Source organism: Spinacia oleracea, chromosome 1, assembly GCF_020520425.1.
Source record: "Spinacia oleracea cultivar Varoflay chromosome 1, BTI_SOV_V1, whole genome shotgun sequence".
NCBI classification, from domain to species: domain Eukaryota; kingdom Viridiplantae; phylum Streptophyta; class Magnoliopsida; order Caryophyllales; family Amaranthaceae; genus Spinacia; species Spinacia oleracea.
Window position 1 is genome coordinate 47615182 of NC_079487.1, and position 72089 is coordinate 47687270.

At 36.4% G+C, this 72089-nt stretch overlaps 1 protein-coding gene and 1 long non-coding RNA gene across 5 annotated transcripts; both read right to left on the minus strand.

Annotated features, from left to right (window-relative positions):
• Nucleotides 1-12097: 12097 nt before the first annotated feature.
• On the minus strand, nucleotides 12098-15976 carry LOC110795504 (glucan endo-1,3-beta-glucosidase 8). The gene is made up of 2 exons (XM_022000521.2): nucleotides 14478-15976; nucleotides 12098-13355 (listed from the first exon to the last, which is right to left on the minus strand). The coding sequence occupies exons 1-2, from the start codon at nucleotides 14828-14830 to the stop codon at nucleotides 12251-12253; spliced, it is 1458 nt and encodes a 485-aa protein (XP_021856213.1). The 5' UTR covers nucleotides 14831-15976; the 3' UTR covers nucleotides 12098-12250.
• Nucleotides 15977-27235: 11259 nt separating this feature from the next.
• On the minus strand, nucleotides 27236-32418 carry LOC130467300 (uncharacterized). 4 transcript variants are annotated; one of them, XR_008927349.1, is made up of 5 exons: nucleotides 32291-32418; nucleotides 31729-31851; nucleotides 30796-30946; nucleotides 30368-30560; nucleotides 27236-27579 (listed from the first exon to the last, which is right to left on the minus strand). It is a non-coding gene; the product is annotated as an uncharacterized lncRNA (long non-coding RNA). The 4 variants fall into 4 exon arrangements; XR_008927348.1 differs by lacking the exon at nucleotides 32291-32418 and having other exon boundaries at nucleotides 31729-31866; XR_008927351.1 differs by lacking the exons at nucleotides 31729-31851; nucleotides 32291-32418 and adding an exon at nucleotides 31313-31457.
• Between the last annotated feature and the right edge of the window lie 39671 nt (nucleotides 32419-72089).

Below are 72089 nucleotides of genomic sequence, written 5' to 3' on the forward strand. Positions count from 1 at the left end.
CCTACCCATGTCTCATGGAATGACTCTAAGCAAGACTCAGTGCCCAAAAACACTTGATGAGCGTAGACGAATGAATGGGATTCCATATGCATTATTGATTGGTTTAATAATGTATGATATGATATGTACACACTCGGATGTTGCGTACGTACTCAGTGCTACGAGCAGATACCAGTCAGACCCTGAAGAGGCACATTGGACTGCTGCCAAGAACATTCTGATAATAATGGAGCTATTGCACAGGCAAAGGAGCCTAGACACCACCAAAGAGTCAAGCATGTACTTCGTAGATTTCACCTTCTACGAGAGTTCGTTGAAAGAAAAGAAGTCGAGATAAGCAAGATTGGAACTGATGACAACATCTCAGACCCATTGACTAAACCTCTGCCGCAGGCGAAGCACAACTCGCACACTGCAGCTATGGGAATCAAGCATATTGGAGAATGGCTTTGATGTCCTTGTTTAATGTTTTAAAGTTTTAGAGTTTAATTCTTTGTAAAACATTATTGGTTAATCATTCACAATAAATGAATAGAATTCATTTTTCCATTTAATTTGTGGTTTATTAAATGATGAGTCCCTTCAATTTGACGATATATTCAAGATAGACTGTCAGGACCAGTCCTGTGACTAAGAAATGTCTATCAAGTGAACTTGAATGTCAAAAGTTGAAAAAGGTCCCTGGTCGGAGTTTTCTATAAAGATGGACGCATAGAAAACGTCAGACGACTAGAATGCAAGATGACTAGTAGTTCTGTTTCTTGAACTATGTGGACATGGCAATGTCATAATCATTTGCATAGATACTTACTTTGGGAAGACTAGTATCGGACAGACCTATGAAACTTTACTGTAAGAGATGAAAATCTGTCATAAGTAAATTTCATTAAAACTATTAGACACTAATCCTCAATACCTGAGTGATTTGAGATTACTTGTTTGAGAACTGCTTACTTTGACGTTGACCAACCGTCGCACCGTAAAAGGAGGCTATAAAGGCAACGCTCAGGTAATCACCTATCAAACGAAGTCTAATCTCAAGATTGCAAGATTGGGATTGTCCTCCCATAAATCGGGATGAGATGCTTAAAAGTTGTACAAGGCCACTCGGAGAGCTAGAAACTGTAAAATGCATGGCCGTGCTCAGATGAATCATAGGTTATGATTATCTGTTTATTTTATCAGTTGAACTCTGAAACCTAGAAACACCTCTGGACATAATAAGGATGACAACTCTTACCTTATGTTCAAGAGAAAGCATCGAGCGACAAAAGAATTAGGAAATGCACACTTGTCCCTAAGGACAAGTGGGAGACTGAAGGAAATAACGCCCTTGGTCCAAGTATGCATTTAATGTTAAGTCTAATAAATGTTGTTCAGTATTAATTAACAAGTTAATAATTCAGTGAGATCAAGTGAGCTGAATGAAGGAAATAATGCCCCTGGTCCAAGTATGCATTCAATGTTAAGTCTAATAAATGCGGTTCAGTATTAATTAACAAGTTAATAATTCAGTGAGACCAAGTGAGCTGAATGCCTAGCTAGAGGCCGCTTCAGTTCAAGTGGAATTAATGATATTAATCCACAGCTTACTCTTGACTGAACCCGTAGGGTCACACAAATAGTACGTAAATGGATCAAGTATTTAATGGCATTAAATACTCTATCTATGGATATTCGGAATCGACGGATCTTGGTTTCAGTGGGAGCTGAGATCGTCACAAGCAAGTGAATACTCCGGAAACGATGATATTGCCGGAAACGGAAATATGGATCGTATCGGCAATATAAATATTATCCAAGTCGTAGATGTTGCCGGAAACGGAAACATGGTACGTATCGGAAAATATTATCGGAAATGGAAATATTATCGGAAACGGAAATATTGTCAGAATCGGAAATATTATCGGAATCGGAAAATAATTCCAGAAACGGAAATATTAAATATTTGTTCGAAACGGAAATTAATTCCGGAATCGGAAATATTAAATATTGTTCGTATCGGAAATGAATTCCGGAATCGGGAATTTAATCGGAAGCGTATCATACGAATTAGCATCGGACGAGGCCCGCTAGACGAAGGCCCAGCACGAAGCCAGGCCATCGCCCAGCGAGCCACACGCACCATCGCACGCCAAGACTCGACCAGGCCCAGCGCAAGGCCAGGCCCAGCCAAGGCCAAGGGCGCGCGCGCGAGAGCACAGCAGCAGCGGGTCGAGCGTTGTGCGCCTAGCGTGGGCCGCAAGGCTTGCGCGGGTGTACGGTGCTCGTGCAATGCTCGTGCGGGAATCCTAAAGCAATCGGGATTCGAAATATGATTAAATCCTAAAACTATTAGATAATGATTATTTAATAGAGTCCTAGCAGGATTCTAATTAAACTAATTAATATCCTAATAGGATTATAATTCCTTTTCCATACCTCTATAAATAAGTGCCTAGGGTCATAATTTATAGACACAATTGAAGTATTCAAAGGGTAAGTTTTTGAAAGAAAAATCAGCCATACACTTGCAAACACAATAGCCGAAATTCCTAGTAACCTTAAGGGCGATTCTAGTTGGTCTAACTTGAGGCGGATCCGGACGTACTGTGGACTATCTACGGAGGGACGACATTTGGAGTCCTAAAGACTTGTTCTTGTTCGGTTCGGGCGCAGCTAGGGAGGGCACGCTACAAAGTGTATGCTCCTAAATTATGCTTTTGCGCCGAAACCCAGAATTCCCAAATTCGAAGCCTAACTACGACTTTTCGGAGGTTTTAGTTTTTCGAACGCAAAAGTTTGTAAATTTAAGATGTTAAATTGAATATTTGCGATTCTTGTTGATAAATCTTGAATCTTTGATTGACTTACTGTATATGTTTAACAAGTTTGAATGCCTAGCCTTGTTAATTATACAACCTAATTTGTAATTATGATTAATTTGTTGAAATTCGAATAATTTATAATTGATTTGATTTTCATAATTAATTAATAATTTAATTAGGTACCAATGATTAAAAAACCACCATAAAAATTCTTAATTTGTGTTAAATTTTAAATTTTTATGGCCTAGACTTGAATCCATGTTAATCGGAAATCAATTAATTAATAAATTTTCAATTTTTCGCCCTAAAATTATGAAATTAATATGATTTATTAATTTGTCATTAATTTTGAAAATAAATTTTTTTAATTTTTTATGCGATTCGCTCATATAACTTGCACACACAAAGCAATGGACGCTACGTGTTACCCTTAAGGGGTGTTGTATAGTGCGGGCATGCGATGACGAGCAAGGGAGCTCGTCGCCCATGCGGTACGAATGCAATGAGCAAGGCTATGGTGCACGAGCACAAGGCAGCAGCCCTGCCTTGTGTCGTGTGCTGTGAGAGATGGGCGAGTGGGCAAGGCAGAGAGCAAGGCAGCGAGCAGTCGCGTGCAACGCGCACTGCCTCGCGCAGCGAACGAAGCCTCGCGCGCAGCGAGCGCTGGCTCGCGTGCGAAGAGCGCTACGAAGCCTCGCGCGCAGCGAGCGCAGGCTCGCGTGCGACGAGTGCTGGCGCGCGCCCAACGATGGTGAGCAGCGAGCGTGCTTCGATGATGCCCTGCGATTGTGAGCAGCAGCAGATGCAACGCACCACATAGGCTGCGCGCACATGGCCAGCGATGGCTGCGTGCGTGTGGCCTATGGTTGTGCGTTGCATGGTGATGTTGCGTACTTTGTGTTACGATTAGATCGTTTTAAAATTTTAATTTGAAATTTTCAGTTTATGTAATTTTAATTAATTTTAAAATTAATAATTTAAATTATTTTCTAGGATTTTAATTTTGAATATTATAATTATAATAAATTTCATTTATTCTAATTATTTTACTAAAATTAAAATCATGAATTAATTTAAATAAGACTGAAAATAAATTAAATATGTGGATTCAATTATAAATTTATATGAGCTTTAAATTTTAATTAAATTTGTATGTTTCCGGTTAGACTAGAAATTCATTTTTATGTTTAAAATTAGTAAAGCATATGAATTTATTGGTTTAAGTGGGAGCCCTTTTAGTCATAAACTCGATCTTGATTAGGTCTACAAATCCCTTAAGGTTAAACAACTTGATTAGAATTAATAAGGCCGGAATCGGAAATATTGCCGGAAACGGAAATATTGTCAGAATCGGAAATATTATCGGAATTGGAAAATAATTCCGGAAACGGAAATATTAAATATTTATTCGAAACGGAAATTAATTCCGGAATCGGAAATATTAAATATTGTTCGTATCGGAAATGAATTCCGGAATCGGGAATTTAATCGGAAGCGTATCGTACGAATTAGAATCGGACGAGGCCCGCTAGACGAAGGCCTAGCACGAAGCCAGGCCATCGCCCAGCGAGCCACACGCACCATCGCACGCCAAGCCTCGACCAGGCCCAGCGCAAGGCCAAGCCCAGCCAAGGCCAAGGGCGCGCGCGCGAGAGCACAGCAGCAGCGGGCCGAGCGCTGTGTGCCTAGCGTGGGCCGCAAGGCTTGCGCGGGTGTACGGCGCTTTTGCAATGCTCGTGCGGGAATCCTAAGTTAATCGGGATTCGAAATATGATTAAATCCTAAAACTATTAGATAATGATTATTTAATAGAGTCCTAGCAGGATTCTAATTAAACTAATTAATATCCTAATAGGATTATAATTCCTTTTCCATACCTCTATACATAAGTGCCTAGGGTCATAATTTATAGACACAATTGAAGTATTCAAAGGGTAAGTTTTTGAAAGAAAAATCAGCCATACACTTGCAAACACAATAGCCGAAATTCCTGGTAACCTTAAGGGCGATTCTAGTTGGTCTAACTTGAGGCGGATCCGGACGTACTGTGGACTATCTACGGAGGGACGACATTTGGAGTCCTAAAGACTTGTTCTTGTTCGGTTCGGTCGCAGCTAGGGAGGGCACGCTACAAAGTGTATGCTCCTAAATTATGCTAAATGATTATGTGTAAATAATATGTTTCCTGGCATTAAGGTTTTCCGCATGATTTATGTTTTGTCATATGTATCATAACCTAACACTGAATGCCTAACTAGAGGCCGCTTCAGTTCAAGTGGAATTAATGATATTAATCCACAGCTTACTCTTGACTGAACCCGTAGGGTCACACAAATAGTACGTAAACGGATCAAGTATTTAATGGCATTAAATACTCCATCTATGGATATTCGAAATCGACGGATCTTGGTTTCAGTGGGAGCTGAGATCGTCAAAAGCAAGAAATGAATACTCCGGAAACGATGATATTGCCGGAAACGGAAATATGGATCGTATCGGAAATATAAATATTATCCAAGTCGTAGATGTTGCCGGAAACAGAAACATGGTACGTATCGGAAAATATTATCGGAAATGGAAATATTGCCAGAATCGGAAATATTCCCGAAAACGGAAATATTGTCAGAATCGGAAATATTTTCGAAATCGAAAAATAATTCCGGAAATGGAAATATTAAATATTTGTTCGAAACGGAAATTAATTCCGGAATCGGAAATATTAAATATTGTTCGTATCGGAAATTAATTCCGGAATCGGGATTTTAATCAGAAGTGTATCGTACGAATTTGCATCGGACGAGGCTTGCTAGACGAAGGCCCAACACGAAGCCAGGCCGTCGCCCAGCAAGCCAAGCCTCGACCAGGCCCAACCAAGGCTTGGGCGCGCGCACGGATCAGGCAGGCTGCGAGCAGTGGGCCTCAGCGCTGTGCGCTCGGCGTGGGCTGCAAGGCTTGCGCGCGGGCGTGCGGTGCTTGTGCGCTGCTCGTGTGCGTGTTACACGAATCCTAAAGCTATCGAGATTCGTCATATGATTGAATCCTAATCCTAATAGATAAAGTTTATTTAATAGAGTCCTAGCAGGATTCTAATTCAACTAAATTAGTATTCTAATAGGATTATAAGTCCTTTTCCCTAACTCTATAAATAGGTGCCTAGGGTCACAAATTTATACACAACATTGAAGTATTTAAATGTAAGATTTTGAAGCAAAAATCAGCCAAACACTTGCAACCATTTTAGCCGAAAATTCCTAGGAACCTTAAGGGCGATTCTAGTTGGTCAAGCTTAAGGCGGATCCGGACGTGCTGTGGACTATCTACGGAGGGACGAAACTTGGAGTCCTAAAGACTTGTTCTTGTTCGGTTCGGGCGCAGCTAGGGAAGGCACGCTACAAAGTGTATGCATCTAAATTATGCTATATGACTATGTGTAAATAATATGTTTCCTGGCATTGAGGTTTTCCGCATGATTTATGTTTTGTCATATGTATCATAACCTCACAATTTCCTTCAGATCTAGTGTCCACAAAATAATTCTTTTCATGTTACAAAGATTACGGAGTACATACGAAGATCTTGGTATAGCACTGCTTCCGCACGTCAACTTTGCGCCACTTCACCGCAACAAGCAGCATTGGTCTCTTCGGTTTTTTTTTTTTTGACATCAGCTTAAAGAAAGAAACTATAATAACCTATTATAAAAATAAATAAGAGATTCTGAAGCCCCTGTTGCGAGAACATGCGCTTGATGAATCATGGATCTATCCACCTTGTTAATGGAGTGGTAGGTGAGGTTCCTGGCTTGAACCTTGATAGCCAAGATCGTCCAACTAATATGAACGTCAATCGGCTTTCCATCTTGTAACATCTCTACCAATGTGTGTGAATCCGAGAAAATAATAATGGAAGAAATATTCTGGATAATCACCCATCTCAGACCCATCAGACAAGCTTGGGCTTCAGCTTAATTGCAATGCCGACTCTGCATATCCAAAAGAAGCTCCCCATTCACCTGCTCCCTTGCATCCATCTGGTGCTCGAGGTACCAATCCATTCCAGCGATCTTTGTTCCCTTTTTCCATGAACCATCCACTAGAAGAGTTTCACCTCCCCTTTCATTCCCTGATCCGACAGGATAGCCCTAACGAACCCTGGTGGATGAATAGGGTCTGGATCCGGATGTTGAATGTGACGTATGCTGATTCCGTGGTATCCATGATCAATCCGTGCTGTGCAATCCCTTTATCAACGAGTGACATGATGTAATCATGCAAAATGACCACGCCACGGAACACATAATCATTTATTGTTGTCCATAAAGCCTAGAGTGTACTAAAAAAAAAAGAACTCTCGGGCTTATCCCATCTTGGCTGTAAAATTGCCGGATATAGTAAAGCAACCATTCCGAGAACGAAATGTTACCTTGATTTTCTGATTGGATTCCAAGGGCACCACTCCACCAAATTCTTTTTGCAGTAACACGGTTCCTTAACAAATGTTGTAGGTCATCACTCCCGTTCTCACATATTTGACATATTGGAGAAGGCAAGAGTTGTCTCCAATCTAGGTTCACTTTTTTGCAATGCTATTGTTGAGTAATTTCCAAATGAAAATCTTCCCCTTGGGAGAGATAGGGAGCTCCCATAGATTCAGGTAGAAGTCTAATTCCTCATGCCTAGTTTGAGGAGACCCATCACTAGCAAGCAGCATAGCGTATGCTGTTTTGACCGTAACCTTACCCGATTTATGGTATTTTCAGTAAAGGTAATCATCCCTTCCTTCCTCCGGTAGTTCCATGCCAACAATTCTCTTGGAATCCCTGAAGATAAAACACTGTTTTACTCTCTCATGGTCCCATCCCTTCCCCGCAGGTTTGATGAATTGACTCACTTTCCATCGCCTGCATCTCTCAATATGATGTCAGAGCCGAACTCAGGAATCTCACTATCCATCCAACGATCCTTGCTTACCACAATGAATTTTCCATTCCCTACTTTCCAATTGCAATCAGGACGTAACCAGTCCCCACTCTAGCTAATCCTCTCATCCCCCATGAAAGTCCCTTTCCATTAATCATCGCTTCCTTTCCTGTTGAGAGCGCTGACGGGCATTTAGCTTTACATATGCTAGCAACCATGATTGCGGGCTATTAATAATTCTCCATGTATTTTTCATGAGAAGGGCTTTACTCAATCTTGACATAGAGAGAATCCCGAACCCTTCTAACCCTTTAGGTTTTTGAATTTTTTCTCTACTGGCCCAATACATTCAATGATGCTCTTTATTAATCCAAAATTCCATAGTCTCTCTTTTTTATTTAGTAAATCTTTGTGAGTTTATATTAATTCCATTAAATTCTTGTCTTTTATTCATAAAGTATGGCAATTGATGATGATATCCCAACTAGGACACCTACTGACAGTGTTACCGTAAGTAATATCAAGAAAGAAATCCCTATAATTCTTAATCGTGAAAAAGGACAATATTCTAACTGGGTTGAACTTTTTGAGATACATTGTCATCCCTGCAATGTCCTCGACCACATAGATCCCATAAATCCCCGACCCGACATCCATGAGGCTACGTGGAAACGCTCGATTCGATTGTGAAAAAAGTAGATCTATGGTACTATCTCAAACGATCTCTTGCAGACTATTCTTTACAGAGGTACTACCGCTCAGGAGACATGGGATAGACTTAAGGAAAATTTTCAAGATAACGAACACACGCGCGGCTGTGTATCTTGAGAATCAGTTTAAGTCTTTTCACTTAAATAATTTTAATGATGTCTCTACTTATTGTCTACAGTTGAAAAGCCTATCCGACAAACTTGCTAAGTTGATCAAGATGTGTCCGAACAGAAATTGGTTTTGCATATGGTTGCAGGTCTTTTTTTAACTAGTTGTAATTAATTATTTTGTGTATTATGTAGGTGAATCCCGTTGTTGTAAAGTTTCGATACAGTGGCATACAAAATTTAACCGAGTTAGAGATTATGTTTAATAAGATATATGCTTCATCTACAATTTCGTGGAACCCTTATTCACAAGAAGATACTGAAGTGGAAGACGAGTCAACACTAGGACATGATGAAGATGTGGAGCAAGTGGACATCACTCTTGATGATAGTACAACTCAAACTGAAACACAATATCAACAAATCGAAAGTGAGGATATTGAGACGAAAAATGAATTGGGAAAAAATACAGTTGGGGAAGAAATCTAAAGTTAGCACAGCTAAGCTAATGCAAAACGAGCTAAAACGTATTGTTGGAGCAATGGAGAGCTTTTCTCAATCTAGTGCCACAATAACATCAAGAAGAACTGACCAACCTGGTTGTACCATTCAAGTGAATTGAATTAGAAATGAATGAAATGAATTGAATGCAAATCAATACATTTCTACACGTCCATCAAACACGTCGGATTGTCTTTCTTGCCACCGGTGATAAAATTGATAGAAAAAAATGATATTTGAAAACCTTTATATTAAAACTGGTCCAATGAGATCCAACAAATAAATAATTTTACTACGTAACTATCAGTCACAGCAAAAGCTTATAAACTTTATCCATATAAGTAGTAAATTTTGTGGAACTTTATAGAACAAATGAATTTATACGTAGTTTAATAAACAAATATTCAAACTTTTACGAACTACACAATAAAATCCTTTATTAACATCAAAATAAAAACAAGCTAACTAATGATGTGAATAGTAACGTATATTTGTGCTATGATTTTTATGTTGCAACGGGTAATGCTGCGTACAAATTAAGGCGTAAAATTTTGAATTCTTCGTTAAATTATACTCCATCCGTCCCTCCGTCCCTTAATACTCGCACCGGTTTGACCGATGCGAAGTTTAAGACACTTGAGTTGACTTATTAATTTAATGGATGTTAGTTGATAGTAGAGTATTTTTTAATATAGTTTGTGGGAAATGTGTAAGGGGTGGTGAGCGCAAATTTTTGGCTATACCCGGGTACAACCAAAGCTGGCTGTACCCCCATCCAAAACGATGTCGTTTTGTGTTGTTTAAAATGAACATTAATATACTGGTACAAAAATGAACATTTACTATTTCGGAAATGAACATTTATTTATTTATTTGGAATGAACATTTACTATTTTGGAAATGAACATTTATTATTTATTTGGAAATAAACTACAAAAATGAACATTTACTATTTCGGAAATGAACATTTATTTATTTATTTGGAATGAACATTTACTATTTTGGAAATGAACATTTATTTATTTATTTGGAAATAAACAATATAGGCGCTTGTAAAAACATAAAAGACCAATGAAGTGAACAATTTCATTATGAATTTTAAAGCCAACATGAAAGAACAAACAATACAACAAGAAAGAACAAACAATAAAGCAGATAATTATTATGAACAAACAAATAAACAAGAAAGAACAAATAATTCAACAAAAAATAACAAACAATATAAAAAAGAACATAAAATTCCAGAAAAAAGAACAAACAATACAACAATTATGAACAATTTTATGATGAATTTTAAAGCCAACATGAAAGAACAAACAATACAACAATAAGTTTGATGAATGAATTTAAAAAACAACAAGAAAGAACAAACAATACAAAAAGAAAGAATAAAAGATTAATGAAGAGTTTAATTATGAACATTAACCATATGATTATTATAAACAAACAAATAAATAAGAAAGAACAAACAATATAAAAAAGAACATAAAATCCAGAAGAAAGAACAAAAAATACAACAATTATGAAAATTTGATGATGAATTTAAAAAACAACATGAAAGAACAAACAGTACAACAAGAATGAACAAACAGTACAACAAGAAAGAACAAACAGTACAATAAGAATGAACAAACAGTACAATAAAAAAGAACAAACAGTCCACAAGAATGAACAAACAATATGAGCGCGTCGTTTTTGGGGTACAGCCAGAGCTGGCTGTACCCAGGTACAGCAGTTAGCAATATGGTGGTGAGTGGGTGTGTGAATTTTTAAATGATTTTTTGTAGGGAGTAGGGTGTAGGTGGGTTAGTAGGTAAGTGTGAGAAATAAAATAATATTTGTTCCATTTATAGAAACGGTGCAAGTATTAAGGGACGGCCCGAAAAGAAAAGCGGTGTGAGTATTAAGGGACGGAGGGAGTAATAACATTTTTATTATATAATAATATACTCATATAACTACGTGAGCAGGTTTAATATTTCGTATCATCACTAAGTAAATATTTATATTTTTAATTTAGTGCAAACTTAAATTTTAAACTTTTTAAACCGTGCAATTGCATGGGTTCTATACTAGTCTAGACAATAAATTATGGGCTAAAATCTATTTTGATAAATAATGGGCTAGAAACTGTTAAACTAAAGGATATTTTTTTTTTTTTTGATAAGGTAAGAAGAATAGTACATTAGGAGCCCCTCCGCACGAGGGATACTCCTAAGTAATCACTATCTAAAATGGAAAGTAAATGAGGACTATTACACGGATCAATACACATAATGTTGCTAATTAGGTGACCAACATTTGCTATCCAATCTGCTGCTCGATTGGCTTCTCGGTAGATATGATTTATATCCCAACTGTTAAACTAAAGAATTGACCAAACACTATAAAACTGTTTCTGATTCTGAAAAATGTTTCTCAATATACGTGGCTAAACATAACTGTTTGTCAAAAACGATTCTATAGAAACTGCTTCTAAAAAACTAGGTCTAAGAAACAGAAACTGTTTCACAGAAGCTTGGTTAAACAATGGCAGATCTATAAAGTTGAAATTAGAAGTTTGTTAAATGGGCTGAGACCATGAGGCCTGACGAAAGCCAATTATGGAAGCAAGAATAAATACAAGAAGAAGCAGGAAGGCGACTCCCACGTTCTTGGACGGTTTAACCCATTCCCACCTTGACCCTACCTTTGGGGTCCACTTACCTTATCAAGCTTAACCGAACGCAAGTTGCATAAGAACACAACCTCTCTTTGATACTACTCCGTACTCAGTAAGGCTGTTATTGAAGAAGCCTTTGTTCTTGTGATTCTAGTGTTTTCATGCCGGGTTTTCCTAGACTAACGGAGAACATTCTCTTTGTTCATATCGGGTTTTCCTGCAGTTCCCGGCATGAATGAACACTCCAAACAAATTCACACTTGTACAAGATCAAGTTAGGACTATTTTAAAATACAGTCCATATGGAACTGAAAATTTATGTAATTGTCCTGTTGAATCATTTCAACGGATTGAGTATTCAACTGGCCCCATTGTCAACTCATATTACACTATCATAATGATGATTATCTGCTGCTAACGTTCTATATAAATCATCAAAAAATAATCTATGAAGTTCTGTTCTATTATCAAAATCTTAAAATAAAGAAAGAGATGGAAAGCTTAAGAAAGATACATAATGGCAGAATCATTATATCTACAAGATCAAATGTAAAAGAATAGATACACCGATGCAATGATGAGAGAGAAAGCCAGAGGTACAGCAGTCCTCAGACCAGAAGAAGCTATCTGTACTAGAAAATTGCAAGTTGGTGTGGATATATTCTGCATAGTTAATCTAGCCAAGCCTTGGAAGTTGCAAGCCTCAAGATTTTGATTCTGAGTCTGAAAGTAGACATTAAACGCATACGAAATATTCCCATTGGTATCCATATTCTGGCAAGAGGATCCATAACCAAGAGGAGTACAATCAGCAAAAGTGCAAGCAAAGTTAATGTTATCCATGAGCTTACTTGTATCCTTAGCATTTGGGTTGTATTCACACCATTGATTCTCAAGATATTTGACATTCTTTGCACCAACAAGATAGATATCCCGGTTTTGGCCAGAAAGATCCATTGGGAATTTTGGTTGTCCGTCATACCGGAAAATTCCCCAATGCCTCTCGAAGCTCCCTGGAGCAACACTTTTAGCATCCTCGTCAAGGAGTCCAAACAAATACATCTCTATATTTCCAGGCCTCAAAGGAGTACCAGTATTAGCTGCAAGTCTAGGCAGGAGACCTCGATAAAATCTGATAGCATTGTTAACATTAGCATTAATATCACCATCTGTTGGCCATCCAACCTCCCCTACAATTATAGGCATGTCTCCAAAACCTGCTGCTTTCAAGGCCGATACCAAAGTGTCAAAGTTGGCGTCAAAAACATTAGTGTATTGGATTCCGTTGTCTGCAATGGGAACAGCTTCACCATCGAAAAAAGCATAATCGACTGGGAAGCCAGGGTTTCCATACAGACTAAGGAAGGGGTAGATATTGACACTGAAAGGAGCATTGTTTTGGCTCATAAATTGGACCATCTGGGTCATCAGATCAGCAACATCAGCTCTGAATCTTCCAGCTGAAGGTAGAGGATTTCCTTGTGGTGACTCATAGACATCAGCGTTTAGAGGCACTGTTGCCTTTACAGTGTCTCCTACCCCAGCTTCATTCAAAGCGTTTTGGATATTCTTCAGGGCTGGAAATGTAGCATTCTCGAATGTGCCATTGTAGGATTTCAGAAAAGGTTCATTCCCAACCGCTACATATCTGCAACGGAAAAAAAAACAGTTCAAATCTATTTGCTATATGTCAGGCTAGTTAACAAATATCATATAGTAGTCTGACTTGTGTCGATACAGTACTCCGGCACTCATTTTGCATTTTAGATACTGGAATGGTGAAGCACCCAACAACTAGTAAACCACATTTACTTAATGCCGATGAAATATGGGATTGTGAACAAATAAACTCCAACAACCTAGAGTTTATATGCTACTTTAACGGGTTCTAAAGAATGCGTTTATCTTGTCACAAGGGTGAAAAAGGCAAAAGGCAAGCAAAATGCTGAGAAAAGTTTATATTTCTTCACAATCTCTTACTGTAACTACTCAGACAGCCCAAAATCCAATCTTTACATGACAAGTCCGGTAATGTTCAAAGGGAGGTTTTGGGAATAGTAACAGCCGAAAATCGAGTTTTATGTACTCCTACAAGTTAGATATCATTCTTTAGAGAGCAGGTGTTTCAGTTTTTAAAACCTTTTCTTCTGTTAAACACTGTCAGGACACTCTTCAGATATTTTGGAGATCTAATCAACATTAAATATTACTTAATTTCTAATAAAATGACCCAATTAAATGCTTCTAAAACAAGTATTGAAACAATTATAAACAGCCTTCATATGAAAGCAAGCAAACAAACTAGAGATTTAATGGTCCCCCAACTCTCCACAATCTTACTCAAAGCAAGCACATTAACAAATGAAGTAGTTCAATAAACTATACTACAGTACTATATTTATTAGTCAAATAATTTACAAATCCTAGTAATTAATCATAATATTAATCTCATCAGGATTCAAATCACAATCACATGATGAACAGTTTGAGAATATATCAGCATATCAAATGGGGGCAAAAGAAGATGCAACTTTATGCCGACATGCCGCGAAAAATTGAGCTTCATATACACATATCACATGGCAAGTGGATCAAGACTCACAATCACACAAAAACATGCAAATTTAACCCAAAAGAACTACTTTTTCCTTTTTTTTGATTCACTAAAATTTCTTTCAAAAATATCTACACAAAATTAAATTATCTTAACACCAATAACTTGTACGTATACAACATGTCGTATACATGATAGATTAATAAAGAAACTTACTTGATGTTAACACCACCTTTAAAATGGTAACGGGTGACATTCTTCTCAACCCATTTCCGAGCTCGTTTATAATCAAGCATAGCAAGCAAGTCACCATTGGGAATGGCAACCATAACTTCAATATTAGTACCACTAAAAGCACTCAAAGTAGATTCATCAGCATCAAATAACTTCACTTTTTGAATCCCATTATCTTTCAACATTTGTACTACTGTATTTGGAGGTAATTTGTGATTAGCTTGTGTTCCCCAATTAACACCAAGCCCTTCAACATTGTTATTATTATTATCACTTAATAATAGCAATATTAATAATACCCAAATCATCATAAAACTTCCAAAATTCAACCACATTTTTTCCCAATGAAAAATTATTTGGTTTTTTTTGTGGGTATTTGTTAAATAGATCTGAAATTGTTTAGGAAACTGTAAAAAAGAAGTTAAAACTGATAGGATTTTTGTGGGGTTTACTGCAAATTTGAGGAGAAGAATACCCAGCTGATAAAATAACGAGACAAGAAAACGGTTTATAATAACTTTATATTGACAAGTGAATGGGTCGGTCACTCAGTGAGTCGGCGAGAATGGTGGGATTATTCTCTCTCCACTTTGATATTCCCAAAAAAAATGGAGATCATGAAGTAAATGGGTTGAATAAAAGGAGAAATTATCAATTTATAAGTCACAAATAACAATGGAATCCAATAAAAATTACCAGTTACTCCAATATTAATTAAAAAAAAAAGTTTGAAGAAACGAAGAAACTTAGGGAAAACTAATCCTCAACGGCTAAATACAGAGTAGTAAACAAAAGTTAAAAAGAATTGGGAGCTTTTGATGATTATAAAAAAAATAAACCAGAATATAAATCTGAAATTCAGAGAAAACCCAGTTCAGATTATGCAGAGAAAAACAAAAAATTTGGTGAAAATTGCTTGCAAAGAAGTGAATTGTTTTGAAAAACCCAGAGAAGCGATGGGGTTTATGAGTGGGTAATTTAATATTTTTAAAAAAGGTGACCAAAGCTAATGAAAAGGGCTGCCCAGTTAATCGAGCCGATTAACCAGTGACGTTAATCGGGGGACAATAATGGAAAGAAATAAAGAAAGTTCTTGAAAATAAAAGGAGAATGCAAAATAATTTTTTTTAAAAAAAAGGAGAAAAGAAAAGAGATGGAGGACAACGTTTGTAGACGGTAAACGTGGAGTTAACTGCCGTTTTCGTACCGTCCTTTTCTGAAATTCAAATGAATTGAATTTGGTTTGATTTTAAAAACTATAATTTCACTTAATTTTCGCCCTGTAGTAGAAATCTTCAATCAAAGTAGCAAAAACCTAACCGTCAATTCTGTAATTGCGGCCTCCATTGTTCTCCTCTCCAATTTCTCAAAAACCTAAGATGCTGAATGAAATGGCAGATCCTGTCTCTATTGAGCTAACTAATTAGCTGTAGTATTTTTGGGAGATTTAGATGAGTATGAAATATTTTGAATGTTATAGATAATTAGGTGTACTCGTATTTTTTTTTTTTGAAAATAATTGTTGTAGATGTTGTCGATTGTTTGTGTACTCCTTTCCGTCCCTTAATATTTGACCTGTTTTGACTTTTTGCATTATTCACATAATTTATTTTGATCCTATTTTATTTCTAACATATGAAAATAAATGTTAATATATAATATATTATTTGATTCATCTTAATGTATATTTTCAAAATATTAATATTTTTATAAATTTTTATAATATGTAGTTAAAGAAATAGGTGGTCAAAATTGTACATCGGTAAGCGTGTCCGATCAAAATATGTCGAGTATTAAGGGACGGAGGGAGTATTTGGGGAATGATTGTTTGGGGTTATCTATAGAAAAGCTATGGGGAATTGGTAATGGAGACTGGAGAGGATCATGAACAGTAAGAGCAACTCCAATGGTTATAAAAGGAACCCGCTCACAAAAAAAAATGAATATGTGAGCAGGTAGCCCACCATTGGTACAACAATGACATAAGCAGCTGCTAAAACCTTGTAGCTATTTTGGGCTACGTAGCTCAAAAAAAAATATAGCTCAAAAAAATATATTATTTAAATTAAATATTATAGGGAGCTACAAAGTATTGTAGCCCACCAATGTGATAATTTATACTTCGTAGTTTTAATCAATTATAGTTAGAGATTTTGATGTGGCAAACTTAACCACGATATCTTGTAGCTCACCATTAGAGTTGCTCTAATAAAACCCCAACATAAAATTATTTGGTTCATTTTCAAATTAGTTAGTTAGATGAAAATCTTCCATAACTATTACTGAAAGAAATATGGCTGACATCACCTCCAAACCGGACACATATCACTCTCTCATGGAAATTTTGACAATTTCGTTAACCCAATATATAAATAAAACTTTTAAATTACTGTCTCCTTGAAACATGAACTACTGAGTGTATGAATTCACTTTTTTCCGTAAAAAAATAATGTATAATTCCATGAATTCCGATCTATATCACCTCCATATTTCACCTCATCTGTTTGTCTTCTCCTCTTCCTCCTTCAGTGTCCTTTCTTATTCATATTCCCGTCCCACCATGGATGTTGCAGTAAGTTGTTTAATTTTGTTTTACTTTACCTATTTTGAATGTTGTGAAAATTATATATTTCCATATCTGATTGAATTTCGATTTATTTTTTACGACGACATTGGTTATTTGTTATTTGTCAAGGTATTTTCATCTCCTCTGCATTATTTTTCTCGCGTATTTTATATGGCGTTCATCCACGGAAGATGCACGAATTCCACTTCTCTTCTTCGCCATTCTAAGTACGGAGTACTGTATTTCTCTGCTTCTGTTTTTTATTTTTATTTTTGATCGAATTTTAAAACACAAGTATTTGTTTGTATTATATTGGAATCTAATCATTCATGTTTACTATAAGTTAGTAAACATCTTTTGGAGGGATTAGAAGGTTAATTAAGTTGAATGGATGATTGATTTCAAGTACAGTGAAAAGAAGTGTTTTTTTCTCTGAGTAATTGAGGTTTTGAAATATCTATTGAATTTCTGTTTGAAAATTAGGTTTTGATTCTTCATTTTATAGAAATCCAACATGTTGAAGTTGGAGCTAGATGATGCGAGTTGATTCATAAGCCTATTTCAGTATATCAGTGGGTTATTATTTTAGTGGATTATTATTAATGTTTTCTTATTTTTGTTGTTTTGGTGCTTCTTATTCGTATATTGGATATTGTTTACTCTAATTAACAAGAGATTTTTGATTTAAATTCTTCGCAAGTACATAGTAATTCCAGTCGTTATCTCAAGCAAGTTATTTGGTGACATTGATTACTCATTCTTAACGGATGAGATGCTAAACATTGTTAATAAACGTATGTTGGTCAGGGAAGTCTTTCGATGACTGAGTAGTGAGTATACATCTTTAGTTGATTGTGAGTCTAACACTTTCCAATATACAAAGTAATCTTCTTTGGAATTGAGAAATGTGTGTTGTTCAATTTCTCAAAGTTTATCAGGGACTATCAAATTCCAGTACTGCGAGCTATAGTTGGAGCTAAGACTAAATATTATCTATCCTTTTGTTTCCATTTAAAAAAAAAACTCTTTTACTTTCTTATCCGACTTTCATGTTGTTGTTTTCTTGCAGATAAACTAAGTTCTACATATATCGAGAGTTAAAACAATTATAGACCAAGAATAAGTTGTAATGGTTGGAGCAACATTGTAAATTGTATACTCACAAGTTCCTACGAAGTATTGTTTTGGTAACATGAATGGTCCTTGGTTAACTCAACCATGAAGAGTTTATGTTTTGCTTTATCAGACTGTATTGATTAAAATAGTGCAAATTGACTAACTGTAGGCCATATACAGGGTAGTGATAAGTTAGTACAAAATACTAATGATGTTGTAGAACAAGATCAAGAATGTCCTATAAGTTCACCATCAACTTGCAACCAGAAACATCCTCCACAAGTCAGCAACCCGAGCTTTCTTGTTAGCAATGGATCCTTTTGTGGGTATGTTGATGGAGCGCTTGTTTTTCGGGTCAACTCTCATGGACCTGCTTCGTGTACTTATATGTCTAGGCTTGCTGGTAGAATTACTGAGAACTTGGTGATTACTGTTTCCTTGGGGAGAGTTCTGAGGCTAGGGTTTTCACTTTTCAAAGACGTGGCAGTCTTTGTTGTTGGAGGCCCGGTTGTTGATACTCCTAGATATCGAAATGGGGAACAAAGGGAAGGGGGGATTGTGATCAAGGAACATGTGTGCTTGAGTTTTTGTTGACAAGGAATTACTATGAGGAGTCTGATAATCCTGTCCCAGACTCTGTCTGGAATTTGGTTATTCATGTTATTGATACATTTGTGGATAGTTTGCAAGCTGTTGTGACCAAACTCGAGAGTGAATTAGATAGAGGTTGGTATTTCTGGTCAAATTTTGTTGTCTTTTCATTTGTCCTAGAAAACAGGATTATAGTTTTGCATTTACAGGAAGCTAGTTGTTTTGCTATTTAAATTGCTTTAAACTAAGTGATTTTTCTTATGTTTTGGCCTAGTTGTTCTGCATTTTAGCATCTGTGGACTGTTACTGCTTGTTTCTAGGCCTGACCTTGTTCTAATCTTATGAAGTTAAGAAGGAAATGATGGTAACGCTTTCTTTGATAATTTAATATTGATGTGTAGTAGTTTGGTCTATCATGGGATTATGGGAATTATGTTTCAGATTACCCTAACATATCACTTCAAGCCTACTTTCTTGTGTCTAAATGGCACATCTGCAAGTTGATTGCTTCTAGGAAAACACTATGATGAAAACTAAGCATATTGCAGTTGAGTGCTACATCACTGGCTCACTGAGTCACTGCCTTGCTTTCTCGGTGAAAGGGTATTCGTTCACTTGGATTTGCAAAGTGGTCTTAGAAGTAAACTGATTTAGCATTAGTAGAATGTTTAATTGTGAATTTGTAGGTGCAAATCTTCATGATTGCCATTAGATTCTATACCCAAAATTTGGATCATATTTGTGTCAAGTCATGCTTGCCAGAAACATGTGATGGGGATGGTAAATCGGTTAGCAATGTTCTTCTTCCTTCCTTTTCTTTCAAGTGTACGGATTAAGGGTGATTTTGTAGATTCAAGTTTAAACTCATTATTCCAACATAAATCCTACGTATGCAATTATTTTCTTATATTTTTACTTTTTATCCTAAATGTTGATATACATAGAAAATAAACTTATTGTGTTGACATGATTCAATTGAGTGCTGAGCTAATCCTTTCCAATTTGTAGCATAGTGTTCGTGAAAATCAATGAAACTCATCTTGACCCGATGTAGAGGTAATTTGTCTTCATCAACTCTTATTAATCAATTGTTGGTGTTGTTGAAAAACCTTTTTTTGTTGGTTGCTATCTGAATGAACTGTTGTGTTGATGATGTTGAACAGCTCTTTGATGTTTAAAAGTTCTATCAGAAATTCACATCTATGAGAATACACAGGACCAAAAGCAACAATCCTATCAACAGTTGTCGTGCAAAGATATAAACCAGCACCAATTGTTGTAGATTTCTCATCAGGAGGTCCTGGAGAACTAACAGAAAATATTCTTAAGATACAGATGTTACTATACTTCGTATAAGTTAGTACCCTCTTATCATTGATTGGTCCTTCGTATAATATTTGTTCTAAACTTCCAATATTATTATAGCCAGACATTATGGCGTCTGGAGTTCAATACTAGCAGCAAATATTCTAGAAAGTGAACGGGGACAAGATCCTGTTGGAAGGGAGCCAAAAAAATTTGATATAAAATCTGGTACATCCATGGCTTGCCTTCATGTAACTGGTGCAGCGGCTTTCATCAAGTCCATTCACCGCCAATGGACACCATAAATCAGCATTGATGACAACTGGTAAGTATGATGAAACACCCCATAATCAAAATCTTCACATCACACATATCCTGCCCAGTGCCCGCCTTATGATGATCTATGTTGCATGAACTCATAACTCATATCAGACACGGATATGTAATCCAACAGAGACACCTAATAAAATAGAGCTATTCTTAGAAAAGTAGATAATCATTAGACAGATGAATTCATTTCCTTACTTTCAGCAACTATTGCTGATAACACGAGGAGAGGTTTGACAAATAGTTCAGGCAGCACTACAAATCCACACGAAACTGGAGCTGAGGAGATGAGTCCAGTCCAAGCCCTTGATCTCTGGGAGTTCTCAACTTCTCATTATAATGGTAACCCCAACCTTTATATATCATTGTTGATTGAAAGGACTTGAGCCATGGTAGACAAAATTTTATTTTATTTGTTAATTTAGGCAGATGAACGTTCATGAGATATCTGTTGTTCACTGATTTTCATTCTGTGTTTCTATTAAGTTTTTCGATAGCAAATTAGTGGTCTTCCAGCGATGTTATGAGATATCTATTTTGACTTTGATGTAAAAAGAATTAAAGAATTATCTGCTTATAATTTTGAAAATTTTCGTCTTTTGGAGACTGGAGATGCTTGCTTTCTGTTAACTCGAAGTTGTTCATAGGCTAAACTTTGCTTTATTTAATTGAATTGTGAATTGCTTTCTTTCGAATTATTCGCAGTGAATATGTCAACATTTTTCGTATTTTAGGCGTTTTGGCTTGTGTGTGTTTCAATTTTGAAGGTGAAATATTTGATGGGCTTCACGTGAGCTGTGATAGCAATGGTGACGCAAGTGCTCTTCTGCAGTCTTTGGAAAACTGTTGCTGTTGCCAGTCCCGCAAGAATGTGAAGAGCTGTGGTTGAAAAAATCAATTCCTGGACTTCTTTCATCTATGTGAACTGATACTAATCATTGTCAAATAACAGGTATAACCTTCCCCTAACTTGATCAACTGTAGGGGAAAAGGGGAGGGATAAGAGAGTATAAATGCACCTGAATAGAGTTGCAACTGGAAATGCACTGAAGCTAAGTTGCTGCTTGTCCTGTGGTTTACTTGAGATTCTTTTCTTGTTAGCATGATTGGATACACCCATTTTCATGAATTGAGATCATACCTATGACGTTGAACATATTATAGACCTTCTTGGTAATGTTTATTGGTAAATAATACTTGCACAGAGTAATACTCCATAATTATAAGTGGTTCACTTAGCAAGATTTTTGCTGAAGTAGTTGTCTCCCTATGAAGCTATAAGTCTGTAACAAAAGGTCCCAATAAAATAGAGCCAGAATCTACATAATAGCATTTTACCCTTCTGTACGTCCTGCTGTATTGCCACTATATGCAGGAAGAACAATCTCCAATCTCAGTTTTTCCCCCATAATCTAATTTAGATCTTCTTTATTTTTGAATTTTTTTTGCACATATTAGAACTTGTTCTATCTTATGTTCAATTCCATTTTGACACTTAAGTAATTTTTACAAGATCTCCTGATTCTACTCATATAGTGTAACAGAGATCAATAAAAGAATCCCTTGAGAAACATTTACAGATTCATTTCAAGATCTCTTTTGTTTTTTAGAACATCATTGGTAAACCAAAATGTCGCCTATTTTCGTCTCATAAGTTAGCAGATGAATGAACACCTATAAGCTTGCAACATATATCGAGCTGAATGGATAATGCCCTTGCCATATAACTTCCTCATAAGTTAGCAGATTATATGTATGATTTGTTATCCCTCACCAACTCCCTTTCTCCTTGAAAAAAAGTGATCTCTACGCTTGTCTTCCCACCTTTTATTGGTAATATTTGTTTGAATACTCCCTCCGTCCTAGATTAGTTGTTACACTTACCTTTACACAAAGTTTTAGGTAATAAGTGGTTGTTTGGTTATCAATTGTTTTTTTATTGAAAAACTAGATGTAATAGGAGTTAGTGGAGCATTTTTTTAATTGAGTGAGAGAGGGTGTGGGGACAAAAAAAAGGTTAGTGGGAAGAGAAACAATATAATAATTGTAGGGTCATTCCTAATTTAGAAGTGTAACAACTAATCTGGGACGGAGGGAGTACTTTGCATTTTTTTTGAATATGGTAAAATTATCCTTTTCTAATAGGTGTTGTATTGTTTGGAACGGGCTTGATATTGATAAAGGGAAAGAGGTCATTAATAAAGAGAGATGCTCAAGGATGAAACTTTAGCAGCAGTGCGTTAAATATCTTGGCATAGGCCCAAGAGAACGTTTTGTGATAATAGATATTATATAAAATTGATTATAATTGTTAGAATGTACTGTATATGTTTACGATTGTACTGTAAATAGAAAAATATGTAAAATCGAAAATAATTGTTAGGCTGGAATGTATATGTCTACGATTGTACTATAAATATAAAATATATAAAATCGAATATTAGTGTTAGACTATATTGTATATATAAAAACGATTTAATATTTTTATATTTGAAATTAGAAAACATGAATCAGTTCAAAAAACATGGAAATCTATATATTATACTAAAGCACAATTTTTTTTTCCATTTAAACTTAACATGTTTTTGTTTTCTATTTTATTTTTTAAGTTTTGTAAAACTTCTTGGAAATAATAATGATTTTAAAATATAATTATAGCGTAAATTACGAAGTGGTCATATTATATTGCATCTGAAAACAACTCAATTTTTTTAATTGTTTGAAAATCAACATTCTCGATCAATAATTTTTAATTAAGGTCTACTTTAAAATAAACCGAATGCTCATAAAAATTAATGAAGCCGGGTGTTGCACGGGAACTAGCTAGTAATATATATTTGTTAGAATGACCCATGTACTATAAGATGGAAATCATATAAATTTGAATATTATTGTGAGAATGTACTCTTTCTATATATATATATATATATACAATTTAATCTTTTTATATTGGAAAAATTACTTTTAATAATTCAACCTTTAAGCGATTTTCCAATATTAATCCAACTTTTTGATTATTATCTATTAATCCAACCTTTATACCCCTTTAACTTTTATTGCTCCTTATAGGTTACCAAGTAGGTTAACCCGGTCATAACTGATGACGTGGCATGTAACACTTACAATTTTGTGCGTGGGCCCATTTCTCAACTGATTCCTTAAAAATTCCTCCCTTGTTCCTATTTTTTTCTTTCTCTGCACTTCTCTGATTCTTTGTTCTTTTACCCCTCATCCCCCTTCATCATCTTCCTTCACCTCCATTGAAGACATTGCTTCATTCTCCAAGAAAATGGGTTGTTGATTTAATTTGTTCCGTTTAGATGAGTTTCAGGAGGGGAATATTTGAAAAACATTTGATAAAAAAAATTGGAATTTTTTTGGAAAATTTGATAAAAAGTATTTCATCAATACCGTTTCTCTTTTAACAATTTCAAGTTCTTCATATAAATGGGTTGCTGGGAGTATTTGAAGATATTGAAGTGCCAACAAATCTGGGTTCCTTCGTCATAGGCTCAATTCCATTTGAAGTTCTATGAATTATTTGAAATACACCAAGATCTGTACTCTGAAAACAACATCTACCCAACGAAAACCACCACCCACTCTCTCTCCTAACCCCTTCCGCCTGGCCAGAACCACCCCAAACCAGCCCAATGCGAAAGGAGAATTTTTTTTCGGTTTTGATGGGAGGTTGAATTGGTTGTAATTTGTAAATAGGGTGTGAATGGGGCGAGGGTGTTGATGGTGGTTGGAGATAAAAATGAAGATGCAGGAGAGAAAATGTGGGTAATGGTGTTATCTTGTTGAGTTGTTGATGGTGGTTGACTGTTGAAGATGATAATAAATGATTGAATAAAAATTAAAAGAATAATATAAAAAGTTATCTTGAGGAGTAATGAAAAAAACGTAATGAAAAACCGGTTTAGCCGGTTGCAAGTTTTTTGGAGCAATAAAAGTTAAAGGGGTATAAAAGTTAGATTAATAGATAATAATCAAAAGGTTGGATTAATTTTGGAAAATCGCTTAAAGGTTGGATTATTAAAAGTAATTATTCCTTTTATATTTCATAAGACTATAAAATCGTATATTAATAAATTGTACTTAAGATAATTAACAAATATTAATCTTTCATAAATCTTGGTGATATGTTCAACTTTTTTTATAATATATGTTCATTTTATATAAATCTTGGTGATATGTTCATGTTATATATATCAAGTTTCTACCCTCGTCCCATGTGCATTTCTGATTTTAATTGAGCTATTCAGAGCCTTTTTACTGTTGATGTGTGTTGTATAGTATGAATAGTTGCAGGATCGCTATTTGATGGAAATTGATCTTTTGAGACCAATTTCTTATATTCCTGGACCACTACACAGATCTCGAACATGTTCGGGATGTTTCAAGCAACTTCAAGGGGCCTCAAACGCTTATTTAGGCACGAGGGAGTTAGACTTGGGCCTTGAAGAAGGAAGCCCATGAAACGAATGAAACCGAAAAGCCTTCACGCCCGGTCCCATCAGGTAGAGTTATTATTTATTGTAAGAAATTGATAGTGGATGAATTATTTATTTTAATAAAAAGAGGATGTGAGTAAGTGTGAGTACCGCAAGAGGGAGTGAAAGATTAATATAATTGGAAGTGGGGACCATGACATGCCAAAAATAGGAAGTGTGTCTTTTAATTAAATACGGAGGGAGTATAATTGGTGTTGTACACATTTTAAATCTTGCCCTTAGCAAGGGTATAAGGTAAGTCAAATGCCCTAAATTAACAAAGATCCAATAGTCAAGCCAAGTCCAATAGGGTAACAAGCCCAAGAAGAATAAACAGAATAGTCCAGTGAAGGAGAAGCCCAAAAGAAACGCGAGTCCAAGGAGAACAGATTCACAACGCCAGATACAAGGAAGTTAAGAGACGTGGAATAAGCCAAGGTTGACGTGACCACGATCGCCCAGTTTCTCGCCTCTGTCCAAGCAGTTACGGGAGGAACTCCCACTCTTCTGCAAACCGCTCTTCAACAGTCTCTTACTAGGGGTATATATACACAAAAAACCGGCATTTACACTAGAGGAAAAAACCTCAAGTGCGGGCTCATTTTAAGGGGTTTAGTGCGGGCTTTTACATGTGCAGCACATGGCCTGCCCGCACTTGATGTTTCTCAAGTGCTGCCAAAATATTGGCAGCACTTGATGTTTCAAGTGCTGTCAATTTGGAAAATGAGCCCGCACTTGACATATTTTGTACTGCCAATTTTAGAATATGAGTCCGCACTTGACATATTTGGTGCTGCCAATTTTGATAATGAGCCCGCACTTGACATATTTGGTGCTGCCAAATTTGAAAATGAGCCCGCACTTGACATAGAAATGGGCAGCACAAGCATAAAAATGACCCGCACTTGATATATAAAAGAGCCGCACTTGGCCTATAAATTGTTAGGTTATGATACATTGACAATTCATAAATCATGCGGAAAAACCATAAAGCCAGGAAAGCATATTATATTGACATAATCATTTAGCATAGAATTGATGCATACATGTTGTAGCGTGCCTTCCCTAGCTGCGCCCGAACCGAACAAGAACAAGTCTTTAGGACTCCAAATGTCGTCCCTCCGTAGATAGTCCACAGTACGTCCGGATCCGCCTCAAGTTAGACCAACTAGAATCGCCCTTAAGGTTACTAGGAATTTCGCCTAGTGTTTGCAAGTGTATGGTTAATTTATTTCAAAAACTTACCCTTTGAATACTTCAATCGTTCCTGGAAATAATGACCCTAGGCCCTTATTTATAGAGGTATGGAAAAAGAACTGGAATCCTATTAGGATACTAATTAGTTAAACTAGAATCCTAGTAGGACTCTAATTAATTAATATTTATCCTTTTAGGATTAGGAATTTAATCATCAAACAAATCCTATACAATTTAGGTTTCGTATGTGAACACAAACTCTACACGAGCATGACCTACGAGCGTGCAGGCCATGCCCGCGCACAGCCCACACGGCTGCTCGGCCCACGCGAGCCGCAAGCCCACTCGAGCAGCAGCACAACTCGCAGCCCATTGCTGCGCGCGCTGCCACGGCCTGCTGGGCCTGGCCTTGCGCTGGGCCTGGCGTGGCCTTGGTTGTTTTTGTGGCGCGCTTGGCTTGCTGGGCGATGACCTGGCTTCGTGCTGGGCCTTCGTCCGGCAGGCCTCGTCCGATGCTTATTCGTACGATACGCTTCCGATTAAATTCCCGGTTCCGGAATTCATTTCCGATACGAACAATATTTAATATTTCCGATTCCGGAATTAATTTCCGTTTCGAACAAATATTTAATATTTCCGTTTCCGGAACTATTTTCCGATTCCGATAATATTTCCGATTCTGACAATATTTCCGTTTCCGGCAATATTTCCGATTCCGGCAATATTTCCATTTCCGATAATATTTTCCGATACGTACCATGTTTCCGTTTCCGACAACATCTACGACTTGGATAATATTTATATTTCCGATACGATCCATATTTCCGTTTCCGGCAATATCATCGTTTCCGGAGTATTCATTTCTTGCTTGTGACGATCTCAGCTCCCACTGAAACCAAGATCCGTCGATTCCGAATATCCATAGATGGAGTATTTAATGCCATTAAATATTTGATCCGTTTACGTACTATTTGTGTGACCCTACGGGTTCAGTCAAGAGTAAGCTGTGGATTAATATCATTAATTCCACTTGAACTGAAGCGGCCTCTAGCTAGGCATTCAGCTCACTTGATCTCACTGAATTTATTAACTTGTTAATTAATACTGAACCGCACTTATTAGACTTAACATAGAATGCATACTTGGACCAAGGGCATTATTTCCTTCATAAATGAGCCGCACTTGATCTAGATTTGTTATATAACCGATTTTCCTGCTACATATTACAATTGGACCACGCCACTGATTAACCTCCATACGTCACATAAAAAGTATCCTATTATATAGATAATAAAATTAAATAGTATATAATTGTAAATATAAAAGTCGATTGCATTACAATCATATGAAAAACTAGCATCCATAATTTAAGATTCAGTACAAGAAAATATCAAAGACAATCACTGGTAATGAAGTTTGCCAACATTTCTCGAACTTCATCTATCTCCTCAAAGGTGAAAGGCCGCTCCCTTGGATTATTGAATACCTTAAAAAGATCGACCATCAAAAAATATATATACACTTTAGTTATATTATAAATATTGAATTGTACAATAAATTAAGACTTAATTTGTTCATAACAAAGAAATAATGAACCGTATAATAATAAAATTGGTTAATTTCGGTACCAACTTTCATCTAGTGAACTTTAATGAGTATTTTAAAGTCCTTCCATGTTTAATACACTTAGTTTTATGTTTCAAAGACTAATTCTCACTCATTTTGGTGAAGTTATACACATTAAAGTCTCGTTAGTTCATTATCGGTCACATTTTGACTAAAATGGCTAATTTCGGTCCCAACTTTCAACTAATGAACTTAAATGAGTATTTTAAAGTCTTTCCATGTTTAATAAACTTATTTTATGTTTCAAAGACTTATTCTCACCCATTTTGGTGAAGTTATGCACATTTAAGCCTAGTTAGTTCATTATCGGTCACATTTTGACTAAAATGACTAATTTCGGTCCCAACTTTCAACTAATGAACTTCAATGAGTATTTTAAAGTCTTTCCATGTTTGATACACTTAGTTTTATGTTTCAAATACTTATTCTCACCCATTTTGGTGAAATTATGCACATTTAAGACTCATTTGATCATTATCGGTCACATTTTGACTAAAATGGCTTATTTCGGTCCCAACTTTCATCTAATGAACTTATATGAGTATTTTAAAGTATTTCCATGTTTGATACACTTTTTTTTATGTTCCAAAGACTCATTCTCACCCTTTTGGTGAAGTTATGCACATTTAAGCCTCGTTAGTTCATTATCGGTCACATTTTGACTAAAATGGCTAATTTCGGTCCCACCTTTCAACTAACGAACTTAAATGAGTATTTTAAAGTCTTTCCATGTTTAACACACTTAGTTTTATATTTCAAAGACTCATCATCACCCATTATGGTCAAGTTATGCACATTTAAGACTCGTTTGATTATTATAGATCAAACTTTGACTAAAATGGCTTATTTCAGTCCCAACATTCAACTAATGAACCTAAATGAGTATTTTAAACTCTTTAAATGTTTAATACACTTCCCTTTATGTTTCAAAGACTCATTATCACCCACTTTGGTCAAGTTATGCACATATGAGACTCGTTTGATCATTATAGGTCACATTTTTACTAAAATGGCTTATTTCGGTCCCAACTTACAATTAATGAACCTAAATGAGTATTTTAAACCCTTTAAATGTTTAATTTACTTATTTTAATGTTTCAAAGACTCATTCTCACCTACTTTGGTGAAGTTATGTACATTTAATGCTCGTTTGATCATTAGAGGTTACATTTTGACTAAAATGGCTTATTTCGATCCCAACTTTCAACGAATGAACTTAAATAAGTATTTTAAAGCTTTTTCATGTTTGATACACTTAGTTTTATGTTTAAAAGATTAATTATCACCCATTTTATTCAAGTTATGCAAATTTAAAACTAGTTTGATTCTCATAGGTCACATTTTGACTAAAATACTTGTTTCGCTCTCAATTTTTAACTAATGAACTTAAATAAGTATTTTTAAACCCTTTACATGTTTAATACACTTAGCTTTATGTTTCAAATACTCATTATCACCCACTTTGGCCAAGTTATGCACATATAAGACTCGTATGATCGTTATAGGTCAAATTTTGTCTAAAATGGCTTATTTCAGTCCCAACACTTAACTAATGAACTTAAATAAGTATTTTTAAAGCCTTTCCGTCTTTAAAACACTCAGTTTTATGTTTCAAAGACTCATTATCACCCAATATGGTCAAGTTATGCACATTTAAGACTCGTTTGATCATTATAGGCCAGATTTTGACTAAAATGGCTTATTTCGCTTCCAACGTTCAACTAATGAACCGAAATAAGTATGTTAAACCCTTTATTCATTAGACTTATTTAATGTTTCTAAGAGTAATTCTTACCTACTTTGGTCAAGTTGTGCACATTTAAGACTAGTTTGTTCATTATAGGTCATATTTTGACTAAAATGGCTTATTTCGCTCCCAACTTTCAACTAATAAACTTAAATCCACCTAGTTTGCACATTTAGGGCTGATTCGATTAATATAGGTCATATCTTGTCTAAAATATGTTATTTCGCTCCTAACTTTGAAATAATGAACCTAAATATCGAACCTAAATACCTACGCACATGTGCTAAAGAAATCAAACGGGGGGTTGTTAATCAAGTGCTAAAGGAATCAACCGATGTTTAAATCTAACATATTTTGACATATTGTGAACTAAAACAAAACAATCGCCAACTTAACAAAAATAAAACATATTGTGAACAAAAAACATAAGCATATCAGAACAAAAACACAGGATCATAAAAGAAGTAGAACAAAAGCGATAAAAAACAGAAGATCAAGTCAAAAGTATGGAAGAAGCATATCAGAATCACAGCAGGTATAGTAGAATAGCAGCAGGCAGAATCATATCGCATCAGGCAAAGTAGCAAATATAAATGAGCTCAGCCAAGGCCATGATGAATAGATATTGACTATAACAATATATACACCAACATAGAACTTCATTATTGAATTGACTTTAGCTACTGCATTAACTGATAAAAGAATAAGCAGCATACACCGATACACGTTGCCCTCAATGTGTGAATGCGAGTAAAAGAGAGAAAGCATGTGAACTATAGTGGCTAATAAATGTTGTAAGGCAGGTGGGTGAGCATGTGAAGGATGCAACAAGCATGAAAGAAAAAGTAAGATGTGGCTGAACTAGTCAACTTTTGAATGCCACAAAATCATTATTAATTACCCGAAATTAGTAGCTGGCTCGGTGAGGTTTTCTGCCATATAACATGTGAGGTGTACTTGAGCTTGCTTGAACACTAAAACTGAAAGGTGTTTGCTTGATGGCTTCCCCCCAAGCTTGAACCTTCTCATTTATCTAAGTGCAAACCCCAGGGAGCGACGAGAAGCTAGTGCAGCAATGTGCAGTATTGGTACACCTTTGAAGAAAATATACAAACAAATTGTCATGCATGAATTTGTGTTTTCAGTCTACTCCTATGAAACACTTTGTTTGCCAAATTTAAGTTTCAAGCTTGGCCAAACACTACCGAAATTTGAAACAGTAAACATGTCAAACAAGCAAATAATCCATGCTGGCAGACTAAATATTGATTCGCAGTTCGCACACAGCTTCTACTGAAAATATACCAAATTCCCAGGTAATTTTCTTACCGTTCTCATCCTTGATACAACCACTTTCTTTATGGATGGATATCTTAAGACCACATTAATGACGAAAATCCCCTTCTCAGAAAGGAAATCCTTTACAGTAGCAGAAAAAGAATCTTCTTCAAAGTCAGCAGCAGGGCAAGATAGTCCATGGCTGTTACAAGAAACCAGAAACAAGGATCCTCGAATTACTACTAGTATATTAAAAATTACTAAAAGAATTGAAATGAAAAAATAATTACCTTGAATTTGATTACTACTAGTATATACAAAAATGTATTTAAAATAAAAGAAAATGAAAAAATACACCGCCGCGTGCATTAGTTTTCTAGGGATCATTCAAAATTCCATGGCTTTGAAGGCTAGCACATAAATAATTACTAAGAAAGCAGATTATTCTAAGACAATCATTATAAATGAATTCACACACAGAGCTCTAGCTCAACCCAGCTTGACTGAAGGAACTGTCTCAAGCTCAAGCAAGCAGACTATTTGCTGTAACAAAAAAAGGGAACATTACTTGTATATTGAGGAAATACCCAGCTTGATTGAAAGAACTCAAGCTCAACCTAATTGTGAGAAAAACAGATGCAACACTTGGAGACTTGGCTTTTATATGGTACACATAAGAAAGACTTCATACTTTGCTAGACAACATAAAAACAACACAAGACTCCTAAAGTAGATAGTTGTGAACTTTTAAATACGGAACCTCGGTTCTGCTTATGCAAAGTTGCACGACAGTAGGCATATTGTAAACATTAGATTCCAAATTTTGGAACTTCATAAAACCTGGTACAGGTAATTATCTATCTCACCACCACCATTAAGCTGACAAATGTTGCATAAAGCTGACAAATGTTGCATAAAATTTCATCTTAAAGACAATAAAAAGTAACACCTGAAAATGTATTCTTGGATGAACGGTTTATTTACCTGGAACCTTTTCTTTTTTCTTCCTAAAGAACGTGATGATGCAGAGAAGCAGAGATGCAAAACCAGCTGTTGGAACAAAGGCTCTTGTTATGTAAAATTCCACGCTCTTGACAGTATGCTTAACTGCTCCATTAAAAATTAGAATAAGTCAGAAAAAAGTGCCAACTGTGTAGTTAACAGCATTACTAAGTCTCTCTTTGGCTGGTTCTGAATCTTTTAAACTAAAGTAGTACTCCATCTGAAACGGATACAGTATAAGCAACCACGAAAACAACTGAGGTAATCACGCATGACTAATTATTAATCAAAATAAGGATGCAAGTGAAGAATTAGCTAATTATTAATTTGATATTTCGGAACTGAAATATCTGAATTCATACAACTTCAAGCTAATTACATTTGCAAGCCAAAATGTATATCTTAATCAAGAACAAACAACAACAATTCAAAGTCTGACTATAGTCTAAGGTTCATAAGTAATTGAGTTCACAATGTTGGAAGATAAGTCATATATACACTTTTATAGCAAATAAAAAAAGAAGATTTATGAATGAAACCTAACCAGATAACAGAAAGACGAGAAACAGAAATATAAGTAGAGAAAATTATATAATAGAAGTAACCCAATTTTATGGAAAGGTATGGGGCCTACGGAAGACCAGTGTGTTAACATAGGAAGAGGGTCTGGGTGGTTAAAACTACTAAGGCAGCCACAAGCAAGGTGTGGGAACCTGGAAAGCATAAAGTTGAATGGGATGGTTCTCAACCTAAAAATAAAATAGCGAGGAGATCATCACCACCTCAAGTAGCAGTTTCAACAGTGCAGATACATATGAATTAGAAGGACATCATCAACTAGCACTTAGTGTAGTCCTAGGCTTGGTAGCCTAGCAGTAGTGTAGCAATAGTTCGTAGGGTCTCCCGCATGTATTGAAGAATCTCTAGCCGTTACGTTGTGTATTTTGCAAGCATTCAACCATGGAGGTACATTTCTTCATGAATTAATGTTTGTACAGTTTAATTATGTATTAATCAATGATAAAATCGAATAAAATTGTTAGATTGTATTGTATATGTTTCTGATTGTACTATAAAATAGAAAATATATAAAATCCAATACAATTGTATGTTAGACTTGAATGTGTATTTTCTACGAATGTACTATAAATATAAAATCGAATATAGTGTTAGAATGTACTATATTTCTTTGAAATGAATTCTACTTAAGATAAGTAACAAATGGTAGTCTGTTTACATAATTAGGTATAAAGAGTTGCAAATTGTTATGAAAGTAGTGGTTTACAGAGTTTATATGTGGACGAGTTTGAGGGTAAGTGGTGCAGTAGGTTGCAGGTCATGCTAGCAATGGGTGGCTAACAAATTTGTACAAGGAGAAAGAGAGACATGCGTTCTTCCATATTATATAAAACTATTTTTGGGTAGTATGAAAACCACACAGAGGGTAAAGTCAAACTCTTTCATTGATGGATTTTGGAGAGGAGTACAAAATTGTTTGAGTTTCCAGAAAAATACTTTGCGGATATGATTAAAAGGCGTAGTGATGAGAAACAAGCGGATGCGAATAGTGTGAAATATATTCGTAAAACTATAACTGGATTCAACATTGAGAGAGTGTTCCAAAAGTTATACACAGACAAGAAGTTTAGGGATGTCCAAAGACAGTGTGAGAGGTGGTTGTTTTGTGTTGTCAAGGAAGAGAAAATTATATCCGAGTCTGAGTTTGAATATATTTTGGAGGAATGGGTGTGGATCATTTTAAAATAGGATCATACATAATTGTCAATGCATCTTTGACCACTAATATCTTTGATAATAAGTACATCAATTGATAAAAAAAAATTTGATTGTATATATCTTTGACACGACTACATAACTACTGCATAATGTTGCTTACAATATAATGGAAGTACTTATATTAGTTATAATATAGTGTTGGTCGCTTCATTTAACTAAAAGAAAAACTATTATTATTTATTATTATTATAATAATTATTATTATTATTATCAAATGCTAATAAAGTCAAAAATTTTACAAATAGTTAGTGTGAAGCCGAGATACAATCTGGCCCCCACTCCCCTGGCTATAGCAAAGCCTATCCTAGTGAAAATATGAGCAGCATCACGAGCCTCAAAGTCCTGTATCCTAGAAAACTTCTGAATCCGCTTCAGCAACGCAACAGTATCCTTATCCAGCTCCCCCAAAGAAGAGAAAGAGAACGGAAGAAAGCCATAACCAATGGCCCTGCAACGTGCTTCGTACTTGACCCGTTTTCGAATAGCCATTATTATTATTATTATTATTATTATTATTATTATTATTATTATTATTATTATTATTATTATTATTATTATTATTATTATTATTATTATTATTATTATTATTATTATTATTATTATTATTATTATTATTATTATTATTATTATTATTATTATTATTATTATTATTATTATTATTATTATTATTATATTATTATTATTATTATTATTATTATTATTATTATTATTATTATTATTATTATTATTATTATTATTATTATTATTATTATTATTATATTATTATTATTATTATTATTATTATTATTATTATTATTATTATTATTATTATTATTATTATTATTATTATTATTATTATTATTATTATTATTATTATTATTATTATATTATTATTATTATTATTATTATTATTATTATTATTATTATTATTATTATTATTATTATTATTATTATTATTATTATTATTATTATATTATTATTATTATTATTATTATTATTATTATTATTATTATTATTATTATTATTATTATTATTATTATTATTATTATTATTATTATTATTATTATTATTATTATTATTATTATTATATTATTATTATTATTATTATTATTATTATATTATTATTATTATTATTATTATTATTATTATTATTATTATTATTATTATTATTATTATTATTATTATTATTATTATTATGAGACGACCATAACGTATGCTCCCCATAATACAATCTGGCTGGAGTAGAGTAACAGAATTCAACCCATCGCGAAATTCCCGGACAATGAAGACGAACTTCACGCAACATGGCCGCTCGATAAACTAAGTTGAAGGCATTTTGAAAATCCACCAACAACATTGAAAGACCTACATTAGAACCCCGATCCTCAATCAACCTGTTCACAGCATGAAGAATTGCCTCGCTACCCGCAGATACCCCGACACCAAATTGAAGACCATTAATATTACTCCCCAAAGACGGACCAACCATAACAGCACCAACCTTCGAAATCAGACGTCGCCAAACAGTACCCACAGCAATAGGACGAATACCACCACCGGGCTTGACAAGAGGGGTGAGGGGAGCACTAGCAACACACTCACCCAAACTCATAGGGAATTTCCCAGCCAAAAAGAGATTAACCACCCCAGAAATGGAGTCAACTAACTCATCAGAAACAGCCACAGCAGCACCACTCAAGCAATCCATAAGGTGCTGAGCTCGTAAACCGTCCCTCCCACAAGATGTGCCACGTGGAAAACTCCTAATCCGGTTCAAAACAACAGCAGAAGTGGCCATGAGATGATGGTCATCAACATGAATGTCAGGCAAGGACGGAGCTGGAAACGAAGGGTGTTTCGAATTATTATTATTATTATTATTATTATTATTATTTTTATTATTATTATTATTATTATTATTATTATTATTATTATTATTATTGTTATGAACAAACTAGAAACACTACAAAAAGTTAGTGGAAAGTCGAGATACTATCTGGGCCCCACTCCTTTAGTAATAACGAAACTACTCCTAGTGAAAATATGTGCAGCACCTCGCGCCCCAATATCTTAAGCCTTAAGAAACACAATAGCACCAGTCTCTAATTCCCCCAATGAAGAAAATGAGAAAGGTAAGAAACTGTATCCATTTGCCGTACACTTAGCTTGATACTAAGCCGCATCTATCACAACACGACCAGGTACAAATTCAGACATCCTCGATTGCGTCAGAGACGATGACCCGATCAAGTCCACACACACCTGTAAAGCCCCTCCAGGAGTACAGTAACATGTCTGCTGGACGGAGAGGTTTTTCATTTCCCCCACATAACCCAATATCAACCACTTTATTATTATTTATTATTATTATTATTATTATTATTATTATTATTATTGTGAATAAAATGCTAACAAAGTCAAATATTTTACAAATAATTAGTGGGAAGCCAAGATACAATCTAGGTCCCCCACTCCTATGGCTATAGCAAAACCTATCCTGGTGAAAATATGAGCAGCACGAGCCCCAATGTCATGAGTCCTAAAAACTTATGAACCCGCTTCAGCAACGCAACAACATCCTTATCCAGCTCCCCCAAAGAAGAGAAAGAGAACGGAAGAAAGCCATAACCAATTTCCCTGCAACGTGCTTCGTACTTTACCCGCTTCCGAATAGCCGCATCAGTCACAACCCGGCCTGGGACAAAACGAGACAACCCAGATTGTATCAAAGGAGAAGATCCCGTCAAGTCAACACACACATCACAACACCGATCCCAAGAGTAGAGCAACACGTCTGCTGGTCGGAGAGCTCCATCGTTCCCTCCAGATAGACCAATATCAACCTCTCTCCGCGCCGAAATCCCAAACCGATAACAAACATCAACCAGGGTATCTCAAACCACATTATTCCGATGTTTAATACCCACGATGCCAGCACATGACACCGCATGATCACCAAAGATGTTTTCCGCAAAGACCCTGGAGCAAGCAGAACATGGCGCCGTAACAGAGAACAAAGGAACCCCCAATCGGTAACACATCACACATCGGTAAGACTTAGCGTTCATGGTCTGTCCCAAACCTGATATGGGGACCGCACGAAGCCAAGAAGAGGTATGATCTCCCTGCTGCGATTTCCACAACGCCGACTGTCGAGGAGATCAAGAGAAGGTGGATTCTGCAGATGCGGTAACCATTGTGAAATATATACGTTTAGGGACAATTTTTTATGAGTTTAGGGACAACGACCTCACTAGGGTTACTTAGAATGTCATTCTCCACCGTTCTATTAAATAGACTCAACGCATCCTCGAATGCTCGACCAGGACCAACAATATCAACATGCCGTAGAAGCTTTGTCTGCAAACCAAAACACTGTAATCGAGAAGCAAGAAAAGAATAGTGACGAACATCACATGCGGCCTGCCAAAAGAAAAAGGTATGGTGAAAAGTCGCCACTGCCAGTCGCCAAAGCCAGGCCCCGAAGTAGTAACAATACGCTCCAAGGAAGAACGAAGAGCCGCATCGAAAGTGTGCTGAGCCGCCTCAAAAATACCAGGAGGACAAGTACGCAAAGCAAAGTAGAGTTTAGAAACTCGGGCACATGCCCTAAGTAACAATAACTCACACTGAGGATCTGTAATACCTCGTATTTTTCTATAATTATAAATATGTTTTATTATATTTATAAAGTATTTCATTTTATTTACAAAGTATTTTTATAAATTTAATTCCATTTAATGAGAATTAAATGCATTTTTTTAATTATTAATTAATTACGAAAACCATATTTTTATTAAATAGATTCAACGAATTTATTTAATCGGGATTTGTTGGGTCGTATTTTGAAAACGAATTTAATTTAATTAAAGCCCAGTTAATTTCCCATGATCAAACCCAACAAAGCTTGCAAGGATTAAATTCAATTGAGCCCGAAAATAAGCCCAACTCAAACTACCAAAACCTAGGCCATGTGGGAGAGAAAAACTATAAATAGACCCTCTCATTAAACCCTCACAAAATTTTCAGCACTCCCTCTCTCTCCTCTTTTTCTCTCTCCGTACGGCCCCCTCTCCCCTCCTCTCGTCGGACCAGCCTTTCTTGCAGCCCAAGGCACTCGTGCCCAAGCCCCTCGCCTAGCCTCGCCTTCGCAGCACTGCTGAGCCTTGTGCTCGCTGTTGTGCCGTGTCGAGTGCCCAGCGCCCAGCGCACTCCTTGCCTCGTCCCGCCCCGCAACCCGCAGCGCCCTCGCTGCTGCTGTGCTGTGTTGCGTGCCCCAACGCCCAGCGCCCCTCCCTCTCGTCGCTGCCTCGTTGCGCGCTGCCCGCGCTGCTCGCGTGTGGTGCCGTGCGTGGTGTTGTTGTTGTTGTTGTTGCTCGACGCCATCAATTGTTGTGTGTGTGTGTGTTGTTGATTGGTGATAATCAATTGTATACTTTTTAAACTTTAATTTCAGTTTTAAATTGTTTTAATTATTATGATTATTTAATAATTTGGGTTATTTAAATTGATTAGAACGGTATGAACACCGTATTGGTTTATTGTCTTATTTAAATTAAAGAGATTGATTTTGATGATTGAAATTATTATTTTCAGATTTTATGAGTTAATAAAGTGTCAATTTTTGAGGTCAAAACATGGTTTTTAGGATAACCTATTGCTAGGATTTTAATTCCAATTGATTAAGCGATTGATTCACATAGTATAATGACAATTTAAATTATGGGAATCAACTTAAATTTTCAGATTGTTTTTAAGCTTTAAAAAGTTTGTTTTTAATGGTTTTAAAGCTAAAAAGTCAATGTTTTTATGCTAGGACTTGAGTTGACTGTTTGAGACTATTAAATTAACGATTAACGATTGATTTCTAATTAAACTAAGGGTTTTAGAATCTTAAATAGTTGCTGGAAATTTAGTAAACATGGATAATAATTTAGTTTCTCCTTTGTGTTTATAGGAGTTGATTTCTAGTGAGTCTTGATTCGCACATTGGCCCCCGTACTTGGGTATTCCAGGTAAGTACAAGACTAGGGTGACCACCCATCCCTTAAGGACTTTGTGAAGTGTATTGAACGCGAATCATGTGAATTTATATGTTGAGAATTCATGTTTGATATGTAGACAAGCATGTGATTATTATTATTGAATCTATGTGAACGAGCATGTTATGAATTGAATTATGCTTTATAGATTATGTTGAACTATCATGTTATGGACTTTTATAATCGTTGAATTATGTCAAGCATGTTGTTCAAGTTGGTTTGCATGTATGAGTATTGCGCATGCAAGTTATTACTATTATTATGCTATAGTACGGGATGTCTAGCATATGTTGAGCCTATTGAATATTGCCGGAGAAAAATATATATTCTATTAAGGGGTAGAATATGTTAGAGAGTCTATGTGAATTGAATTAAGGACAATTCGTGCTAAGGGCACACCCCGCTTGTTAATAGGCAATGTCGGGTTATCTCAAACAGTGTTTTTGAGAAGGAACAATGGGAGTAATTTCACTTGAGTCTATGTTTGATCACAAGTCCTAAAGGATTAAAAATGAAGTGTCATTGTTGAGTTGTTTAATTGTTTAATTGTTTAATTGTTATGTCTTGGGTAGAGTCTTGAGTCGCCTTGAACATAACATACTAATTAACGTAAAGTGTAACCCGAAAGAGCTTCAAAACTCTTGGAACGTATATACCTTGAGTATGAACAATGGGGGGAGTCTTGCCGAAAAATTTGTACTCCTTGAATGATACAAGACGTTGTTTCATTCTTCTTTTTATACCGTTGTGCATTGGAATTCCGTCGGTATGGCCCGGCTGTCGGTAGTAGCCCGACTTATTATTATTTGGTGTATGGTTGGCTCCCATCACCCTTTTATTTCCCTTTGAGGATAATTTATTTTACCCGTTCAAAGTTACTTCTTATTAAACTGTGAGTCAAGAGTCATGTCAAGTGTCGAGTCTTGTCTCCATGTTTACTTGTTTATTTAATGGCTTTTTCATGTGGATTATTAATTCGTTGAGTGAAGCATGTTAGGATAGAATGTTATTTTAGCTTGTTCGTACTCAGCTTTCGCTAACTTCGTGCTTCATGTCTTTTGGTCATGGCATTTGCCTTAATGACCCTATGATGATCCATCATTGCACTTGCGTTGTTGGGGAGTAGATTTTTAATAAAGCGGGTTGGTAGAGATAACTTGCGGGAGAAGTTATCATGGGATTCGTGTTGAGAGTTTAATCTTCCGTACTTTATAAACTCTATTTATAGTCATGACTACTACTATTGCTACTATTTATAGTTAATGGATTTTGAAATATTAAATACTTTGGTTTTGGGCCTTAAGGTGTTCCAAGTTGTTTTAATGACCATTAACTATTTAATATGTTTAAAAGTTAGTTAAATTCCGCTGCGTAATTCTGGTAAATAGCCTTAGCCGTTATCACGGTGGCGGTAATATCTTGCTAATTCCTGTGTTTTAAGTTGGAAAATGTTTTATAAAAATCAAGGAATTATTAGGGTGTTACAGGATCATCAAGTTGAGCAACCTTATCCATAAGCCCAATGTTCTTGGTCACCCTCTGCATCATAAGCTCACCACTAAAATTGGATTGGAACTAGCGGGACCACCAAGCAACTTAACACCATGCAAAGGACGAGCAATATCAAGGGGAAAGATTCCCACAAGCCTGCTGCGAGGGTCTTCTGTAGGCCAGAAAACCTCAGTCTTCTCCACGTTAAGATGTAACCCGAGACAAGGACCGTCCTCCATAATCAACTGCAGAACCTTCCCCACTACTAAAGTGTCACCAATAATAGTGCCGACGAGGGTCTTGCATAAATTGTGCCAAAATATGAATAGTATAAGCCAAATCCGGGCGAGTGAATGAGAATTATTATTATTATTATTATTATTATTATTATTATTATTATTATTATTATTATTATTATTATAAATCAAATTCTAACAAAGTCAATCAAATTACAAAAAATTAGTGGGAAGCCGAGATACAATATGGGCCCCCACCCCTCTAACTATAGCAAAACCTATCCCGGTGAAGATATGAGAAACAATACGAGCCCCAATGTCTTGAGTCTTGTCTTATAAAAATTCTGAACCCGCTTCAGCAACACAACAACATCAAATATATTATTATTATTATTATTATTATTATTATTATTATTATTATTATTATTATTATTATTATTATTATTATTATTATTATTATTATTGTTATTATTATTGTTATTATTTTTATTTTTATTTTTATTATTATTATTATTATTATTATTATTATTTTCATTTTATTATTTATTATTTATTTCCTTTTGTGCTCTAGGAATTTTTTTTGATAATATTATGATACAGCAAATACAATAAAGCGAATTTGATAAATGAAATCAAATATACAACCATAATACCATTTATAACGACATATTATTCTTGAAGTAATCCGAGCGCTTCGTCTCAATACGAGTTACGTACTTTACTAAATCGTGATATTTATTGTTAATCTCCAAAATACGTTACTGAGTTTTATATTTGTTCATATCTCATGTCTCAACTTCTCGCCCATAAATTAGTAGAACTACGACTAAAATGGGGAGACAACGACTCTGAGACGACCGTTGGCATAAGAAATGCCGGAAGCTCGTCACTGTTGGTGGCTTGGTGTCTATGGCAGGTATAATGAATTAATACTAAATGAATAAAGTTCCTACGAAGCTTGGCACACATAATAGATATAATCAAATAATACTAAATGAATACAATTAGTGTTAGTAAATATAGTATATGAAACATTTGAAAATGTTCAAAAAAGTGAAAATTATATGTAAGTGTTAGATTGTACAATATGTTTTTACGGTTGTACTATAAAACATATATTATATAAAGTCGAATATAATTATTAGACTGTATTGTATATGTTTACAATAGTACTGTAAAATACAAAGAGCATAACTCAAATCTACACACGCCCGATCGGGCACCATTCGCCTAGTTCCCATCGGGTGCTGGGCTCGTCAGCTTCTATAAGGCGAAGAGCCGCCCACCGGCGAGAATTAATGTTTCGGCACGCGCCCGATCGGGCGCCCGTCGTCCGGTGCCCATCGGGCGCCTACGTGCCTTTCCTGCTGTTGCTATTATTTGTCGAGTTGTTCGCCCGATCGGGCGGCCCTTTGCCCGATCAGGCGACGACAACCCGGGCGCTTTTTTTAGCTTTGATGATCCATTTTTATTTAGCTTTTTGGGCAAGACAATAAATACTAGGCCCTAAGTTATTTGTAATCATCTTATTTTCTAGAAACTTAGTTTATTCTACTTAGTTTTATTCTCTCTAGACTTTTGTTAAACACTTTGTTATTTTCAATTAAAGATTCAAGCTTTCATTCAATCCTATTCTAGTTTAATTATGTTTTCATTAAATATGATTGCTTTGTTTATTCAATTATGTGTCATGAGTAGTTTTATTCTAAGGTTTGGGGATCCATGAATTAATATGAAGGGATTAATTGTTATTGTTGATTGTTGGAGTTATTGATTGATTTTCTATTGATTGATTATATTGCTATGCAATTAAACTTGCGCATGTTTAATTGTTATAGTTGCGCAGTATTGAGTTAATAATCGTGAGATCAACTTGATGCTAAGGCTAGTTTCAATAGGTAGAATTAGTTCTAATGAATTGCGAGAGCCTATTGTTGTTAATTCTATGATTAATACCGACTCGAAAGAGCATGTTAGTCTGATCAATCGTTTCATTGATTCTTAATTGTTGTGCTTCATCCCGAAATATTGTTCATTGGTGAAATTGTACCCTAGGCCTTTTATTATTGATGTTCTCTGTTTAATTATCGGCGTAGTCTAATCACTCAAACCAAACCATTTTCTTGTTACCAATAGTCTAGACCTTTATTTTATTAGTGGAAATAACGATGTTTCCCTGTGGATTAAATCCTGACTTCCCTTCCTACTTGGTTAGTGAACTTAGGTTATCTTTGATTTGGTGATACGACTTTAGCCTATCAACAAGGCCCAACACCAGCGTAGCGCACAAGGGATAAGGCCCAGCGCGCAAGGCTGCTGCGGCCAATGCTTGTTCGGCTATGCATTCAGCTTGGGCACCAAGCTTTCTTTCGCAGGAAGTTGGCCGGTTGGTCCTAGGGTTAGGTTTTGGGAGTTTTTCTAAAACTTCCTATTCCTAATCTAGGGTTTTGGTATCTTAGGGTTTTCCTATTTCCTCTATATATGTGTTCTATGTACATGGAATACACATGAGTTTTTATACTTTGCCTTTCACCATTAAAGTGAGATCCCGAATTCCTTATACCTTATATTCAGATTCGAGTAGGTCGAATTTAAGGCAGATCTGAAAGTACTGTGGACTATCTACGGAGGGACGACATTTGGAGTCATATAACTTGTTCTTGTTCGGTTCATTAGCAACTAAGGGAAGGCATGCATGATTAATTGTATGTTGACTAAATTATGCTAATTGATTATGTGATTTACATGGATTCTAGCAATTAAGGTTTTTCCGCATGTCAATTAGATTGTTCATAACCTAACATTAGGATCCAGCGCAGCCTGTCTGGCGGGCTAAGCTGGATTCCAACACAACCTTTCTGCCGGGCTAATTAAGCTGGATTCCCGCGCACCGCACCTGGTACAGGCGCGGGGCTCTGGCTTCTTGCGCTTTGCGCTGGAAGCTGGTGGTCTTCGCCTGTCCCGTGGATGAATGTTTCCGCCTCAATCCAATTCATGCTAATCCTTTTCTTAATTATTTTGCAAGTACAATTAGTTAATTTAAGCGCATAAGTTATGCGTGTAATAGCACAATTAATTATATTTATCTTCAACTAAAATGTGTATTTTGCAAGGAGCAAAAATTGGGAGTAAGAGTTGCCCGCATGATCAAGTTGTGTGCGCCAAAAACTAGCACGGTACGCTTGATCCAGAGGGGCTCACTGGCTTCTGGCGTGGCCTTGCTAAAACTGTCGATGTGCGCTGGCTCTAGCGCACCACATTGGACTCGGTGTGAACCCCTACTTTGTCGCTCGTGTTCGTGGCTTAATTCATGTTAATACACGACTTTATTTTATTATTTACGTATATACTTTTGTATTTAATTCATGTATTTATTAACTTAAATTTTATTTTATAGGCAAAGGTGATTAATTATAAACGATTTGCATAATTAATGTAATTGTTTCTTTCTAACTTTGTTTTATTTTGCAGTGCTACACTAATAAACATGCAAATCATGCATAAAATCTCAACTCCTCGTTTAATTATTGTAATTAATACGCACTAACATTTTTTTAGATTGTATTTTATTTAATTATTGCTTCATCATATTATCATATTGCATCATTCTTTGCTAATTAAATATTTGTTAAATGCATCACAATTAATAAGGAAAGTTTTTAAATTTGGTTTAAAGGTTTTTTCTTAATTACTTCTAAATTAAAGTGATCACCATTAATCAGTTTACATGTTAAATGAACCAACTTACTTCTTTAATATTAGGACTTTAATTAATATTTATAGGCTATATTATCGCATTACCCAATTATGCAAATCGGAAAGAGGCTATAAGTGGGTTTGTTGATACGACCGAATACCAACACCCCCCCCCCCATCTATCTTTGATTCATGACCATTTTTTAGTCAAGTTCTCTTGGAATTTGGTAGGAGTCTTTATGTGGATATATCCAAACGATTTGTCCCTAAATGTCCATGTCGAATTTCAAATAAAGGCTTATGGATCTCCCATAAAGAGATATTACGACTCTCTACTTTTTGTCATTCATTGACCCATTCACAAACAAGTCAAATTTTGCCTTTTCTAGTCAAATTCTCCTATCTAAAGGCGTCCTATGCCTCATGGGGTAGGGGCGTAAAAATGAACACCTACAGGTGGTAGCCAGGGTTTGGTCTTATGAGGAGTATCATTGAATAGTTGAAGGGAGGGAAGTAAGAGATAATGTGAGCCATTTATTTCATACAGATGGACGACTGAGATTACATGTGTACAATTCTTTACTATAGAGTAAAGTACAAACTCTAGAGGATCTTTACTCCAATTCTTTTGTATATTTTAATCTACATCTTGACTTTCACGCCTGCTAACGTGAAATTTTGATATTTTTCAATAAGTTAAATATGTAGTATAATAAGTTCACTAGTAGAAAAAACCCTTATTGCAGCGGGCTTTTAGACCCCTGTTGCAGCGTACATCGTATGCTGCAACTAGGGGGCCTGCAACAAGTCTAAACTTGTTGCAGCGTATATTGTTCGTTGCAAAAAGTGCTTTTTTGCAGCGTACATATATTTGTACGCTGCAACAAGTGTGAAAAATTTGCCAAAATCATGACTTGTTGCAGCGTACAAATTGGTGTAAGCTGCAAAAAACCAATCCTGTTGCAGCGAACATCTATTTGTACGCTGCAAAAGGTCATAATTTTTCCCAAATTTTATAGCCTTGTTGCAGCGTACATATACATATGTACGCTGCAACAAATCACTTTTGGCGGAAAAAATTTAATTTTATTTAGGGATAGCTAGAGTGCCTTGCACCAAATATAGAAACCTGTAACAACAATAATAATATCTCAAATTGTATAACAAATATAAAAACAATAACTGGTGTTCTGTATATATCATAAAACCAAAATACACGTACTACATTTAAATATATGTACGTCCCAATTTCAACATACGCATACATTTTAATATAAAAGATTGTTCTATAACATCTAAACCAACTCGATCAAGCGCGCTCAGGCCAATAATAAGGCGCATTCCTCGGAGTATAGACCATTGCTCACGAACCACATCAATTTCCTCATTAGCATAAGGCGCATTCCTCGGAGTATAGACCTTTACAAAAACAAAAATTTGTAGGGAGCATTAGATTAAATGCAAATGAAATGTCACATTTTAACATTCAAGCAACTAAGAAAGAAATATCCCTAAAACTCTTGTAAATAGGATAAAACACGATGTAAAATATAGAGTTATTAGGCCAAACTAAAATTTTAAAGACCTATCTTCAAATATTGAGAAGTTATCAGATCTTATCTGATGAATTTGTGAGCAGTAGCCAGGTCACACAGGAAATCTATTACAAGCAGGGTTGAGGGGAAGAAAGAGAGAGAAGAGGGGTATTAGCTCGTCGACTGAGTCCAGACTCTATTCTGAAATAACAGTGTTGTTTTCTCCCGTGCTCTTATTTGTTTCTATAGGTCATATTTAGGTTGTTCATGGGTGTTGTATATAACGGCAGTACACTTTGACTCCTGTTTAAAGGGTTTTACTAGCTTTAAACTGGTTTATCTCAGGATAATGGCCTGAGAAATGAGACCAGCTTTGAGGAGAGCTAACATGACCCTAGGTTTTATTGGCGTTAAACTCATTTAGGCGTTGTCTATTAACTGGTTTTTTCCAGGAGAAGGCTGCTTTGTTAGCAGGTTAGAACTTAGAAATTACGCGGGAAACTGGACTAAAAATGTTTCAGGAAAGAAGACAAACCTCGTATAACTTCTTACTTCTTCCTTTAGATTCAATTGGGAACTGTCTCAGCATTACAAACAATCTGGAGTCGTTCATAGAAAACATGACAAGTAAATACTGATACGAAGTATACTGGTATACCAAATTTGCATTGTTGTTCGGTTATAGACGATCAAACTACTCAAACATTCAAAAACTGACCTTCGTCCGTAAAACAAGAAACTGATCGCAACAACAAATGAGACAGCTGACAGAATATAAAGAAGTTTAGACAGTCTGAAAATAGTGGTCCCATAAAAAAAAAATCATCATCAATAACAGAAACGAACCTGCAATAAAGATCCGTCCTACGGTTTCCAATGCTTCATTGTTATACAACCAGAGAAAAATCCATATACAAACCTAAAGCATAAAATATAACTATCATGGGTTCAAACCCTTTGAAAATAAACTGGTAACAAATCACTAACATGAAAGATAAAGTAAACATGAGATGTAATAAACCTGTATGAAGTAAATTCCAGCGTTTAGCAATATGTAAACAAGCCTCAGCTTATCAGTTGGTAGATATCTAGCCTGAAAAAGTAGGCACTTGTTAGGCGGAAAAGGAGCTAAGATGAAATGAATGTTGTCATTTTCAAATGTAAGCAAGGCAACATCAGATTACACTCTACCTGATGATCGATCTCTGCCCAAAAGAGGACAAGGAGAGTATATGTGGAGAAAAACAGAAGTCCAGGAAGATCCAGTAACACCAATGTTAGAACCTGTCAGAAGCAGAATATCAATGCTATTTTAATTTTCAGAACTTGCTGCGGTTTGCATCTAAAGCATAAACCTTCAAATGAAACAATAACATAAACAACTAGTTACAATTTCCACCCTATTTCCCTAAATAATCATGGGAAACTAAGAGTTATCAATGGCAGTAAGTGTACAACAGTACAAGGATACGAGTAACAGTCTTTTTCTGACATTACTATGCATACCTGCAATCCAGCATGATGGTGACAGTGATATATCAGACCACAGAGCGAAATACCGATAATAAAAAGTGATTGTTAGCTGGTTTTTTCCAGGAGAAGGCTGCTTTGTTAGCAGGTTAGTAAATTCTTGAAGGAATCAATGGACGTTAACACACTATGTAAACCAAACAATATCCACAGGCCTTGGTTCCCTGGCTGAGACACTATTTTTATCTTTAGCCAGCAAAAAGAGCTAAAACGCACAGAAAATCCACCAAAATCTCTAAAAATGTGGCTTATAGCACCCTGACAATCTGACATTATTCTAATAATATCAATCTCACCGAAAATCTGCTAAACCAAAACACTACCTTAATTCATCTTTCCTTCCTAATTTTTGTTGGAAGTTCTTATTAGTGACACACAAAGAAAAGAGCAAACCTCCGAAACAATCTCCGAAATAATCCACAAACAGACTTGGCCCAACAGGAAAATACAATTCATAACAAAAGCATTTACATCCAAATCATACATAAAAAAAAAACCAAAAAACAGACTTGATAAGTACACAACTCAAACAATATAAAATATTTGAGAAAAGGGAAGAAATCACAAGCAGCAGGAGGGGTGAGGCAGAAGAAAGGGAAGGAGAGAGATTAAGAGACGGGAATACCTCGCCGGAGAAGTCGACGCCGATCGCCAATGAGTTTGCGGTTCTCTAGAAAGACGATGCTAAAATGCAGGTTTCTTGGAAGCCCTAGCATCAAGAAAATTACCATAAGGTAAACCCAATAATTCCGACCCCGCAACAAGCCCAAATACAGTGAAAATTTTCACAAAGATCAATTTACACTAAAAGAATAACCTCACCAAGATATTATGAAATAAACCAAATTGTGACCAAGATATTATGAAATAAACCAATGAATTCATTAAATTAACATATGAATCAAACAATTTGAAAAATTAATTCACCAAATTAACAAACAAGAAGTGGTTTCAGGAATAAATACAGTCATAAAACAAACAAGAAGTTGTGACTAATCGTTAACAATAACTCAGACTGAAACTAAAAACAATGATCCATTTCGAAGTAAAAGGGCAAAGGCTAGCAGCAACGATCGATTCGTTTACCCTGTTGATTTATACGATGAATATTAGATGATCAAGACCCACGAAATACTAGCAACATAACCCAGAAAGGCATTTTCCTAACAAATTAAACCCAAAACCATCATCATTCTTCAATCTATCATGTTATCAAACTCTCAAATCCAGCAAGATTTTAAAAAAACAAACTGCAAACAACTGATTGAAACAAATCTGTGAGTACAGGGAAATTACCAGCAAGCTAAGTGAATCCGGATGATGCGAATTTCCAAAACTGCTAAGTATTAAAGACAAATCAATCCACAAGAAAACAATTAAACCTATTAAGTTGCTTATATTACTTGCCTCTCCGTTTCGTCTCAACTCTCAAGTAATCTCGGCTTGCTCCGTCGACCACCACTGTGGGCTGTCGTCAGTCACTCAAGCCGCTGCTGTGGAGTGGTTCTGAGTGGTGCTCTGCCACCGATACGAAAAGCCCTAACTTCCAAATCCCCAAATTCTAATTCACAAACCCTAATTTATTGAGAAGCAGAGGAGAGAGAAAAACGCAGAGGGAAGAAGAAGAAGGCCAGCGAGGAAGATCGAAGAAGAAGAAGGGGCAAGGTCTGCGGTGTTTCCGGTAGAGCTGAGGGAAGATCGAAGAAGAAGGACCAGGTGTACGGTGCGAAGGAGAGGAAGATCGAGAGAAGAAGAAGGGACTACTGAGTGGGATATGAATTTCGAAATGGTCACGAGGTTTGAGATAGAAATGTTTGGTCTGAGTTAAAGTTGCAGCGAAAAAAATTTACAAATATGTTATTGCAGGTGTTAACCCTAAAGTTTTGATGATGACAAAGCAAACTCCTGACAATTGGTTAAGTTATGTTGCATAATAGGTTCCGAGATCCTTAGAGGGATAATGCTAAGTTAAGGAGATCCTGAGTTGGATAAACTGAGCAACGTGGAATATAAGCAAGTAATTGATCCATGTCAGACACTACATTGAAGAAATAATCATTATGCAAGGCGAGATCCTTAGGCGAGTTCCTAAGGCGAGATCCTCATATATTATGTGGATCCTCGGCGTTCCAGAGAAGGAACAAATCGGGAAGTCTTCGAGTGAAGCTTCTAAAGGTGCAACATGAAGACTACAACATATGAGTTTATGTTTTAGGATTTATGTAAGTATTTAATAAAGTTTATAAGTAATTTGGTATGAAAGGGACATAGTTTTTGGTACGTTTTAAATGAAATATGTTAACTGTAATTATAAAAGAGTTTTAACTTGGAAAATCTTTTTAATAAATAAAAAGTATTTGATTAATAAATGAAACATAGGATTCTGATTTATTCTTCTTGTTTCGCAAGTAAAAGTTTTTCCACGTTCCTTAAAACTCTCCCCATGTATTTCTGTTCAACGTACATTTAGTGTTTTGATTTGGTCTCCCTTGTTTCTCTCCAACTATGCCCATGTTACTGAGCAGTAACTGTTAGTGGGTAGTTGAGGAGAACATGGGTACCAAACCCTAAGTAAAACTCTCCTATAAAAGGAGAAGAGTTTTAGCTTTTCAAAACACACAACTGATCTTTGCAAAATATATCTTAAGAGCTTAAACGTTTTAAAAGAGAATCAGTTTTCAAAAGAGTGTCCCTTGAGTTCCTTATTACTTTGAGATTTATTACGTACTAGAGTTTTATATCAAATTGTATTTTGGGTTTAAGGGTTGAGTGATCCTTAATTGACTTAGAGTTAAGTCAAAGAGAAACAGAGCGACTTAGAGTTAAGTCAAAGAGAAAAGGAGCGACTTAGAGTTAAGTCAGAGAGAGAAAGAGGAGCACAGTAATCAAAGGGGATTGCTGTGGGGAACTCGTGTTCGAGAGGAACTCGAGTTAGAGAGTGTATTTGTAATAGAGTTATTACATTAATACAAAAGAGTAGTGAGGTTCTTCTTGATTAGGGTCAAGAAGGTTCCTCCATTTTATATCTTTCTTCGCTCATTATTCTCAGTTTCTTTATTGTTTAAATTCCGCAAGAAACTTACCCAAGTTCCCAAGAAATAATTCACCCCCCCTCTTGTCAAGTGTTCCTACTGAACTATCAGTTGGTATCAGAGCAGGATCTCACAAAAATACAGGAAACCCTGTTGAGAAAAAGTTCCTGGAAAGTATGAACGCTTACGAGAAACTCGAGGAAGGTTATTCCACTCAAAGACCTCCAATGTTCAACGGAAAATTCTACACCTACTGGAAGAACAGGATGGAGATCTACATCAAGGCAGAGAACTATCAAGTCTGGCGAGTCATAGAAGTCGGTGATTTCGAGGTAACAATGACCAATGCTCAAAATGAGGTAGTTCCTAAACCCATGTCTGATTTTACTAAGGAAGATTTTGAGAAATTTGAAATCAACGCAATGGCTGTGAAAATCTTGCATTGCGGCCTTGGACCTCATGAACATAACAGAGTTATGGGGTGCAAGAGCGCAAAGCAAATCTGGGATCTCCTTCAAATAACTCATGAAGGAACTAATGAGGTCAAACGTTCAAAAATTGATTTATTAATGTCTAAGTATGAACGTTTTGAAATGCAACCAAGAGAAACAATACAGGAAATGTTTACTCGTTTCACTAATATCACTAATGAACTAGTTTCTCTTGGAAGAAATATTCCCTCTGATGAACAGGTTAGGAAGATCCTAAGGAGCATGCCACAGGATGATAGATGGAGAACCAAGGTCACGGCATTGTTCGAAACAAAGGATTTCACCAAATTCAACATTGAACAATTGGCGGGATCCTTGATGACGCACGAATTACATCTAGGAGCAGCTGTTCCTGAGAATCCCAAGAATCGAGGCCTTGCTCTTAAGGCTGAGGAACAGGAGGACTCGGATCCTGATGAAGAAGAAGCTGCCATGTTGGTCAGAAGAATGAAAAGATTTTACAGGAACTCTAAACCTGGAAATCTAAGAGGAAGGAACTCAATGAGAAAACCAAGCGGTTCCAAGCCTGACCAAGGATGTTTCAAGTGCGGAGAATCAGACCATCTAATCAAAGACTGCCCTCAGTGGGAAAATGAAAAAGGGAAAGGCAAGGGAAAGGATCTGTCCAAGGAAAGATTCAACAAATCAACCTTTGCCAAACCCAACTTCAAGAAGGCTATGATCGCAGCTTGGGGAGATGCTACTGACTCGGAAGAAGATGAGGATCAACCAAATGAGGAAACAGCAAACCTTTGTCTTATGGCAAAGATTGATGGAACAACCCAAGATCCATCAAAAGAAGTAAGTTCCTCAACTCTTCAATCTCTGTCTAAAAATAAGTTAGTGGAATTATTGATAGAAACTCTAGATAACTTTAAAAAGCTTAGTGTAATAAAGGCTCAAAGTGACAAAGCCTTGGAACTCACCAAGGGACACATGACCTACCTTAATAATGTTAGATCTGATGTACAGGGTAGGTTCTTTGACTTGCTTGATAGAAACACTGCTCTTCAAAACTCCTTTGAGAGAGTCAAAAATGAAAACATTCTTCTCAAAGTGGAACTCAGTCAATATAAACTGTTTAATTTAAGTCTAGATCCTAGCAAGTCCACTGAGATTAGCATGGGGGTCTTTAACGTTGATTTGGAAAACTTAAACAGTGAGTTGGTCACAGTAAAGGAACAAAAGGAGAAATTAATCAAGGAACTAGCCCTAGCTAATGCACATAAACAATCTCCTAGAATCACACCTAAGTGGATTGAGAAGGCTCAATCTAAGAGAACTGAAGGCCTAGGTTTTTACTATAAAAGGAACAATGGTAAAAAGAAAAATTATGTGGAACTGCCTAGTGTCAAAGTTTGTTCCTTTTGTGGTACTGGTGATCATGTTGTGACTGAGTGTTCCAAAAAGAAGGAACTGTTCAATAAAAACCAGAACATTGTCAAGAAGATATGGATTAAGAAAGATGATCTTTTAGTAGAAAAGGAACTCGAGGAAACCCGAGTTCCTGTATCTAACAATTGATAATATTGCAGGTCCTAGTGAGGGGGAACAACTCGTGGTATCTCGATAGCGGGTGTTCCAAGCACATGACAGGAGATAAAACCAAATTTCTCTCACTAGAGGCCTACAACGGAGGAACTGTGACCTTTGGAGACAACAAGAAAGGTGAAATCATCGCCATTGGAAAAGTAGGAAGGTTAAGTTCCCATTCAATTGATAATGTGTTCTTGGTAGAAGGTTTAATGCACAGTCTGCTTAGTATTTCACAATTCTGTGACAAAGGAAACTCGGTAAGCTTTACTTCAGAAAGTTGTCGAATTATTAACAATAACAGTAAGGAAGTTATTTTGGAAGGAACTCGCAAAGGGAACACATATACTGTGGATCTCAACAAAGTTCTAAGGAACAACTTAACTTGTCTTAGTGTTATTGAGGAGGATCCACTTCTATGGCACAAGAGATTCGGACATGCTAGCTTTTCATTGCTTGACAAACTGAGATCAAAGGAACTAGTGAGAGGTCTACCTTCCATCAAGTTCCTTAAAGACAAAGTTTGTGAAGCATGTGCCAAAGGAAAGCATGTCAGGAGCTCTTTCAAGCCTAAGAAAATGGTTAGCACAACTAAACCATTGGAACTCATCCATATGGATTTGTGTGGACCTATGAGAATTCAAAGTAGAAGTGGAAAACGCTATGTCTTGGTTATTGTTGACGATTTTTCTCGATTTACCTGGGTTATTTTCTTAGCAAGTAAAGATGAAACGTTTAATGAATTTGTTGCTTTTGCTAAGAGAATACAAAGATCCACAGGACGTCAACTAATACATATAAGGTCAGATCATGGAACTGAATTCGAGAATCACAAGTTTGATGAATACTGCAAGGAACAAGGTATGGATCACAACTTTTCTGCACCTAGGACTCCACAACAAAATGGAGTCGTTGAAAGAAAAAATAGAACCTTGGAAGACATGGCTAGAACCATGTTAATTGCCAGTTCCTTACCAAGGAACTTCTGGGCTGAAGCAGTAAACACAGCTTGCTATATTGTTAATAGAGTAATGATCAGGGCCATTTTAAACAAGACTCCCTATGAGTTATTAAAAGGAAACAAACCCAATATCTCTTACTTTAGAGCCTTTGGGTGTAAATGCTTTGTTCACAACAATGGCAAAAGGAACTTAGGGAAATTCGATGAAAGAAGTGATGAGGCCGTGTTCCTAGGATACGCCTTAAACAGTAAAGCATATAGAGTTTATAATAAAAGGTCGATGTGTATTGAAGAGAGTGTACATATAATATTTGATGAAGCTAACAATGTTGATGAGATTCAGGAACAGGAAGATTTCGAAATTGGATTAACTCGTTTTACAGATTATGATGAGGAAATCTCTCCTGGAAGAAAGCAAAATGGAATAGCAGATCCACAAACACAAGAAACTGCTACTATCCAAGGAGTTCCTGGAAGAAGAACCCCTGATCCTGAGGAACCAGAAAATGTTGATCATGAGGAACCAGAAAATGCAAATCATGAGGAACCAGAAGATGATGATTCTGAGGAACCAGAAGAAGATCAAGAGACCTCTGATGCAGAGGAACAAGGATCTCAGGAAACAGAAGGAACTGAGGAGACCTTAGATGTTCCAGTGGCACAATTTCAACCTAAGCCCTGGAAACATCAAAGTTCTCACCCAATGGATCTGATTATCAGTGATATTAGGAAAGGAACTCAAACAAGGTCTCAACTAAGGAACTTCTGTGCTTTTCATGCGTTCCTCTCCACAATCGAGCCAAGAAACCACACCGAAGCTTTGGAAGATGCTGATTGGATCACTGCCATGCAAGATGAGTTAAATGAGTTCCAAAGGAACAAGGTATGGCATCTGGAACCCAAGCCAAAGAATCAGAAAGTCATAGGATTAAAGTGGGTGTTCAGGAACAAGCTCGATGAACATACTACAATCATCAGGAACAAGGCAAGGTTAGTAGTCAAGGGCTACAACCAACAGGAAGGTATTGATTTCGAAGAAACCTTTGCTCCTGTTGCTAGATTAGAAGCTATTCGTATTCTAATTGCTTTTGCAGCCTTTATGGGATTCAAGTTGTATCAGATGGACGTCAAATGTGCTTTCTTAAATGGTTTTCTTGAGGAAGACGTCTATGTGGAACAACCCCCTGGTTTTGAGAATCCCAAATTTCCGAACCACATCTATAAGCTTGATAAAGCTCTTTATGGGTTAAAGCAAGCTCCTAGATCGTGGTACGAGAGATTATCAAAGTTTCTTTTACAAAATGATTTTAAACGAGGAAGAATCGATAAAACTCTATTTTTAAAATCAAAAGGATCTGACTTATTAGTTGTACAAATTTATGTCGATGATATATTATTTGGTGCTACTAACGAAAATTTGTGCAAGGATTTTGCTAATTTAATGTGCAGTGAGTTTGAAATGAGTATGATGGGGGAACTCAATTTCTTTCTTGGTTTGCAAATCAAACAAACTAAGGAAGGAATTATGATCCACCAACAAAAATATGTGAAGGAACTCCTCAAAAAGTACGAGCTAGATTCAGTGAAAACAAATCACACTCCCATGGGAACAGCCACAAGACTAGATGAGGATCCCACAGGAAAAAGTGTGAATCAAACGACGTACAGAGGAATGATTGGATTTCTGCTATACCTAACCGCAAGCAGACCAGACATATCATTCAGTGTTGGGTTGTGTGCAAGATTTCAATCAAACCCAAAGGAGTCCCACATGACTGCAGTGAAGAGGATATTCAGATACCTCAAAGGAACAGACGATATATGTCTGTTTTATCCAAGAAGTGGAACTTTCGATTTAAAAGGATATGCAGATGCAGATTATGCAGGTGATTTAGTAAACCGAAAGAGCACATCAGGTATGGTTCAATTCCTAGGATCTTGCATGGTTTCTTGGGGTTCCAAGAAACAGAATACCGTTGCCTTATCCACAGCAGAAGCTGAATATGTAGCAGCTGCTGCATGTTGCTCTCAAATACTGTGGATAAAGCAACAGTTAAGGGATTTTGGGATCATATATGATTGTGTTCCTATTTACTGTGATAACACTAGTGCAATCTGCATTTCTAAGGATCCGGTACATCATTCCCGGGTTAAGCATATTCATATTAGGCATCACTTTCTTAAGGATAATGTTGAAAAAGGTTTAATCAAGTTGGACTTTTGTCAAACTGAGAATCAAATTGCAGATATTATGACTAAACCTTTAAGCAGAGAGAAGCATGAGAAAATGAGAATGGAACTCGGGATGATCAAAATAAGATAAGGAAGCTGACAGATCCTCATGAGGTATGACTCTTTTAGATTTATGCATTACTACTGTATACCATTATAAATACATGTGCGTAAAGCATAACTGAAGTTTACCATCGTTGAGGAACAACTAAAAATTTCGAATTAAAAATGTGTATTTAATTAGTCAGTAATATGAGATACGTAATTCACAAAGTTCCACTAATTTAGGAGGATCATGGTTATTTTTTTGTTACAAATTTCTATTTACTCATTTTATTTTATTTTTCCACAAATTTTATTTTTCCACAAATTAATTTTTTTTTCTTATAAATATATCCTTAAACTTTTTATTATTCCACCAAATTTTATCTTTTCCAAATTTTAAAGCTAATGGAACTCACACCCACTCCTATGGATCTATCATACCCTAGCCCACCTCAAATACAGAAAACATCAAAGGAACAAGCCTTGATAATCTACACTCCTCCTCTCCATCTTCCTTCATCTTCTCCACCATCTCCAACAATGGTGAGAACAAGTTTAAACACAAATCTGAAACGAAAAAGAAAATCTCTATCCCCTACTCCTATGGATATCTCACCCATTCCACAACAAATCCAACAAAACAAAAATCCCCAAATTCCATCACCAAAAACCCTAGATTTTCAAAATTCAAAATCTGAAAACCTAACCACCATGGACGGCGGCCGACTACAAGAACCCGACGGCGGCGGCAAGTCGGCGACCGAACCCAGACCGGCCGACCGACCCACCGACGCCTCCCTTGCCTCAATCCCGAGCCACGACACCTCTTATCTCATCACACAAACCGACGGCGACGGCTCACAGCCATCTCATCCGTCCGACACGTCCGTCGCCGGACCACTACCGTTCGCGAGCCCCCCCCCCCCTCCACCCTCCCTCCCGTTCGCAACCCTTCCTCCTCCACCCACTTCCCTCGCGACACCCAATCCCCAGCAAATCGCGACAACCACAAAACCCACCACCCAAATCGCGACAAACCCTCACCCCGATCCAGACCCGCTCGCGCCCCCACCTACCAAACCCGACACCATTAACCCCCCTTCGCCCAGCCCAGACCCGTCATCCCCATCTGTTCGACTGACCGAGGCGACCCACCACCGACCCGCGAAGAGGCAGCGGCGGTCGGGTGGTGGGGTGGTTGTGAAATCAAAAAAGACCGTGGATTGTTCTAAGGGGGAAATAACCCCAACTCGGGTCCTTTCGGCGGATGAGGCGAATTTGGTTAAGGCTTTTGCCGTAAATCAGACTTGGTGTGAAACTAATCTTGAGGAATTCATGGAAATTCTTAAACATCGGGGATGGGTAAGCCTATTTTGTGATTATTCTAAAACCTCCATATTTCCGGATGCTATGAATGAATTTCGCGCGAATTTTAAATATGTGGATGGTGTTTGTTCAAGTAGTGTGAATGGAACAGCGTTTGAATTTAATGCTGAATATATTGCAAAGTTATTGAATATTCGTAATGAGGGATTTGATTTATATGTGAAAGGAGCAACCGCTAAAATTCAGATTGGTGTGATGACTAATGAACAACTTGTGGAAGCAATAGGAGGAGATCTTAAAGTTTGTTCCTTAACTAACCAAAGCTTGTTTCCCACCCCTCTAAAAAAACTACTTTTTAACCTTGTTCGTAGAGGTATTGTTCCTCGTACTCAAAAGCGTACCTTGGCCAACCTCTATGATGCTTCTTTGATGTATTGCCTTGAACACAAAATTCCAATCAACTTGAGGATCTCTTTGCCAAAATCTAACCTTGTTCCATCCCAATTTCCAAGATCCCAAATTTTTTATGTGTGTGTGTGCTACATTACGCTTTATTTTTATTTTGGAACTTTTTTATTTATTTTTTTTGGTTTGTACTCCTTTCATGGGATACAGTTACATCCTTTATTTCCTTTATTTTATTTCATTTCCTTTAATTTTAGTGGAACTCATCAATGAACGTATCTCTAAAATCATGACTAGTTATTTATTATGTTTTCTATTCAAATCTAGTACGTTGGAACTTAACTTTGAGGCTAACTTAGTTTGCCAACCGTTGATCGGAGGGCGCTCTAATCGGTATATATTAGTATTGTGTATTTCTACTTTTTGTTAATGCCAACAGGGGGAAATGAATGCAAACTTAACTTAAATTGATCACTTGAATCCGTCTCACTACTCTCTTCTCGATGTAAGTTTATAAAATTTTATTTCTCGTTTTTTTTAATTTTATTTTCGTTTATTAAAATTAATTTCAATTTCCCTTAATTTCATTTAGGAAGTTTAGATTAATTTTTATAAAAATAATTTATTTAATTTATTGCTTTATATTTATGCTAATTGATTATTGCTGCATTTAGTGAAAGTTTGCTTTTGTTGTCATCACCAAAAAGGGGGAATATTGTTGACCCTAAAGTTTTGATGATGACAAAGCAAACTCCTGACAATTGGTTAAGTTATGTTGCATAATAGGTTCCGAGATCCTTAGAGGGATAATGCTAAGTTAAGGAGATCCTGAGTTGGATAAACTGAGCAACGTGGAATATAAGCAAGTAATTGATCCATGTCAGACACTACATTGAAGAAATAATCATTATGCAAGGCGAGATCCTTAGGCGAGATCCTCATATATTATGTGGATCCTCGGCGTTCCAGAGAAGGAACAAATCGGGAAGTCTTCGAGTGAAGCTTCTAAAGGTGCAACATGGAGACTACAACATATGAGTTTATGTTTTAGGATTTATGTAAGTATTTAATAAAGTTTATAAGTAATTTGGTATGAAAGGGACATAGTTTTTGGTACGTTTTAAATGAAATATGTTAACTGTAATTATAAAAGAGTTTTAACTTGGAAAATCTTTTTAATAAATAAAAAGTATTTGATTAATAAATGAAACATAGGATTCTGATTTATTCTCCTTGTTTCTCAAGTAAAAGTTTTTCCACGTTCCTTAAAACTCTCCCCATGTATTTCTGTTCAACGTACATTTAGTGTTTTGATTTGGTCTCCCTTGTTTCTCTCCAACTATGCCCATGTTACTGAGCAGTAACTGTTAGTGGGTAGTTGAGCAGAACATGGGTACCAAACCCTAAGTAAAACTCTCCTATAAAAGGAGAAGAGTTTTAGCTTTTCAAAACACACAACTGATCTTTGCAAAATATATCTTAAGAGCTTAAACGTTTTAAAAGAGAATCAGTTTTCAAAAGAGTGTCCCATGAGTTCCTTATTACTTTGAGCTTTATTACGTACTAGAGTTTTATATCAAATTGTATTTTGGGTTTAAGGGTTGAGTGATCCTTAATTGACTTAGAGTTAAGTCAAAGAGAAACAGAGCGACTTAGAGTTAAGTCAAAGAGAAAAGGAGCGACTTAGAGTTAAGTCAGAGAGAGAAAGAGAAGCACAGTAATCAAAGGGGATTGCTGTGGGGAACTCGTGTTCGAGAGGAACTCGAGTTAGAGAGTGTATTTGTAATAGAGTTATTACATTAATACAAAAGAGTAGTGAGGTTCTTCTTGATTAAGGTCAAGAAGGTTCCTCCATTTTATATCTTTCTTCGCTCATTATTCTCAGTTTCTTTATTGTTTAAATTCCGCAAGAAACTTACCCAAGTTCCCAAGAAACAATTCATCCCCCCTCTTGTCAAGTGTTCCTACTGAACTATCAGCAGGGGGCTTTTACCATGTACGCTGCAAAATAAAAGACTTATTGCAGGGGGCTTTTATTATGTACGCTGCAAAAAGCTCTTTTGCAGGGGGCAATTAATTTGTACGCTGCAATAACCCTTTAAAGGGTTTGACCCGCGTTGACCGACTGGTTGTTGAAGCGTATTAATACTTGTACGTTGCAACAAGGGGCCTGCAACAGGGGTTTTTTCTACTAGTGGTTGGTCTTTGCAAATTATAATTATACGTTGAGACATGACTTTATTTTTCCATTTGTATAAATCACCAATATTGATAAAAAAGAAAAACAAAAAATTGGAGTATGTTTGGAGTGCAAAAATGCAAGGGTTTCAAAAATAAATGTGGGGTGGGGTGGTGGGGTGGGGGTGGGGGAAGTTGTTTGGTGACGGTGGTGGTTAAGCGAGACAAGCACACAAGCCTCGAATTGAATACGAAGTATGAAGTAGTTCATACTTCGTAGTCAAGCCAATTTTTTACACAATATATTTTTCTAGAATGGAAAAATGATTTTAAAAAGGGTTATGTCAAGTGAAATCAGTCCAAACCGATTTATGGGGATTTAGCCTATGTGTGCCCAGGGGTGTTCAAAAATACCCGACCCGCATTACCTGACCCGTTGACCCGGTACAAATAAAGCGGGTAATTGACAGATTTTTATAAAATAAATGGGTCGGGTATCCTACCTGGTAAAAATTCCGGGTACCGGGTCGGGGCATGGGCCGCAATTTTGACTAAACGGGTACCTGAATACCCGTTAAAAAAAATTGTTAAAAAAAATAAGTGCCTGTTTGATTTTTTATTCTTGGACGGTTGAGCCTCTAGTCTTTTTTTACGCAAAAAATGGAGACTTATATTATTAGTTGATTAGCGTTGAAGCTCTATAAAAGATAATCGGGTGAAACATCAAAAACTTGTAACCCGATACGTTCGAAACTCCTACAACTTTCATATTACAAACCCAAAAGAGAACTACCCAAAACATAAAAGGCCTAGCTAAAAGAACCCAAAAGATTCCCCCCCCCCCGATCCAATCAGCCCAATACACAACTATCATCCAACTTATCAGAGGAGGAACCACCACCTTACTATTTTCCAGAACTGGAGCTTTCCCCCGGAGGATCTTGATACATTATAGCCGTAAATGGTGGTGGATTTAAAAACATTTTATGACCTACCGCCATTGAAATCGCATCCTGTGTCATTGAATGAGCCAACTTGTTTTGCATCCTTGGTAAGTGATTAATTTTGAAAGAGGTAAACCTTGTCATTAGGCATGCAACATCCCTCATAACCGGGGCTAACTCATGACGGTATTGTTCATCCATGGAACCCATGAGCCTCTAGTGAGCTGAGAGAACTTTAGACTTTAGGGTTTCTCTCATTCACTCACCCCACCGCTCTCTCAATCTCTCATTCTCTCACCTCCGCCGCTCTTTCCGGCAGTCTCACTCGCTCAGGCCGGCAAGCTAGTAGCAGTCCACCACCAGTGTCTTAATCTTTCAAATCGTTCGCCTTAATTTGTATGTGGGGTTTATCGCGCTGGGTAATTGTGTGTTATTTGATTTCAAAACCAGGCCATTAGAACAGGAGTATGTTTTACCGTATTCTAATTTTGATACATTAATTCCAAGCTTAATTTCATTGAAACCATAAATATGGTTTCGTACTTTCATTTCGCAGCTTGTGTGCCTTAACTAATTTGTATGCCTGACACCCCTAACAGCATAATGTCTTTGTAAACTATTCTCCTTAATTTGTATGGCTGAAGTATCTCTATAATCTTGTCAAATTGTTCGCCTTAAATTATGCTACACGATTAATTACATAAGTACTTCCTCCATTTTTTTTAATTGCACCATCTGAGATTTCACGTTTGCCAATGCACTATTTTAACCACTAATATCTCTCATTATACATTTTAAAAAATTATAAAAAATTATAAAAAATTGATAATTTAAAATTATATTTCGAGACGAATCTAACAAGTTCCCACATGAATATATTTTTCCTTACATATAAATCACAAAAAATAACAAGTTCCCACATGAGTATATAAGAATATGGGAATAGTGCTAAAATCGTGCAATTATTAAAAAATGGAGGAAGTATAAGATTTTTTTTTATAAAAAAATCGGGTACCCTATGACCCGACCCGGGATAACCGGGTACCCGCTAAGCGGGTACACGACTATTCCGGGTCAGGGCATGGGCCGGCAAAACGACTACCCGGAAATCCGGGTACCCGTTTAGCCGGGTACCCACTAATGAACACCCCTGTGTGCCTATCCGTCTACAGAGTGTTAGCTAATGGTTTTGTTAGTCAATTTGATCATTGATTAAAGCGGCAAATGCAAACAGTAAACGTTAATAATGGTAATACGTTAATAATGGTAGGGTCCTCCTCTAATGAGAAGATCATTATAATGAGAAGGATGAGAAATGATCTTAACCATCCAAACGAACTAAATCCAACGGCTCAGACCTCGCGCGTGCAATCAAACAAACTGACCCAGGTGATTAAAAAAACACGATTTCTCCTCGCTTCTTCCTGCGTACTTCTCCCTTGCTCGCTGAGCTTCTTCCATGGAAGAAATTAAACCTCTAAGTTGTAATTAATCAATCGTTCCTTCTAATTCTGCTTCTCGCTAAATGTAATTTCTGAAAAGATGTCAACGATTCCCCATCATGAAGGTATTTTCTTCTGCTTTGTTGTAATTAGTTTTTAATTTCCAATTTAGGCTTTCGAAATTATTGAACCAATTATAAATTGATAGCAAAATTGAATTGATTAGTAAAATTTTGAATGCAAAATTTCGTAAATTTTTATTTGCTCATGTTGAATTTCGTGGGGGTTTAACCCCTGTTGTTGGATTATGTAAAGTTGCGAAATTACAAAAAAAAGAAGCGCATTTTTAGCTCAAAATATTGCACATACGACTAAAAATATAATATGATCTGTGTTTTTTTCTTAAGAAATTGGAAATTGAGCAAACTTCATACATCTGATAATTTGCCAATGTTTTGCTTAAATGAGCAAATTTCATAAACGTATTCATCTCTCTCTGTCTTTTTGTTTTAATTTCTGAGTTTTTTGTATTAATATTTAGATTATTATTCTGGGTTTTTGTTAAATTATATTAATAATATCCTAGGTGATTTCATACATTATAATACAAAAGTCTAGGCATAAACAAATCTGGGAATGTAGTTGATAATTATATACTTGAGCTAAACAATGAATAATGCTGTTCTCTCGTAGCTAGGGTTAGGGTTTCCTAGTATTGGCTTCGTAGAGTGCTTTCTTCCTTCCTGGATTGAGAAGTGAGGTATTTCGTGATTACTGGTTATTGCAATTACAATCCACGAGTCCACTTAGGTTGTGTGGCTGTATTCAAATTTTGTGTGTGTTTTGGTCCCTGAATTTCGAGATGGCGGATGACCTTGAATTAAAGTTAAACGACTTGACATTGACGGAGGAGGAGGAGGAAATAATTGAATGTGAGGAGGCGGAGGATGAAACGATTTCTGAACAGCTTATGCTCTGCCTTGTCGGCAAGCTTTTGACCTTGAACCCTTTTAGCGTGGAGGCGATGAAAAATACAATGAAAATAGCATGGAGGCTAGGGAAGGGTGTTGTTGTACGGGAGATAGACAATAAGATGTTTATGTTCCAATTTTTTACCATGAGTGATAAGATAAAAGTGTTGGAAGAAGGCCTATGGTTTTTGATGGTGCGCCATTACTGTTTAAGGAGGTAGAGGACGGCATTCAACTGTCGGAAATAATTTTTGATACGATCAGGATGTGGGTTAAAGTAGAAGATGTCCCTTTGAATAAACGTACAAAATCTATGGCTGTGAAGATGGCATCGAACATGGGGAAGTTTGTTGAATTTGATGAATCTGACCCTATAGGGTGGAGCAAATACATGTGCTTTAGAGTGGATTTGAAGCTAGATAAACCTTTCCGAAGGATGATGCGAATAGCTACCTCTAATGGTAGTAAACTAGTCAAGTTCACGTATGAGAAATTGATGGACATATGATGTGCATGTGGTGTGCTGGGGCATAGTTATCAACAATGCTTGAAGTATGATGATGTTACACCAGTGTCGGAATTACCGTATGGCATGTGGCTGAGGGCCTCACCAACGAAGAGGAGGAGAACTGTTGATTATAAGAGGGAGGAAGAGATTAAAATATGTCAACATTTTAAAGGCACCCTCCGTGAAAGTAAGGCAAAAACCAAACTCAATTTTCACGTGGGCGTGCGGAATTTGGGTTTTGATGAAGCTGATCCGAGTAACAATGATGTTGTCCAGGTGTATGAGAATCCCATAGCAGGTGACGCTTTTGAGAAGGGGGGGAGCAGGCTGGACCAAGGGGTGGAGATAGAAGGGGAATTAGTGCATAATTCACGTTTTTTGAAGAGAGGTAGGACTGACCCAGTAGTAAAGAATAATGCCAATGATCCAATTTTTGATACTATTATGTTAGAGAACTCTGGTAATGCTCAAATTGCTGCTTTTTCCTATGTGAATGGAGGTAATTTAAGTAGTGCTGTCAATGATTTATCGGCGGTGATTGGTGGAGACCAAACCCGCCGAACTCAATGAATCTATTGAGCTACAACTGCCGGGGGCTTGGCAACCAACGGGCAGTTGGAAGGCTTAGGAAGTTGCTAAATAATGATGCTCCAGATCTAGTGTTTTTGATGGAAACTAAACGAAGTGCTATAGAAATGGTCAACGTTCAATCACAGTTGAACTATTCAAAGAGTTACTTTGTTGATTCTGCCGGTCGGTCAGGGGGGCTTGCATTATTTTGGAATGATAGTATTGATGTCACGGTTATGTCTGCTTCTTTACACCATATTGATTGTTTGGTTAAAGGTTTGTTTTGTGATGTTCCTTGGAGGCTAACTTGCTTTTATGGTTGGCCGGAAAATACGGAAAAACATTTATCGTGGGAGTTGTTGCGGTCTCTTAAGATTATGTCTAATCTTCCATGGCTTGTGGTAGGTGATTTTAATCAGATTTTTTTGAAGCGGAAAGGGGGGCAACCAAGAGGTCAGGGTGAGATGACTGAGTTTAGAGAAGCTTTAGACGATTGCGGGCTGCAAGACTTGGGTTTTACTGGTAAACTGTTCACCTGGTGGAATAAACAAGCTGAACAGTTTGCAATTTTTGAGAGACTTGACAGGGGAGTTGCAAATATAGAGTGGATTGAATTGTTACCCGGCATTGGGGTTTTTCATATGCCGAGCGACAAATCGGATCATGTTCCGATTAGAGTTACTCATATATCTAGGGGTGAAAAGGCCAGAAAACGGAAGAAACAATTCAGATTTGAGGATATGTGGCTCTCTTCGCCTGAGTGCGAAAATGTCGTTAAGGAATCATGGAGTAGCTCAGTAGAAATATGGAATGCTGATAATGTCTTAGTAAAAATTAAAAGATGTGGGGTGGCTCTTCAAAATTGGAATAACAAAGAATTTGTAACTGTGGCAATTAATATAAAAAAAGCTCGTGCAAAGTTGGTGACAATTGATGGGTGTTTCCCCACTACTGATACAGTACAAGAGAGAAAGAGGGTATGCGAAGAGCTTGATAAGCTTCTGTTCATGGAAGAAACATTATGGAGGCAACGTTCGAGGGTATAGAATTTGAAAGAAGGGGACCAAAATACAAAATTTTTCCATATGAAAGCATCTGGTAGAAGGAAAAGAAATACTATTCGAGGGGTTCGTAAGGAGAACGGTAAATGGGTACATGAGCATGAGGAAATTACTGGGGCAGCTATGGAATACTTTATTGGCCTTTTTGCAACTATGACACCACATTCGATTGACTTGGCACTGGATGGCATCGGTGTAAGAGTGACAGAGGAGATGAACCAGACACTTTTAAAACCATTCGAGCACGAAGAAGTTAGAGTGGCCATATTTCAAATGCACCCGAGTAAGGCTCCAGGACCGGATGGTATGAATGCAAATTTTTTCCAGAAGCATTGGCACATAATTGGCCATGATGTGGCGACATATGTGGTTTTTGTTATAAATGGAGGAAGGGAGATGGTGGACCTTAATGCTACCCATATTGTTCTCATTCCGAAGATCAAAAATCCAATGTCTATGTCGGATTTTCGTCCTATTAGTTTATGTAATGTAATTTACAAAATAATTTCAAAAATGTTGGCTAATAGGATGAAATTATTTCTATCTGACATTATATCTTTGAACCAAAGCGCTTTTACTCCTGGCAGGCTCATTACTGACAATACTCTGGTGGCTTACGAGACCTTCCACTATATGAACAGTGTTTGTTCTAGTAAAAAGGGATGTATGGCGGTGAAACTTGATATGAGCAAAGCTTACGACCGAGTTGAGTGGATTTTTCTAGAAAAGGTGATGGATAAGATGGGGTTTGATGATAGGTGGATCAAGCTAATTATGAGGTGTGTTTCCTCAGTGTCACACGCGGTGGTGATTAATGGAGACCCATCTGAATTCTTTAAGCCGGGGAGGGGATTAAGACAAGGAGACCCGATTTCACCATATCTCTTTATCCTATGTGCTGAGGCTTTTTCCAATCTTATTCAAATGGAAGTTAACAGGAACTCTCTGCAAGGTATTCGTGTTTGTAGGGGTGCACTGGAAGTATCTCGCCTATTATTTGCAGATGATAGTATCATATTTTGCAAAGCACAAGATAGAGATGTTCAGGCAATACAAAGGATCTTACATTGTTACAGTAATGCCTCGGGCCAAGAAATAAATTTCAGTAAATCAGAGGTTACATTGAGTTCTAACATTTGTCGTGACAGGAGGGAAGAACTAGCAACATCTTTGGGGGTGAAGCTTGTTGAGTCTCATGGACAATACTTAGGCATGCCCACGTGGGTTGGCAGGGCAAAATCTCAGGCGTTTGGATTTTTAAAGGAACGTGTGTGGAAGAGACTTAAAGGGTGGAAGCAACAACTCTTATCGTTCGCGGGTAGGGAAGTCCTCTTAAGGCGGTCGTCCAAGCGGTACCTACCTATATAATGAGTTTGTTTCGCCTACCTATCGGTCTGTGCCACGACATACAACGAATGATGGCTAGATTTTGGTGGGGTTGTAAGGAGGAGGAGAGAAAGATATTTTGGGTTGCCTGGGATAAGTTGAGTAATAGAAAACAGGATGGTGGGTTGGGTTTTAGGAGGCTAATTGATTTTAATGAAGCTCTACTAGCTAAACAAGGGTGGCGAATTATGAATAATCCGGACCTCCTTTCCTCTCGTGTATTGAAAGCAAGGTACTTCCCGAATACCGACTTCTTAAATGCACGTATAGGAAGTAGACCGAGTTACGTTTGGAGGAGTATATGGAGCTGCAAATGGGTGTTGGAGAAGGGCTGCAAATGGGTCATAGGGGATGGGAAGTCTATTAATATTTGGAGTGATCCATGGATGAGTAGACAATCGTCATTCAGGGTGATTTCTAAGAGGAAAGTGGACAGCAGTTGCGAGTTGGTTTCTGATTTATTGGACCAGAATGCGGGTGGGTGGGACGAGACCTTGGTACGTGATAACTTCCTTCCTTTTGAGGCTGAAGAAATTCTTAATATACCCCTCCCGTCATTGGCGTTGGATGATGTTTTTGCTTGGAATTATGATAAGTCTGGAATGTATACAGTTAAATCTGGATGCCAATTTATTACCTTTTACAGGAGCATTTTAAATGGAGATGTTGGGTCCTCTACGAAGCCGACTGTGTGGAAGCAAATATGGAGGTTAGCAGTGCCACCTAAGGTTCGTGTCTTTATGTGGCGGCTTTGTAGTGGAGCTTTACCAACAAATATGGGACCCCACAGAAGAATAGATAGTATTTCTTCAATATGCCAACGATGTTCCAGAGTGGACGAGTCGATTTTTCACGCGGTATGGGAGTGCAGTTGGGTGTTGGGCGTGTGGGAGGAGAGTGGGGTAGATGCAATGGAGACATGTCCGAGGGTGGGTCAGGCTGCTGATTGGGTAGAATGGTGGGTGCAAAACTTGGATGAGGAGGAGAGAGTGAAGGTTGCAATGGTGACATGGAGTATATGGAATGATAGAAATAGTGTGGTGCATGGGAGGGAGGCACGACATCCTGCAGAGGTGGTGGCTGTTGCGGTCTCGTTGTTGGCTGCATATTCTCAGGCACGGGATGAAGTAGTAGCAGGTAGTTTGTGTGATGGCAGGAGGAGGGATGAAGCTAAGTGGTGTCCACCTGAAGTAAGCTTCCTGAAAATTAATGTTGATGGAGCAATATTCAAAGATGCAGGGGTGGGGATGGGAGTTATTATAAGGGATCATGATGGAGATGTTGTGCGTGCTGCATGTCAACAAGTAAATCATGTGTGGGAAGCTAATGTCACAGAAGCAAAAGCCATTGTTCTTGGTTTGAAGATGGCTCTGCAATGTAATGCAAAGAAGGTATTAGTAGAATGTGATTGCTTGCAAGTAGTTAAATTAATAAATTGCAAGAAGAATGATGGGTTTTATCTAGGCATGTTTATCCGAGAAATAATTGCTCTTACTAGTCATTTTGATGTAACTCAATTTTCTCATGTTTTTAGGGAGGCCAATATGGCGGCTCACGCTATGGCTCACCTTAGCCCACTCGAGTTTTCTACGAGAGTATGGGTACGTAGGGGGTTGTCCAAGTATGGTTGAGGATGTAGTTGCTTTGAATTTTTGTTTAAGTTCTAATGAAAATTAGAGGGCCGGTGTAGACACCTACTTTTGTCCCCATTCCCGAAAGGGAAGGTTCGATGATGAAAACGTAAATCTCCACTTGACAACGCATCTCCTATAAAATAACGAATCTCATTACCCCTTTTCATTTCACCCAAAACCTGCTATTTATAGAAACCTGCTATTTATGGAAACCTGTTAAAAATAGTAACTGCCGTAATGGGTAGTTGTTAAAAGTGGCAAGTCATAAAAGATAGAAACCTGTCAGAATTAGGTGTTGCACTCCAACATAAAACCTAAATGAGATAGACATTGCGAGAGAATCCTATTCCTAATATGATTCGAAAGTAAGAGTCACGTATTAATTAAAATCCTAACGAGCCTAGAGTTCGTAACGGGCCCAGACGCATCCCGTCACAAGGTTAATACGCACTAAAGGACTCAATTAAATCTCAAATACTCCGGATTCTAGGAATCCGAATCTGACTAAGGAAAACAGCCCAGACCCTATTTTCAACGCCTGGCTCTGGGCGCCGAAATCTTCGGCGCCCAGGCCTGGGCGCTGAAAATACCTGGTACGTGTTTTTTCCTAATTCCTCGTGGATTAGAGTTCTGCAATTCTATCTTTCCACGAACTCTTTCCTATAAATAGACCCTTAAGTTCGACGTGAAAAGGACACACACAACACACAATTATATTCTGAGTATTGACTCTAAACCCCTAAGCCTAAGCCTCACGCTGCAAAACTGATCACACGTTCTGTCGCAATCGATCCATAAATCGAACAGAACGTATCCCGTCCCATAATTTGAGATTCGTTAAATAAAAGGAGAAATAGCAAAGTCAAAGTGGTTAGTTTTCTGAGAACCGTGACGCACCTCTCAAGGGTGCGTCGTAATGTGTCCCTTTTCCATGGTTTAATTGCTTTCCTCGCCCTTTTATGAACTGTTAAACTAACTAAAATCTGATTGTTCGATCACGCTTAATAAATATGATATTTTTGGGAAATTGGATTATCATGCTAGGTCCCTTAAAACAATCTAAATCAGATAATCGCGCTCGATCTAGTACTATATGTTGCATATTATTAAAATCAACTCAGATTAGTTTAATAGTTAACGCATGTCCCTTCAATTATTTATGCTGAGCTAGTAAGGATATCCTGCCTCTGGAGTTATCGAAGAGCGAGTACTCCTCTCGGTAGTTACAGTCCCCCGAACCCTCAATCTCTACCCTGCGGGTGTACGTTGAGCGATCCCCACCACCAGGGATCACAAGGGAACCTACAGCCGTCGTGGTCAAACATAATTGCACTCCCTTTATGTCACGATAACCGGGTTTTGTCAGTTTTTCTCATTGTCGTTAAAAACTGAATGGCGACTCCTATATTACTAGTCAATTGGGTGTAAACTCACAGGAAATCCAATTACACTTGATTTGACAAAAAGAAGCGTCACACCCACGATGGACGAGGTCACGCATTAGCCTCGTGCTTTTTCGACCCCCTCACAGCCGGGGCCTTTTTTCTCAAAAAAAAAACAAATCTGGGAATCTTGGTCACTCAGACATATACTGGAATATGAATATGGTTTTGCATTGGCAGATCAGGAAGGGCTGTTAGGATGAGATTCGGAGTAGCAGACATACAATAGCCTTTTATAGGTAACTAAACAACAACCTTCCTTTGCTTGGTTGCTGATTTGTGATGTTTAAAAGCTTGCAGGCTATCTAGTTTCTTTTGATATTAAGTAATTCATGTAGTGAGGCATGAAGATGGACATAAACCTTGCATACTAGTGAGAATTTGATAAATATTCGACTAATTGTAAGCTAATTCTTTGTGATGAACAGAATGTGAGCTACAAAGAGCAGGCTGCAGTTTTGAAATTGAAGTTTCCGAGGCTTGAGGAAGCTTCTTATTAAGTTTAACAAGGATGACACATAAGAGTCCAAGGATATTAGACAGTGATGACTCCAAAAAGTGGTTGTCTACTATTGATTCCTGAGATCATTTATGTGCATCAATCAAGATGTTTTGCAGCTGCTGCGGATGGTTGGGATGAGGTCGTTCCACCACCAACGAGCAGAGTTCCTATTGTTCACGGTTGTGATGACATATGCTCTTTTAGTTAACCTTTTCTGTCCACTTCTATCTGATTTGGTTTGTGTTTGTTTCTGCAAAATTGTGTAAAGTGAGAAAAATAGGATTGTTAATATAATGAGTTGTAAAGCGATTCGGAAAGATGGTTTCGAATTGTGTTGGTACCAACATGCAAGTTATGCCTATTAGCTCAATTGGTAGAGCTTTATGCGATTGCACAATGATGTAGGTTCAAATCCTACATAGGCAACTCTTTGTATTTTGTTTATGATATTAGTTCTTCTACATGATTATTCTTTATTTTGAATCAATTCTATTGCAATTAGAATTTTAAAAATATTTGCTCATTTGTGTAAAATAAAAAAAAATGAGCAAAAAAATTCGCTCAATTTTGTAAACTATAAAAAATGAGAAAAAAAATTTAGTTCGTTTGGATGGTTAAGATCGCTTTTCATTCTTATAAATTAGCAAATATTATAGTTTCAATTTGAAATTTTTGCTCATTGAGTCTAAATGAGCCAATATTAAAGTTTGGATTTTCAAATATTGCTCATTGTGTCTAAATGAGCAAATATTAAAATCCGAACTTTAAAATTTTGCTCATTGTGTTTAAATGAGAAAATATTATTGTTTCGGTTTTAAAATTTTGCTCATTGTGTCAAAATGAACAAATATTAAAGTTAAGATTTTGCTCATTGTGTCTAAATGAGCAAATATAAAAGTTTGGATTTTAAACATTGGCTCATTGTGTCTAAATGAGCAAATATTATAGTTTCGATTTAAAATTTTTGCTCATTGTGTTTAAATGAGCAAATATTAATGTTTCGGTTTTAAAATTTTGCTCATTGTGTCAAAATGAACAAATATTATATTTAAGATTTTGCTCATTGTGTCTAAATGAGCAAATATTAAAGTTTTGATTTTAAACATTGGCTCATTGTGTCTAAATGAGCAAATATTATAGTTCCGATTTTAAATTTTTTCTCATAGAGGCTAAATGAGCAAATATTAAAGTTCAGATTTTAAAATTTTGCTCATTGTTTCTAAATGAGCAAATATCAAAGTTCGGATTTTAAACATTTGCTCATTGTGTCTAAATGAGCAAATATTAAAGTTCGGATTTTAAACATTTGCTTATTGTTTTTAAATGAGCAAATATTATAGTTTCGATGTTTAATTTTTGCTCATTGTGTCTAAATGAGAAAATATTAAAGTTCGGATTTTAAAGTTTTGTTCATTGTGTCTAAATGAACAAATATATAGTTTCGATTTAAAAATTTTGCTCATTGAGGCTAAATAAAGAAATATTAAAGTTCAGATTTTAAAATTTTGCTCATTGTTTCTAAATGAGCAAATATTAAAGTCCGGATTTTAAACATTTTCTCTTTGTGTCTAAATGAGCAAATATTAAAGTTCAGATTTTAAACATTTTCTTATTGTTTTTAAATGAGCAAATATTATGGTTTCGATTTTAAATTTTTGCTCATTGTGTCTAAATTAGCAAATATTAAAGTTCGGATTTTAAAGTTTTGTTCATTGTGTCTAAATGAACAAATATTAAAGTCAGAACTTTAAACGTTTGCTCATTGTGTCTAAATGAGCCAATACTATAGTTTCGATTTGAAAATTTTGCTCATAAAGTCTAAATGAGCAAATATTAAAGTTCAGATTTTAAAATTTTGCTCATTGTTTCTAAATGACCAAATATTAAATTTCAGATTTTAAACATTTTCTTATTGTGTCTAAATGAGCAAATATTAAAGTTCGAATTTTAAACATTTGCTTATTGTTTTTAAATGAGCAAATATTATGGTTTCGATTTTAAATTTTTGCTCATTGTGTCTAAATGAGCAAATATTAAAGTTCGGATTTTAAAGTTTTGTTCATTGTGTCTAAATGAACAAATATTAAAGTCCGAACTTTAAAGTTTGCTCATTGTGTCTAAATGAGCCAATATTATAGTTTCGATTTGAAAATTTTGCTCATTAGTCTAAATGAGCAAATATTAAAGTTCGGATTTTAAAATTTTGCTCATTTAGTCTAAATAACCAAATATTAATCCCAACTTTAAATTTTTGTTCATTGTGTCTAAATGAGCAAATATTAGAGTTTCGATTTTAAATTTTTGCTCATTGAGGCTAAATGAGCAAATATTAAAGTTCAGATTTTAAAATTTTGCTCATTGTTTCTAAATGAGG

Coding starts and splice junctions, on each gene's coding strand:
- LOC110795504 (XM_022000521.2), bottom strand. CDS start 14,830: ATGTGGTTGAATTTTGGAAGTTTTATGATGATTTGGGTATTATTAATA. Junction 13,356..14,477: donor AAAGGTGGTGTTAACATCAA/GTAAGTTTCTTT, acceptor TTTCCGTTGCAG/ATATGTAGCGGTTGGGAATG.